Here is a 60,948-nt window from a genome sequence, read left to right as displayed (position 1 = left end):
GTATGGAATGCTAGGTTAATAGGTATGTGCTTCCGGTGTGCTGAAGATTTCCTTCTCTTGTCTTATGGCTTCTTCTATTGCTCTTTCGACACCTGCTGTAAGTCAGATAGATGGTCATTGCCTTGCAAGGTCATTGGTCTTTCCTCTCTGGTTGCTCTGTAGACTTTCTTTTTGTTTTTGCCTTTTAAATGATTCTTAGTGAGGTATAGCCATGGGTTCATTTTTCATTTTTCCTGCTCATGACTGTTTCTGCTTCCTCAGTCTGAGGATTCACTTTTTTTTTTTTAATAATTTCTTAAAGTGACCAACGTCTCAAAGATCGCTTCTCCTCCCTTCCCCACATGCTTTCCTTCCTGAATGCCTATTGATATGTGCCAGTTCCACTCATCCTAGTGTATAGTTCTTGAACTCCTCAAAGAGTTCCATCTTTTCTTTTTTTCTTTTTTTTTTTTTCAACGTTTATTTATTTTTAGGACAGAGAGAGACAGAGCATGAACGGGGGAGGGGCAGAGAGAGAGGGAGACACAGAATCGGAAACAGGCTCCAGGCTCTGAGCCATCAGCCCAGAGCCTGACGCGGGGCTCGAACTCACGGACCGCGAGATCGTGACCTGGCTGAAGTCGGACGCTTAACCGACTGCGCCACCCAGGCGCCCCTCCATCTTTTCTTTTACTGTGATGCATGCTGGGTGATTTCCTCAGAGCTGCCCCTCTCACACATTCTCCCCCCACAGGCATTTAACTCACTTTTAAACCTATTGCATTTTGAATTTCTGTGACTTACATCTTTAAATATTTTATTTCATTTCCTTTTTGTTAGCTAATATTTCAAAGTTTCTTGTTCTTACAGGACTTCTAATTTCTTTTTTTTTTTAAATTTTTTAAATGTTTATCCATTTTTGAGAGAGAGACAGACAGACAGACAGAACATGAGTAGGGGAGGGGCAGAGAGAGAGGAAGACACAGCATCTGATGCAGGCTCCAGGCTCTGAGCTGTTAGCAGAGGTTGACGTGGGGCTCAAACCCACAAATCATGAGATCATGACCTGAGCCGAAGTCGGACGCTTAACTGACTGAGCCACCCGGGTGCCCCTCTAATTTCTTTAATCATTTAAAACAGTCTCTCTTTAAGCTGGAAAAGGAATAGCAAATAAAACCCTAAACGAGCAGATGATGGAAAATAAAGATTGGAGCAGAAACCAGTGCTATTGAAACAAACAAACAAAAGAACAGAACAGATAAATAAAACCAGGAGCTGGTTCTCTGAAAGAATTAAAAAAAAATTGATAAACCCCTAGCCAGTTTGATCAAAAAGAAAAAGGAAAGGACCCAAATAAATGAAATCAAGAATGAAAGAGGAGAGATCACAACCAACACTGTAGAAATACCAACAATGATAAGAGAATATTATGAGCAATTATACTCCAATAAATTGGGCAATCTGGAAGAAATGGACAAATTCCTAAAGACATATAAACTATCAAAACTGAAACTTAAGAAATGGAAAATTTGAACAGACCCATAACCAGTAAAGAAGTCGAATTAGCAATCAAAAATCTCCCCCAAACAAGAGTCCAGGGCCAGATGGCTTTCCAGGGGAATTCTACCAAACATTTAAAGAAGAGTTAACACCGATTCTTTTGAAGCTGTTCCAAAAAATAGAAATGGAAGGAAAAATTCCAAATTCTTTCTATGAAGCCAGCATTACCTTGATTCCAAAACCAGACAAAGGCCCACTAAAAAGGAGAACTACAGACCAGTTTCTCTGATGAACATGGATGCAACAATCCTCAACAAGATAATAGCAAACCAGATCCAACAATACATTAAAAGAATTATTCACCACAACCAAGTGGGATTTATACCTGGGATGCAGGGCTGGTTCAATATCTGCAAAACAATCATGTGATACATCACATCAATAAAAGAAAGGACAAGAATCACATGATCCTCTCAATAGATGCAGAGAAAGCATTTGACAAAATACAGCTTCCTTTCTTGATAAAAACCATCAGGAAAGTAGGGATAGAAGAATCATATCTCAAGATCATAAAAGCCATATATGAAAGACCCACCACTAATATCATCCTCAATGGGGAAAAACCAAGAGCTTTCCCCCTAAGGTCAGGAACCAGACAGGGATGTTCACTCTCACCACTGTTATTCAATATAGTATTGGAAGTCTTAGCCTCAGCAATAAGACAACACAAAGGAGCAAAAAGCATCCAAATCAGCAAGGAGGAGGTCAAACTTTCACTCTTCGCAGATGACATAATACTCTATATGGAAAACCCAAAAGATTCCACCAAAAACTGCTAGAACTGATCCATGAATTCTGCAAAGTCGCAGGATATAAAATCAATGTGCAGAAATTGGATGCATTCCTATATACCCAACAATGAAGTGACAGAAAGAGAAATCAAGGGATTGATCCCATTTACAATTGTATACCAAAAACCATAAAATACCTAGGAATAAACCTAACCAAAGAAGTGAAAAATCTATACACTGAAAACTATACAAAGCTTATGAAAGAAATTGATGACAACACACAAAAAAGGAAAAATATTTCATGCTCATGGATTGGAAGAACTAATATTGTTAAAATGTCAATACTACCCAAAGCAATCTATATATTCAATTCAATTCCTATCAAAATAACACCAGCATTCTTCACAGAGCTAGAACAAATAATCCTAAAATTTGTATGGAACCAGAAAAGACCCTGAATAGCCAAAGCAATCTTGAAAAAGAAAACCAAAGCTGAAGGCATCACAATCCTGACTTCAAGATGTATTACAAACCTGTAATCATCAAGACAGTATGGTACTGGCACGAAAACAGGCATTGAGATCACTGGAACAGAATAGAGAACCCAGAAATGGACCCACAAACATATGGCCAACTAATTTTTAACAAAGCAGGAAAGAATATCCAGTGGAATAAAGACAGTCTCTTCAACAAATGGTGCTGGGAAAAGTGGACAGCAACATGCAGAAGAATGAACCTGGACCACTTTCTTACACCATACACAAAAATAAACTCAAAATAGATGAAACACCTAAATGTAAGATAGGAAGCCATCAAAATCCTAGAGGAGAAATAAAGCAACAACCTCTCTGACCTCTGCTGCAGCAACTTCTTACCAACATGTCTCCAGAGGCAAGGGAAACAAAAGGAAAAACGAACTATTGGGACTTACTTCATCAAGATAAAAAGCTTCTGCACAGTGAAGGAAACAGTCATCAAAACTAAAAGGCAACCGACGGAATGAATGGGAGAAGATCTTTGCAAATGACATATCAGATATAGAGTTATTATCCAAAATCTATAAAGAACTTATCAAACTCAACACCCAAAAAACAAATAACTGGTGAATAAGTGGGCAAAAGACATGAACAGACACTTTTCCAAAGAAGACATCCAGATGTCATCATCAGGGAAATACAAATCAAAACCACAATGAGATACCAACTCACACCAGTCAGAATGGCTAACGTTAACAACTCAGGCAAGAAGAGATGTTGGCAAGGATGTGGAGAAAGAGGATCTCTTTTGCACTGTTGGTGAGAATGCAAACTGGTGTGGCCATTCTGGAGAACAGTATGGAGGTTCCTCAAAAAATTAAAAATAGAACTACCCTACAACGCAGTAATTGCACCACTAGGTATTTATCCAAGGGATACAGGTATGCTGTTTCAAAGGGAGACATGCACCCCAGTACTATTGGAAATAGCCAAAGCATAGAAAGAGTCCAAATTTCCGTTGGCAGATGAATGGATAAAGAAGATGTGGTATGTATGTACAATGGAGTATTACTTGGCAATCAAAAAGAATGAAATCTTGCTATTTGCAACGATGTGGATGGAACTAGAGTATATTATGCTAAGCGAAGTTAGTCAAAGAAAGCCAAATATATTACTTCACTCATATGAAGAATTTAAGATACAAAACAGATGGACATAAGGGAAAGGAAGCAAAAATAATATAAAAACAAGGAAGGGGGACAAACATGAGACTCTTAAATACAGAGAGCAAACTGAGAGTTGCTGGAGGGGTTGTGTGTGGGGAGATGGGCTAAATGGGTAAGGAACATTAGGGAAAACACTTGTTGGGATGAGCACTGGGTGTTATACCTGGGGGATGAATCACTGGAATCTACTCCTGAAATCATTATTGCACTATATGCTAACTAACTTGGATGTAAATTTAAAAAAAGAAAGAAAAAGAAAGAAAATAGTCTCTCTTTAGAAACCTTTTCATGTTGTCCTCACTCAAAATTGGTGGGGGAGGGGAGGCTAATCCTCTTGTTTGATATCCCTGCTAATTTTTACTCATTGTGTCTCATTTCCCTGTGTATTTTGGAATTTTTAAATTGACACCTTCTACAAAGCAGGGATTTCATTTGTTTGTTTTGAATGTAGGAATCTTTGGGCTGGGAAATTATTCCTAAGGACTGGTTTTGCCTTTGTTTTCTCTAGCATGCCTGAGGTCTCACCCAGTCATGACCAATTCTCATGTTCATTTTTCGGTTTAGGAATTTCCACGTTTCCCTGACTGTGTACATTGGGACTGCAAGCCCATGCGTGATGTAAGCTTAGGTTTTCACTTTGCCTTGGGAGACTCCTCTGTCTTCCCCTGACTTCAGAGCTCCGTGCATGTTACCAGCTACTCTGACCTCTTTTATGCTGCTGGGCGGGATTTTATTTGTTCCCCTTTGACTGTAGCGCCCCCGCCACTGCAAATCCCAGCTTTGTGCAGTGGTTTTAGTTCCAGCTTTCTGGCTTGAGTGGGCACAATAAGTTTTCTACTGTCTCTTTGTGGGATGTTAAAGCATAGGGGTAATTATCTCTGGTAAGCAATAGAAATGTACCAAATACAGGTAGGAATCTTTTTAAATATTAAATCACTGGTGAAATGAAATGTACACTCTAATGAGGGGACAGTCCCACAGGAAGGTCACCCATAGAGTTGTGGGCACATGTCTTCATCCTAGGATGCGTCCTTGGAGGAGGAAGAGGGATGTGTGGGTGGGATCGTGGGGAGACCATCTATAGCTGCACTTTACAATATGTAACCACCAGGCAGATGTGGCCGGTGTCAGCTGAGATGTGCTTCAAAATTAAAAGATTTCAAAGACTTAGTGTGAGAAAGAATGTAAATATGGAAATAATGTAAGAATAATATAAAACATTTCAGTACATTTTTATATGGATTATGTGTTGAAATAATGTTTTCATGTATTGGGGTAAAGAAAACATCATTTAACTAAGTTAGCCTCCTTTCACATTTTAAAAATGTGGCTACTAGAAGATTTCTAATTTAATCTGTGACTCAGATGATATTTTCAAGAGCCTTACTAGTCAAAGTGAAGTCCTTGGGCCAACAGCATCAGCATCACCTGGGAGCTTGTTAGAAGTGCAGGACCTCAGGCCTCAGAACCTGTATTTTAACAAGATCTCTGTGATTTGTGTGCATGTTAGAGATCAGTGGTTCTGAAACTTGAGTGGGTATCACTATGTCCTAGAGGGCTCCTTAAATCAGAGTGCTGGGCCCCACCACCAGAGTTCCTGATTCGGTAGGTTTAGGCTGGGCCCAGAATCTGCATTTCTAATAAGATCCTAGGTTGTGCTGAGGCTTCTGCCTGAGGACCTCACTTTGAGAGCCACCTATTCTATATATATTCTGGAAGATAATAGCCAGATATATCCCTGGAACTTAGGTTAGAGCAAAGTTCTGGGGATTAGTTGTTCCAAGAGTGGGATATTGTCTTCTTTCCTCTCCTTCATACCAGGCCCTCCCTCTGAGAGCCATCCCCAAATCCCTACTCTTTCAAATGGATTGGAGCAAAAAAATACTTTGAAGGTGGGTATAAAAGTTACAGGAATGTGAAAAAGTTTTTCCTTCTCTCAGAGATGGGAAAGAGCTTCCGAGCCTCCATTCACCACCATTCACCACCACCATTCACCACTATTCACCAGCCATCATACCCCTCTACTCACCATCCCCCTCTACTCACCATCCCCCATCCACTTTCACTCACTGTCCACCTCCACTCACCACCCACCATTCACCATCCACCTACACTTACCATCCACCTCCATCCATCATCCACTACCCACCTCCATTCACCATTCGCCATCCACTATCTGTCTCCATCCAACATCCACTATCCATCTTCACTCTCCGCCACCACTCACCTCCATTCACTTCCACTTACAATCCGTCATCCACTTCCACTCACCATTCTCCATTCATCATTAATGTCCCTTCACTGTCAGTCCTTACAGCCTGTATGTAGGTTTTCTTCTCAACATAAGGATGAAGAAGCTGAGGCTACAGGAGGTGAGCAACTCACTCAGTGTTGGGGCAGAGTGGGTGTGTTTCTTTCCCTCTTTTTAGAGCCTTCTTTCAGCAGCACCATTGAACATGGGTGCAGCAACTTCTCCCCATGCTGTCACTTCCAGTGCCTTGTTCAGTGATGATGGAGAGGTTGCTGTTCCAAAGACAGAGCTGAATCCTGGGTATACAACACACCCAGGCACTTGGGTCATCAAACACTTTGAGATCATAAAGATGACTGGAAGTCTGCATTCTTGGCTTTCAAAGGTGGTTACTCATGCCCAGAGAAGTTAAGAAACATTCTTCAAAGCAATATAACAACTTAGAAAATGAACCAGAGACATCCAGTTAGAAAGTGTGGTTGAGGTCACAGCGCTCTCGCCTCCTTCCTGAAGCCATGGTGTAGACCCACAAGGGCATGAGAACAGAAGAGGAAAGAGTAGATGAGAAATACCAAAAATATTTTCTTCTTCTTTTTTAATGTTTATTTATTTTTGAGGGAGACAGAGCACAAGCAGGGGAGGGGCCGACACGCACACACACACACACACACACACACACACACACACACAGAATCTGAAGCAGGCTCCAGGTTCTGAGCTGTCAGCACAAAGCCCAGTGCAGGGCTTGACCTGCACTTGACTGAGATCACGATCTGAGCTGAAGTTGGATGCTTAACCAACTAAGCCACCCAGGCACCCCCAAAACTGTTTTTAAAAGGCGACACAGATGAGGGAGGGTAAGTAATTTGGCAGAATAAAGTTGAAGGGGGAGGAAGACAGTATGCTGAGGATGGCCAGAAAGGCTCAGAATTAGAAACACAAGGGCCTGCTGGAGACTGAATGCAGAGGAATCTCCTCCAAATCAGGAAATGCCAGATCCCTTCTGCTACCCAAGCAGTGCAGGAACGTTGACCTTCTGCAGAAATGAACTGGAGGACCTGTGGGCTTTGGGCATCAAGCATAGCAGAGACTGGGGGTACAGAGATGTCGGCAAGATAGAAATCAGGTGGACGTCTGTGGAACTGGCGAGAGCCAAGCCACTTTCTCCAACCTGGGCCCAGAGTCCCAGTGGCCAGAATTCATCCCCTAGACAAGAAATTGGCAGAATCCTCTGGAAAAGCTGAATGACCAAGATAAATGACCTCACTCTTCATGTCCTTCAGGATGGAGGGGCTGCAAATAGTGGGGGCCCCTCCTGGAAGACCATCACCCAGCCAGCTCTGTCCTTGCACATGGAGCTTCCACTTTTGATACCTCTTTCTGCTGCAGTAAGAACAGGCAAGTAAAGATCCAACATTTGAGGACAGCGTGTATACCTGTGTACTCCCACCCCGATGAAGGCATACAATGCTTTTGTTTAATTACCAGCTTTAGAGTCGCATTTGACTTTTAAAACATATACATATCTTGCTTTGTTAAAAAAGAAAAGTTAAAGAAAGACAAAAGAGCCCCATTGCTCTGAGGGGTTCTTTCATCTCCAACCACACATGGACTCCCTCGAGTGAGTGGTCCCGATACAGCTTCAGCATCCATGTCATACACCCATGGGACCCCGTCAAAGTGAGCTGGGTGTGCATGGAGGATGGAGAAGGGATGTGGTGTCTGCAGCCCCACCTCCTGCGACACCCAGGCTGGGTCTCATGACCTTGTCTGGGCTAGTGGTGAAGGCTGTGGGGGAAACCCAGGGCCCAGGAGCTTGTTGATTTGGTTATATAAATGAGGGCTGACTGTGCATGGAGAAGCCAAGAGAACCCCCAAGACTGAACTGAAGGTATCCCTATGGTCGCTTGGTTTTCTCATCAACAGACCCCTTCTGCCTGCAGTGAGTAGGGCCTCGCTGGGCTCTCTGGGAGAGCTGAGAGGCTGAGTGTGTTTCCCTTCCTCAGGAGCTTGAAGTGAGGTAGTCGGATGAGGGATAAGATGGAGAGGAAGGGGCCCAGGCTGATTTCTGGTGTCCCTGTTGTACAGCACACTATGGCTGGGTGAGGGGGATCAGGGAGGGTTTCCTTACAGAAGAGTGTGGTCTAGAAACAGCTGTGAGAGAAGCAAGCCAATAGGGCAGTTATCACAGTGTGAGCAGGGCCTTTTGTCGGGGGGGGGGGGGTGTCGCCCACCAGTGATAGGCGGGGAGGCTGCTTGCTTCTCTGTACCGGTCTCAGTTGAGCTGGAGGGAGTGTGTCTGGAAGTGGACAACCAGCCTCGGCCTGTCCAAATACATTTCCCTGGGGCTCTCAGGTTGCTCACAGATTGTCGGCCCAGAGGCAGGTGGGTTCCCACTGGTTTCTGGTGGGAAACCATTTCTGAGGGAATGCTCTCGCTCTTGGGTTGACTAGGGAGGCCTGTGGGGAGATAAGCCATGGACGGTTTTCTACTGAAGGAGACAGGATAGGTAGGCATCTTCAGCAGGAATCCAGGAGGTGCAGGGTGGGTGCTCTGTGTTTCTGGGGTCAATTTAGCAAGTCCCCAAATGCACCTTTCCTTCCTTATCAACCCCCCCACTTCCTCTCTTTCATTTGGTCATGTTTATTGAGTGTTGACTGTATGTACCATTTTTTTAAAAAAGTTTATTTATTTATTTTGAAAGAGTGAGTGGGGGAAGGGAAGAGAGAGAGAGGCAGAGAGAGTAGATCTCAAGCAGGCTCCGCATCACCAGCGCAGACCTTGATGTGGGGCTCCAACTCAAGAAACCATGAGATCATGATCTGAGCTGAAACCAAGGGTCCGGTGCTTAGGCGACTGAGTCATCCAGGTGCCCCAACTGTATGTGCCATTAATCCATCCTCAGAGGAAAAGAGGGTAAATACTGTTCTCAGAGACCCTAATCCTAGGGGAGACAGGCTCTCAATGAACCATCAAGAGGCAGGCTGTACCAATGCCCTGGTGAGAGTCTCAAGAGAAAGGCGGCAGATGGATTGCAACACGGATTCCGAGGGAGCTGGTGTGGGAGACGCCATTGTACTCATTCATTCTACAGTCCTCTTTCAGGCAGCATCCCTGGACAAGTTCCCGCCATCTGGGCTGGCCCTGAGATATGCATAGATGCTACTAGGCAGAAAAGGGAAGGTATTCTAGGAAGGGGACAGGGAAAACTGTGCAGGAACATGAGTGGGGTGGTGGGTTGGAAGTAATTGTAGAAGGCCTGGAATGAGAACAGACTGGACTTTATTCCATAGGTAACAAGGAGACCTATGCTCGCTGGAGGAACTCTGGAAGTTATATAAAGTATAAAGAAGAACCAGTAAGAATATCCATAATCATACTTCTCATGGGCAACTTTAACAACTTCTAGATGTATTCATGTCCAATCTTTTTCTCTCTCGTGACTCTTCTTTTATAGCAGATTATATTTTACAAATATGTTTTTCATTTGATGTTTTCACTAAATTATTTTCCCATGTTGAAAATTCTTTTGGTCACATAATAGTGTATCATGTAGATGTGTCATAGTTAACATCAGTTTCCCATTTTCTCCTGTTACAGATAATACTGATGGACGTTTCCAGGCACGAAGGCTTTATCTCCCCTCTCACTCTGGATTTGTTTCTTGGAAGGATTCCCAGGTCAGTGGCCCTTCAACTTCTCCAGAAAGGAGGAGGCCAGCTTCCTAGTTGTCAGAGCTGTGGCATTTCTTGGCATCTGGGTTTTATTTCTTAATGGCGCCAAGGGCAGCCTCTCTCCTCTTTTGGGAGTATGAGCACAGCTTGTGGCAGGTTGGCATGTCCTCATGTATAAGGCCATGAGATCCTGAGATTGACCCCAGAGCTGGAGCGAGGGAGTCTCCCCTCAGCCGGGGATCTGCCTGTAACACTGGCTGGTGCTTGATGTCACCTGGATGGTAAGGGGGCAGGGTCTCAACTCCCTGGGTTGGAAGAGCTTGGGGGCAATGAGGCAGCATTTCTGGGTACCAACGGTGTGCCAAGCACTGCTCCCACTGCTACTGTATGCACTGTCTCAGGTGCGTCTCCTCTAGCCATCTCCAGCCTGAAGCCCAGACTTCTACGGTTCCAGGTCCCAGGTGGTGCCGTCAGGCTTGGAGGTCTCTGGAGACTGAACATGGGTGCTGGGCCGCAGGGTGCCCACTGGCCGCACCCCATTTCCACTCTTTCAAGGATGCCCAAAGCAGAGAATCAGGGTCAGCACACAAACACCTTTAATTTTAAAATATTTCTATTTTGAAATAATTTCCAACTAACTGAAAAGTTATGAGAATGGCAGAAAACTTCCATGTGCCCTTGACCCAGATTCACCAACGATTTACATTTTTGCCCCATTTGCTTATGTGCACTCTCTCTCTCTCTCTCTACACACACACACACACACACACACACACACACACACACAACTATTGCTCCTGAACATTTGAGAGTAAGTTGCAGACATCATGCCCCTTTACCCCTAAATATTTCAGTGTGTTTTTCCCAAGAAAAAGGAAAATATCTCCGTTATCCACAGTACACTTACCAAAGTCAAAAATTTCATCTTGATATAATACTGTCACCTGACACAAAGCCTATCTTCAAATTTTGCCAGCTGTCCCACACTGTCCCCGGAAGCTCCCCCCGCCTACCTGTCCAAGACCACACACTGCCTTGTGTCCTCCAGCCTTTTAATTTCCTTCAATTTTTACATTTCTGTCTTTCCTCTGCCTTCATGATAGTCCCAGCCTGAACTTGGCAGCGTGTCTCTCCACTGGGGCCTGTGGGTCCTCATGGTAAGGGCTAGGTAAAGCATTGTTAACCGAGGTGGTGTGGTGTCCCCTCGGGGCATGGCATGGGCAGGTGCGAGGAGCCTCTGGTCCCATGTAGGTCATGCCAACTTGACCACTGGGGATGGTGGGTTCCTCCACTCTGCACTACTCTTTCGTTCCCCCTTTGAGCTCAGTAAGTAATTAGTGAAGAAATTATATGAGATTCTGTGGCTGTTTCTCATCAAACTTGCCCAGTATTTTCAACCTTCATTGAAACGTTTCGCCTGAGTCCGTAACTACTACGATGGTGGCCAGAAATGTTCTAACTCCGCCATTCCCTCTATGTTTATTATTGGCATTTACTGGAAGGAAGAGCTGTCACTACTTATGTATTTATTTACAGCAGAACGAACTCATAGAATTTTATTTTGTTCAGTAAATTATAATCCATTAGTATCCTCATTTATTTTGATGCTCAGATATTCCCAGTCTTGGCCAGGAGCTGCTTTAAGTGAGCTCTTGTGGCCTTTTGACATGTTCCTATCATTTTTGGCCACTTCCTTACCTCCTGGCACAAGAAGCTCGTTCAGGCTCATAGTGTACTTTCCTTGCCTCAGTTGTAATAGCCATTTCTCTGAGGAATTCTGTTCCTCTCTCTCTTTCCCTCTATTTTTTACCTTTTATTTTTTCTGAAATAATTTCAAATTCACATAGCGTTCATAAGTCTGGCTCTGTTTTAGTAGGGAATGCTATTTGGAAACCAAGTAGTATGTGCTCATTGCTACTAGAATATTGTTTGTATTCTGTATTCAGTCTGTCCTCATGAACTGAAAGATAATGGCTTTATGATAGTGCTTTAAAGTGTTCATTTAAAATAAATTTTGGGTTACCTAGATGAGGCAATTTATAGAAAAAACCGAAGTCGATAGTAAGCCCTGGATTTGTATCACATCATACAGGTGGGATATGAATCAGTGAAGTCAGGAATCCCCAGATCATATTGCCGTGGACTTGGTTTTGAACACCAAGGGGCACTTTGGAGTACTCCTCCCCTCCCCCCATAAAACACTGAATGCTGAGAATGCCCAGCTCATGGGAAAGTTGGCTTAGGCTACTAAGAAAAATAGCTCATTTATACCAAGTCATAGGAGTTAATGCTCTCAGCAGGACTGTGAGGCTTATACCATTCTTACTGCTATCATATAGATGGGGAAACTGCAGCACAAAAGGCTACTCAGTGAGGCAGGGCTCCTTGGTGCTGCAGTAATTCAAGTCCATAATGGTGACCAGGGATGCTGATCTCTGCTTTCCTAATCTGGGGTGTCAGATGTCGGGCTGCATGAAATTTCAAGTCTCTTATATTGCTAATATTCAAAGATAAAATGTTCATTGGAGTTTCTTTCCATTCAAAACATACATTGACTTGGGTCTGTTTAAGCAGAAAATTGTGACTTGCTCGCTCAGTTTGTCTTAAGGGGAAGTGGTACATATTAAGGACTTTTTACCTGTCTCTACATGTCTCACAAGTCTCAAATTCTTTATATATAAAATGGGGATAAATATGGTTCCTATTTCATGAGGTTATTGTGAGGATTGGTTTCAGATAATGCACATAAACTATCAAGTGTCTGGCACATAGTAAGTGCCCAGTAAATACTAAATATTAAAAGAAAACTACTCTGCTAATAAGAGCCAGAGTCAGAGTTTGGACCCAGGCAGTGTGGCTGAAGGACCATCCTGTTGAACCCCTACCTGTTTGGCCCCTGGCACTTGGATGCTGTCCCCCAGTGACTACCTGGATGCAGACAAAAGCCTTGGCCAGGAGCTTTCTGGTCCTGACCACAAAGGATGTGGGCAAGCCCAAGAAGTGACCAGGAGTGGGGCAGGAAAGGGAATGGGAACCTTTTGTAGGTTGCCTACACCAACAACAGGGGCAAGAAGCCCCTTGGGGGGACTGCCCAGCCCTGCCGGCTGGTGAGGATGAACCACGCTCAGCCTGAGTGAACGAGAGCTCTGTTGACAGTGTGCTGGGTGTCACGGGACCATCCAACAGGCAGGGGAAGCATCAGACATGAAGGTGGCTTGGTGGGCCAGGAGGGAGGCCCGGCCAGAGGGCGACACAGAGCCCTGACATCAGCAGGCAGCCCTATGATGCGGCCCGGCCACAGTCCATGGGCAGCCTGTGCATTTATGAAGCCCTTCAATATCCCCCTCTTTGATCATACATACCAGCAGGAAAACTCTGCCAAGAGGTGGTGCTGTCTGCATTTTCTGCATTTTACACATCTGACACTGAGGCACCAAGAGGCCACCTGTATGAGGTAGTGGTTAAGAACATGGGCTCTGAAGCTTCACTGCCTGGGTTCAAATTCTAGCTCTGCCATTTACCGCCTGATGACTTGGTGAATCTACTCACCCACTCTAACCTTCATTTTTTTTTGCAAAAACTGGGGTCAGCTTGGGATCTTGTGGGGTTGAATGAGTTATCGAATTAAGCTCATCCACACCAAGTCAAATGACTTTAATGTTCTCAGCAGGCCTTTGAGATTTATGTCATTGTTATTACTATTGTACAGGGGAGGGAAACTGAGGCACGAGAAGGCCAGAGGCAGAGTTTGAATCCAGGTGGTGTGGCTGCAGGGCCATCCTGTTTAACTCCTACCCATTTGGACCCCAGCACGTGGATAAAACGCATGGACCATGCCTGACGCTTGATTGGTGTTGCTCACAGCCACCCGGCAGGGAAGAAGTGGACTTGCACCTGAGAGGCAACAAGAGTGCTTGGTCACAGGTAAAGCCCTACCTGTACCTACTGCCCTCCGGAGAACAGAGGTGGAGGGTGGGGGCTGGGACAAGGGCAGGGAGGTGAGGCGCTGGCCAAGGCTAGGTGCACATCCTCTATAGCTCCTTCTCACATCACCACTGGCCACCCAGGGTGGGGGGACTGTGGAGTGCCAGAGGCAGCTCAAAGGGCCCTATGGCCTGCTGGAAGCACCTCTTCTACGTGGACCTCCAGGATATCAGCTAGTGGAGGCTGGGTCATCTTGCCCACCCCAGGTCAACTACTGCACGGGACAGCATGTCCATCCACCGGGCCATAGGATCAGTACTTCTAATCACACCTCCTTCACATCTTTCCTTTCCCACTGTAAGGTGAACCCCGCCATCTCCAGGCCTTCCTGTGTCTCCAATAAGCTCAATGCTGTCAGCTCCCTCTACTGCAATGAGCAGAAGACACCTCACCATGGTGGTGTGCAGGCATGTTGGTGGAGAATTGTGGTTGCCAGTGAAGCAGGGATGGGTGGCAGTTCTTCCTGGGGCCTCACCCTGGCATAAAAACTTGACTCCCTTGAGTAGGGGGAGCAGAAATCAGGCATGGGAGGAAAAAGATCCACTTGGAAGCCCAGAGCACCAGATCTTGCCTAAGGATGCATTGAACTCCTTGTGTGACAGGCAAGGCATAGACTCTCCCTAAGCCTTGCTTTATCCATCTGCAAAGTGAATCTGAATTTTGATTGACCTCACAGGATGAGACAAGGACTTGGGAATGGTACTGGCTTGGGTAGGAAAGGGTGGCTGGTTCCATTCTGGGAGGGGCTGTTATTGCTTGTGTCATCCTCTCCTGCAGGGTCGTTCACTGCTGGGTCCCTGTGGACCACATAGGCTGGGCACAGAGTCAGTCCTTGATAGTACTGAGTCAATAATAAATGAACTGGAGGCTTCTGTAGTCATTCTTACCAGGCCATGTCTGGAGGAAGCAGGAGGAAGGGTTTCATGTCTTCCCTGCCTTCTTCCATCTCCTCCACTGCTTGGGTCCTGAGTCCTAGCTTGGGGTCTTTCCCTCTCCCAGCTGGCTGGACAATGGATGGTGGGGGCTGTCCATCTTAGAAGGTGGATCACCAATGGTGTTTATGAAGCTTAGGGAAGTAGGTCACTGGCACAGCTGAGACCTTGCAAAGCCAAGGGGCCAGGGGCACCTGTGTCCCTGTGCAGCTGAGAGAGCAGTAAAGCAAAAGGTGTCTTTGATCCTCACTCTTCTCCTTGACAAACTCAGCTGGATCCCAGATGAGATCACCAGAGGTCTAATGAAATCAGAACAAGAACTTTGCCTTTCCTGTAAGCTACCACTGTCAACCATGTAGTGGAATGAGAAGTAAGTCTTCCTCTATGGTCCATTGTAGGTGCGTGGTGTTGCTTAGATGAAATGAAGCAAACAAGAAAGAAAAAACTCCCGCCAGAAAATTCTTTAGTATGTTATCAAGGAGAAACCATTTGGAACATTTAAGAATAGGTGTGAACTAAATGTCCATTTCTAGGGCACTAACTGTTGAATGAATGACCTTCCTTCCTTCCTTCCGTCTTTCCTTCCTTCTTTCCTTCCTTCTTTCCTTCCTTCCTTCCTTCCTTCCTTCCTTCCTTCCTTCCTTCCATCATCCACCCATCCATCCACCCATCATCTACCTATCCACTCATCTACCACCCATTCATCCACTCTCCCATCCAAGTTATGGAGAAGAAATAGAAGATGATGTTCATAGCAAGATGTTCACAGCATCATTGGATGAAAAAAAAATGGTTACAAACTGGTTACAAAAGTTGGTTATTGAGATCTTGTGTGCTTTTTGTTTTCTTCTTACTTAACTATGTTTCCCACCTTTTCTACAATAAAGATATTAACAAGAAAAAAACAACCATTTTTAAAACAAAACAGATGTACTCTCTGATTTGGGCAGCATGGAACACTGACCAAAGGAGATGTGTGTCTCTGCAGGAGGAAGCAGGGAGGGCCAGGGACACAGGGACCTCTCTAGGCCTTGCCTACAAGCCTGCGGTGGGCTCCTGCCCGGTACAAATGAAGATCTGGTGACGTTGAGGCCTTGCATAACTTGGGTTTCCCAGATCAACCTAAGATCCCGTTCAAGGATTTTTTTTTTCTCGGTGTCCTGCAGACCTAAAAATGAGAGTTGTTGGCTTACAGCCTTTTGCACACTGAGAATGTGGTCAGAGTCCTGTGTCTGAACCCAGCTCTGCCCCTGGCCAGCTAGCTGTGTGACTTTAAGAGAGTCCCCCAGGTTTTCTGAATGGCAGCCTCCTTATCTGTAAAGAGAGGGAAATGGCACATCTCTCAAAGTGTCAGCAGAGGGGCAGACGCACAGTAAGAAAATAAAAGTAAAGGGACACTCTGGTGAGGGAGATGAAACAAATACTAGTTCACAGAAAAGGTGGCAGAGAAGATGGTGTGGGGCCAGGCCAGGAGCATCTAGGAGAAGATTTCACGGGCCCCTCTTCTGCAGGGCAAAGTGTGGCACAGAGCTGGTGTTTAGGACTTGTCTACTACTTAATGAAGACATGGGATGAAGAGGAGAAAGACATGGGGCCTACACATGTCTGGGGTAAGGAAGGCATGTCAGCAGAGGGGCCATTAAAGCCTGGCACACATTTGGCCCTCAGTGAATACGTGTTGGATGAATGAATGGACGGATGGGCAAGCTGAGTCTAGAACAGGGTTTCTGGATTTCCGTGCTGTTGATGTTTGGGGCCTGATAGACGAGACTTTGTTGTGTGCACGGGACTCCTCTGCATTGCAGGGAGTTTAACAGTATCTTTGGCCTCTCCCACTAGGTGCCAGTAGCAGTCCCTTACCCCAACAGGTTGTGACAACCAGAAGCATCTCCAGAGGTTTCCAAATGTTCCCTGGGGATAAAATTTCCCCAGTTGAGAACCACAGGTCTAGAAGGATGCTGGGAGCTCTCAAAGGTAAGAGGGGAGCAGGTGCTGTGGAAAAAGTGCTCAGTCTTCCTCAGACGCCCTGGGCTCGATCTCTCCCCACTCTTCAATCACCCCCTCCCCTGCCCCCCAACGCAGCCCTACCTGCTGGGCCTGCTGGAGACAGGACACAGTTCCTGAGCCGAAGAGCTGGGTTTTGCCCACCAGTCTGCTGTGATGGGGTTGGGGGCTACTGGCGGTGCCTTGCCCTGCCCCAGCTCAGTCTCTTCACAGTTCTGTGGTTTTACCCTCTTGTCCCACCTTCTGTGAGTCTGGGGCCTGCAGGGCAGCTTGCTGTCAGAGGCCGTGGCCCATGGGTCCCCCAGCTCTCAACCACCAGCATCCCCTAGTCTGCACCCCAGACAGAAGCTTCATTATCCTGCATAGGCAGGAGTCTATGGGAACACTGGCCGTCTGCAGGGAAAACAGGCACAGATTCCTTCACAGACCTCCAGAGCCTGCTGCTATTTGATCCCATAGGTGTCCTGACAGCAGGACACCTCTGGGTATGTCTAGGCCCCTCTGGCCTGGTCCACATTATTGACTGGTTAGATGACAGCATGCACAATACCCACTGTCTTCAGATAATCCCCTGACCACAGTTAGGGGCCAGACTTGCCTCTGTGCCCTTTCAAGTTTTTGTGTGCCCAGGACCAGCATCTGGCTGCACCTGGAAATGCTGTGGGGGTGGGGGTGGGACCTCCCTTCCTCCCACGACTCCAGCTCCAGGGCCAGGTATGGCTCTGTAGAGCCCAGTGTCAACTGCAGCCTTGGCTATTTCCAAGGCTCCCCCACCTTCTCTGCAGCTGACGCCCCCCAGATCTCACCCTCAAACTCTGCTTTGCTGGTGGGCAAGAGCTGAAAGGAGGCCCCACTCTTCCATTCGCCGACTGGCCGCAGGGTATTGAGAAGTCTTTCTGGGAGCCATCAGGCAGGGTGCCATCATGTGGGGTGAAGACAAGCCATCATGCGGGGTGCTCTCCAGGGTTCCACTGGGTCCTTTGCCTGGATATTTTCTTTCCCCCGAATTCTCTCACTGTTGCCCAGAGATGTTTTTTCCCCAGTCTCCTCCAAAGGAGAAACAAAGATTCAAAGGAGGCAGGAGCCTGAATGTGGAAGTAGAATAGAGTGTTTCTACTTCCTAAAGCTGGAAAAGCCCGAGTGGGGAGCACAGGGTAGAGGAGGGACAGGGTCCTCCTGGGGGTTGGAGAGGAGGAGGTCGTTCTTCTTGGGCAGCCAGGGAACCAGCCCCTGAGTGAGGAGGGAGGTGCTGCCTCCCACCGACTCCACACACAGGGGTTGGGCCATGGAGGGACCACTTCTGCCCTCACCAAGGCCAAAGCACAGAGTCACTGGGATTGTCCTGTGAACGGACACACCGCCACTGGTGCGTGATAAACCAAGAAAAACGTTGGCCACGTGGAGGCCAAACAGAAGAGTAAAATCTTATGGCATCCAGAGCTCTTACAAAGCATTAGTACTCCAGTAGAAATTTTGAAACTTCCAACAGAAAAACAGGCATGGAATGAGAAGCCCCGCCCCCCCAAAAAAGAGCCCCCAAAGAAATATAATACAATATAAGCAATATAAGTGTGGCAAACTGTTTAACACCATATAATGATTTAAAGAGAGAGAGAGAAGAGAACATAGAAAAAGATGTCTTTTATGTGTGGCTTGTCAGACTGTCAAATTGTTTTAAAAGTTTCCCGCTGCCTCAGTGAGCATGTGGGAAGACGTACAGGTACCCGGCCCACCGGGATCTTCCGCTGTCCCCCTGGTCCCCGGGCTCCTGACTGTTCTCCATGAGGGTGGACATCCTGCAGGGGTGGCAGGCTCAGAGCCAAAGGCAAAGAGGGATGAATAAGTGATGGGTTTCTGGGCACAGGGAGGCAGCCGGGATTACAGTAAATGAAATCGGAACAGCAAGGCCTTCACTCACCAGCAGCTGTGTACCGGCGCCTTCTCTAAATGATCTCCTTTTGTGCACCCAAGCCGTAGCTTCATTATGGCCCATTAAACAGCAATAATTAAAACAAAATATATTGGATTTGTTTATCCTGGACTTCATAAGGATATGAGGTTTGCAATGGTGGCAGGGCAGAGCTAGGACTATAGGGCTTATAATTAGCAAGATAATTAAGGAGAAGTTCTCAGCAGCAAGAAGGTACATTTCTCAGGCATCAAACTCTCTTGGTGGTGGAGAGTCCTGGCCTGGAGAGTCCTGGTGGTGGCCAAGGGGACCTGGGGCTGCTGGAAGCTGGTCCAGCCCGGGGGAGAACTGGGGTCTCTTCAGTCAGCAAAATGCTGTGCACCAGCCAGGTGCTGTTCTAGACTCCGGATGTACCATTAAGCTTGCATGCCAGCAGGGAGATGACACTAAACACGTGCCATTAAAACTTGTGAGAAGGTGTTGGGGCCCCCGCGGGGCTCAGTCAGTTAAACCACCAACTCTTGATTTTAGCTCAGGTCATGATCTCACGATCGTGGGTTGGAGCCCCACATTGGGCCCTGCACTGACAGTATGGAGCCTGCTTGGGATCCTCTCTCTTCCTCTCTCTCTGCCCCTCCCCAGCTCTCTCTCTCTCTCAAAATAAATAAAGATTTTAAAAAATTCTTTTAAACTTGTGAGAAGGTGTTGATGACTAAAAAAAGGAATGAAGGCAGGAGAAGAGCAGAGAGTTAGGGAGAGTGGAGCTGTGGTGTCCCTAGAAATCTCTTGAAGAGCTGACTTTGAGTTAAGGGTGGATGAAGTGTGGGCCAGAGCCTGAAGGCTTCCCAGACAGTGAGAAGGGCAAGGACAGGGTGGGAAGACTGGCCAGGTCGGGGCAGGGGGTGGGGGGGGGTGGCTGGGAGGGCTTCTGGATGGGCTTCTCTGATGGACCAGGAAGCTGACTCAGTGGTGTTTCCTGCTGTAAAGGAACAAGCTACCCCCCTTTGCAGCTTGTTGGCTCTGGCTGAAATCAGTAGGGTGATTCTGGGTTGATTGGCTCCCTGTGACTTCAGGATAGTGGCCCTTTCAGAAGTCGCCCAGCTGCCTGGTAACTCTTTCTCAAGGAAAGTGGAGATCTGAGAGAATTGGGCTGGAAGAACTAGGAATGCAGAGACCCTCCCCACTCCACTTCCCTGCTTCCCAAGATGGACTTGCCTAGGATATCCTCACCCGCCTTCCTTCCACTTCCCCAGTCTCCTTTTGAGGCACTCATGGCTAATCTGAATTTAGATTTTCATGGAGTTTATGGTGTTGACCAGTGATCCAGGAAGTAGGGGTGTAAACAGAGAGCCCCATCTGCTGGTGGCAGCTTCCTCTAAGACCCACCAAAGTTGTGGAGTGGGTTTAAGGGAGGCCCTCAGGACCACTACTAGATGAACCTGTTTTGGGAAGAAATCAGCCAGGGGCCTGGAGTCTTGACTCCCCTGGCATTTGACCTTGTGAATATCTTTCTCTCCAGCGCTGAGAAAGAAAGCTCTAACTACCTGCCTGTTCCAGGACCTGCCTCCATAGCATTCCAGCCCACATCCCAGTGTCCTTTTGCCTAAGGTTTCCTGATTGTGACCTCTGCCCCCGACCAGTGCTTTCACCTAAGAGTCTGTCTGGGGGGATCAGGGGCTCCATCCAGACTTCCATCCCCTGGCAAGGGGGTTCTCAGCAGTACCTGACATTCCAGACTGGAAGGGGCTGGGGGTGCCAGGCTGGTCCCTTTTCAAAGGATGGAGACCTGAAGTGTGCTCAAGGCAGAAGGAAAGCCAAAAAGAAAAATGTTTAAGTGGGTATGACCTTTCACAGAAATGAGAAGTGAGAATTGCTCTTTTGAAACTTAAGTATGCTTATTCTTTGATAATTTGTCTACTGAAAATTTATCTTCAAAAAATAACAATAGGTGTATGATCCCACAGTAGTCCCCAAAATAAGATAGTGGCAGTAACTGACAGTTGTCTCCCATTATCTATTCCCCCTGTTCTATCTAATGGTAGAAGCTGCCCTATTCATCTGGCACCGGGATGTCAAGATAAGAACTGTTTCTAAGGCTAATGGATGGGTGTGGCCATGGTTCTGGCCAATGGGAGGAGAGCAGAGGTAACAAGTGCTCCGTGTAGACCCTGAGAGGGCTGTGCCTCTGAAGGAAGGATGTGTCACCTACCCTCCTTTTCCACCCTCCCTGGTGACTGCAATGCTGATCTGGGGAGGGGTCCTCCTGAGCCATGGGGACAAGGACCACACCCGAGGAATAGTGGAGAAACCAGGTCAGGGGGAGGCTTGCCACCTCATGGAGCACAGCCACCTTACCAGACTGGACGTCCACATAAAAGGGAAGTTAACTGTCTTGTTTAAGTCACTATTTCGGGTCTCTATTACAGCACCTGGACATAACTACCCATATAGAACCTCTAAGAATATTGTGAAACATTCAGTGATATCGAAAGATATTCACAATATTACTAAGTGAATAAGAAACTAAAAGACTGGGTAGTGGTACAATCCTGGGGTTTTTTTGTTTGTTTAAAAAGTATGCATACAATAACTTTATGTAAAACATCATAAGCTATACAATAACATATTAATGATTATCTTTAGGTTGTGAGATTATTGATGGTTTTAGTTCATTGTCTTATTGATACTTAAAAAACATTTTAACATTTCATTTATTGGGGCTTTTAGTTAGTTAAGCATCTGACCCTTGATATCAGCTTAGTTTGTGATCTCACTATTGTGGGATTGAGCCCTGCGTCGGGCTCTGTGCACTGAGTGTGGAGCCTGCTTGGGATTCTCTCTCTCCCTCTCTCTCTGCCTCTTCCCTAGCTTGCTCTCTCTCTCAAAATAAATAATAAACGTTTACAAAAATGTTTAATTGATTGATTTTTCCTTTAGACAACTTTTTCTGAAGAATACAATAAAAGGAAAGTCAGCCATAAGCCCACTAACTTAAAAAAATCTATCTAGAAAAAAAATCTAGGAGTTGTAAATTCAGATGCCTTCAGAGGTCAGGCAGAAATCATTGTGTGAAGGGGCCATGGCCAGTTGTGTTCTGTACAGTTGTTTTCAATTTTTAAATAATATAAAATAAAGCCAATATCAATTCTGGTCAAACAGAAAAACTCTCATAGCCAGGTGGCAACCTCTGCATACAGTGAGAAATGAGGGTTTCTTTCCCCTAAACCCATTCCCCACTCTGACCTCCCCCATCTAAACACTGTTTACAGCAGAGAGGAAAAGAGGTAGGCATCACTTGGACAGAACAGAGTTTAGCATAGGCAATGCCAGATGGAGGCAAGACTTGGGACAGGGGTGGAAGGGAGAGGGAGATAATGGGAATACCAGAGAGGCAGGCATGCTGGGGTCTTGACAGAGGAGCAGAAGGGGCAGGCTGTTATCCACTCCCCTGTCCACCCCCCATTTACCTTTATGAAAGAGAGCCCCCACCTGCTAATGACCACCACCACATCCACGGAGCATTTTACCACTTCATAAACAACTTCTGAGATGGGAATCATTTCTCTTTTGCAGATGGGGAAATTGATGTTCAAAAAGATGACTAGAGAGCTGGAAAGTAGCAACAGGGATTTTGGATGTGAAATGGCATATGCATTCTACTACTTCAGGCTGCGGAGTGGGGAGACAGAAAGCTCGAGAATGGCTTGTGAGTCAAGTTTGGCAAGACAGCTTAGGAGAATGCTCTCATGCTGTTGTACCTTTCCTGCAAGACGGGACAGTGCATCTGCCATGCTCTGCAAACTGTGAGTCACTTACGACCATCTTGGAGGTGACCGCTGTGACTGCGAGGTTTGCGGCACGGTTTAGTAAGAGATACAGGAGAGAAAGGACGATTGATTGGCCCTTGATTCATGTACTTATTTATGCCCTGACTTGTCTGAGAGAGCATCGAAGGACATAAGACAGCACTGCAGGGAGAGGCATTGATCGCCAAATGTCTGTTCATGTCTCTGTCCTGGAGACTTGAGCCCAGAGATCTTGCCTTCTTCATCTATGCACTCAACGGATCTTACTGCGTGCCTATTAGGTGCCAGGCATTGGGCTAAGTGCTTAGCGTCTCATGGTAAGCCCACGCTGACCTGCTCTCTACCTTCATGGCATTTATAGTCTACTTGGGGAGATAATATTAGCAAACACAATACAAAACAGCAACACACACATATATTAAAAGGTTTTAAGTACAGTGAAAGAAAAGGTATCTCTTTTCTCTTGCCCTTAGCATAAGGCTGGCACAAACATGGTTCTCAGTGAGCATCTGTTGAGGGAATAAGAGGGTGAGGGAGAACAGGAATGTTGGGGCTACAGGATGGACATGTGGGGGGCTGTGCTGGGGACCTCCACCTTCCCTGCATCCCTGCTTTAGCTGTCCTCCTGCAGCTTCTGGAACCCATTCCTTCTGGCTGGGACTTTCTGAGCCTAGCTTCTGGGGGGCTGTGGGAGTAGCCTTGGGCAACTGGGGTCCTCTCCAGGGGTGCAGCCTGCCGCTGGAGGCCTGGCTTTGGCAAGCTCCAGTACAGCGGTTATGAGAAGCTTTCCTGACATATTAACCCCCTAGGTCTTTGGGGTCTTGTTTACAGGTGCATTCCCTGAATGTTACCTGGCATGAAACTGGTGCTCCACAGTTATTTGTGGAATGAATGAAGAAATAAATGAGTAGACAGGTAAATAGAGAAGGCTCCCAGTGTGTCCCAGTGTGTGGCACTGAGCTTTGCTCCTTGTCTGGCTGGCCCGTGGAGCCCTGTGGGCTAAATGGCAACCAGGCTGAGAGGTGGAAACTGCCTGCACCAGCCTTGCTCAGACATCAGTCAATTTCCTTCAATAAATATTTATGTTGGGACTTAAATATATTCTGAGAGTCTGCTGTTGGATGAGGCTGAGGCTGGCAAGAGAAGAGGGAAGCAGTGAGTGCCTTACCGCTAGTGTGTGCAGAAAAGTCCTGCTATGCACACTCATGGCCTGGCCATGCTAGGCAAGGTGATGGCTGACCAAGTCACAAAGGTGACTGGCTGACCAAGTACTGCTGGACAGTACACGGAGAGCCGTGGAATGGGCAGGTTAGGGGGCAGTATCCTGGAGGGGTGGGTTCTAATCATGGGCAGAAGCCGACTGGTCAAAGGGAAGAGGAAGGGTCCTACAAATCCAGGTTTGCAAGAGTATCACAGAGAAGTCAGTTATGAAGTACCTCCTTTGTGTGTGTGGACGGAAGACCGAGGTTCAGGTCCTCATGGCTGGGACACATAGCTTTACAGACAAGGAAAAAGGAATGTAGGAAGAAGCCAAATTTGACCCCAAGTCCACCCGATTGAAACCCCACTCCTCTCCCGCTATAGATGTTGACATAATTCAAGTCTGTTAGAAATTGGAACGCTTTCATTGTGTTTACTAATCACTCATGTAGCAAACTTAGTTCATTTCTTCAATAGTCATTTCGATTAAATTCTGCACATTTATTGAGCACTTAGCATGGGCAATTGACTGTATATTTTGTTTCAAGAGAAACACGTCCGATGAAAGAGAGTAGCAGACAGCACTGGGCTTGGGGTTAGGAGGGTTGGACTCCAGTAACGCTTCTGCTGTTAGGGCCTACTGCACCGTATTCTCTCTATGCTCCCGTTCCTAAGATTCTACAGCTCTATTTTATTTCACTCTTATGGAGAATTGTTGTGCACCAAAGAGCTGACCTTGAAAGTTATTTTTCCTGGGTTTATTGGTGAGGTAATGTAGACTTGGAGACTGAGATCTTTCTTCTATTTTCGGCTGGATCTTATTTGAGATTTCCTTGGATTGGTTTCATTTTCTTGTTAGCAATTCATTATTACATTTTTAATAATCGTCAGCTAGACTCACCGACTGAATGTTTATTAAATGATTTTGCTCCAAGCCAGTGACTCTGGTAGATCCATCAGAGTAGTCCTGGATGTTGGGATCTTAGAAATTGAAACTGTAGGTGTACCTGTAGGACATATCCCAGACTGATGTGTGATCTAGTCCCCCCAGATTCTCACTGCAGCTGGAACTGGGGAGTGTGAGGCTGAAGGCTGATGCTGAGCCCCGTCAAGATTCCTGGACCACCTCAGGACAGAGGGGAGACTCTCTGAATAAGAGGGTGCTTCTCCATCTAAAGCTGCATGAGGATACATGAGTGTGGGAACCCCACCCCCAGCTGCGGGTAGCCTGTATTCTGACAGCTGTCCTTTCAGAAAGCTCTGTAGGGCATGGAGAGAAGTCCCAGTGAATCCAATGCCTTTTGGTGTGGTACCAGATAGTGCCAGTGTTTTTTCTCCCTGCTATCTCATCTCCTTTGCTAGCTAGAATCTCTAGGGACTGGCTCCCATGACCAAAAGCTCAGGTCTGTGTCCTCTGCACCTAACACAAGTAAGTTGCTAGGTATGTTTTTGTTGAATTGGGCTGAATTAAACTCTGAAAGTTCAGAGGCTATGGACTGTTTCCCCTCCCATCCTAAAACTTGAGAAGAAGCCCTTATTGGTCTGAAAATTATGATAGACTCATACAGAATTTATGTCTGGGGTAGGGAAGTCAGATGCCTGCAGGAACCAGATGGGTCACACAAATGCATAAAGTGACCTGGGGGAAAGTAGTGTGGAATAGTGGGGTTTGTGGCCAAGCAGAGTTGACATGCTCAGTCTAAAGGCAGTCCATTTGAATTTCTAAAAATGTTCTGTTGGCCAAATAAAATACCCCTGATCCAGCTTAAAGTGCTTTGGTTTAGGTTTTCTGGGGTGTGCCGGGTGAAGCTCAAAAACCTGACAATGGCAGACTGGCAGATAGGTAGGATGAAGAACTTTGGAAAAGCTCTCCCAGGGTGGTCCTGCTTTCGCCCAAGTTAAATACAAGCCAACTTCCAATAACCAGCTGTGATGGCCACAGGACAAAGTATATTCCCACGTGGTTCCCAGGGAGTCTTACAGCTCAGCTCAAAGTTGCCTAATCCTGGAAACACCCAGAAAAGGAGTGTGCCATCTATTAAGTACTCAAAGCAGCACAGGGTAGCACCTCTCCAGGCATGTGCCCCCTAGGCATGTGGGTTGTAGTAGTGGCAAGGCAATAATAACAATAATGATAGAACAGTCATGGCTGGGGTTAAGTGGTTGCTATGTGCTGGGCATTGTTTTCAGCACATTTCCCCCATTCCCCTTTTTTTAGAGGAATTTTCAATGCACAGCACAACTGAGCAGAAGGAACAGCAACAGTGCCCCTACACATGCACAGCCTCCCCATTATCAACAACCCACCAGAGTTGTAGGTTGACACATCGTAATCCCCCAGAGCCCACAGTTTGTATTAGGGTTCATTCCTGGTGTTGTCCATTCTGTGGGTTTTGACAAAAGTATAATGGCACGTACCCACCTGTAGTATCGTCCAGGATAGTTTCACGGTCCTGAACATCCTGTAGCACTGTTTTTAATCTCCTCATCAGCACTTAGACATTTTTATCCTCCTTTCTCAGAGGAAGTCACGGGGTTTCTGAAAGAATGAGTGGCTGGCTCAAGTGCACCTCGGTTATGAAGCTAGTAGACATAGACTCTGTAGGTGGTGGGCCTGGTCACGTGCAATGCTTTCTTGTCTTGGGAGGATTAGGCAACTTTGAGCTGAGCTGTAAGACTCCCTGGGAACCACGTGGGAATATACTTTGTCCTGTGGCCATCACAGCTGAAGTTATTGGAAGTTGGCTTGTATTTAAGTAGCTATTACTTTCACATGACAGTAAAATTAATGAATGATAGGAAATCTCCAAGATAATAAAATGTGTATCTATCCCTTGTTGTATATATATTTTTTCTGTTCATCGTTCCCTGCTCATCTGGAATTTCAGTTAGCTGCTATTTTTTTCCCACATATTCTATCTAATACGTTTAGCTAACTTGAGTTTTCTCGGCAGTCTCCAAAACTACAAAATGACAATAGATTAGCTGACAAGTAGAAATATGTGGTGTCCATACTGAGTATGCATATGCTTTACCTTCTGCCTTGGGAGAACTGTATGGCCACTGGGGATTACAGTAGGGAGGCTTTAAAAAAATTCAATAACAAAACAACATTACAAATCACCCAGACCCTTTCCAAACACATAATTAGGAATTCAGTGTGGTTTTTTTCCTCCTTGAAAACTGAAATATTGTTATGGTTAAAAATAGTTCTTTAATGTTTATTCATTTTTGAGAGAGAGACAGAGCATGAGCAGGGGAGGGGCAGAGAGAGAGTGAGACTCTGAATCTGAAGCAGGCTCCAGGCTCTGAGCGGTCAGCACAGAGCCCAATGGGGGGCTCGAACTCACGAGCTGTGAGATCATGACCTGAGCCAAAGTCAGATGCTTAACCGACTGAGCCACTCAGGCACCCCTGAAATATTGTTATTGTTTTAAGCCATGTTTACTGAAATTGTTTCTGCTAAACCAAGTTTTAAAAGTAAAGTTGGGAAAATCTCTTCCAAGCACAACTAAGATGTCAAATCCAACGTATGTTCATGTATTTGGGCTCAAAGGATGTTGACCGTGGTATCTTGAAACATTTCTCCACTCCTAAAGACAGACAGAGCAAACCCTAAGAAATGAATACCGTGTGTGATGTTTGCGACATCAACCTGGAGTCTCAAATCCCTACATTTTCTAAGGATTTGGGATTCTTTTTAGGAATCAATTTAAAATAACTCATAATTCAACCGAAAGACAAGTAGGGCTTTCAGATATAGATGCTCTAATTTCCAGCATTTTATTGCTGCTCTCAGTGTTTTTGAGATGACAGTTTTCCCTTCACAGAACAAGCTTAAAATTAGAAAAATCAAACACCCATTAGAGAAAGCAGATTTACTCTGCTATTAATTGATGTAGAGATGTAAAGCTCCCATCACCCAGGCGGGAGCCTCGCCCATCCCCTACAGACATTTTCAGGGGCCAGTGGGTCACCAGCAGCTTACTCAGCCTAAACAGGAGCTGTCTGTCTGTCTTTAGGAGTGGAGGCTTGAATTTTCGGTGGTAGAGATGCCCTCACTGCCAGGGGCGGGAGCCACATCTGCACACAAATCTTAAGGTGTGTGGGATACTTTCTTCCCACTTTATTTTTTAAAAAGTGAACAACCTTGAAAGTTGAACAACCCACCCTATTCTGGTTTCTCTCCGCTCTGCTGGACAGGAGGTAAAGAAGCATGGACTGTTTGGTAACCAGAAAATGATTCTTAGAGGGAATGGAGACTGCGGCTGCTGTGAATTAAATACGGAGAAGAAGGAGCATTGAGGACCAACCACAGAATTGTCTCCTTCCACAGGCTGGAAGCAACCCAGGTGGGGGTGGGGAGGGCCTGCCGTGTAAGAATCTGTTGAAATATGACCCGTGGTTTTAACTTTAAATAAGCATTTCCGTCCTAATAGAAGCCCCCTCTAATGTCTCCTGCAGCTTTGATTTTGGAACACGTCACATTCCTCATTAAAGCAATCACTGTTAAAACATAAAGCAACACAGGATTTATTTCTTCATTAAACTGATGATCCGTATATGAAGCCAATTAACATTATGAGTCTGGTGAACATCAAGTGTAAAGAGGTTAGAGAAAATTAAAAGCAGTCACCTTGGTCTTTAGATAAAGAAAGTACACTTTTAGGCTGTAAATTATCAGAGTGTCCAAGCGGGACAGATCGGTGAATTTGGTTAATTGAAAAATACATTTTACCGCGCAAGAATTAAGGAAAAATAACCTTTTCGTTTCGAACGCCCTTTTTGGTGGGGGAGGGGGACGGTTGCGAATGCATATTGGTCACCTCCGAAGGCCGAGTGTCAGAGACAATAGGAAGAAAAAGGGGACTCGCGTCATCAAAGTTTGTTGTAGGCTTTCGTTTCTACGTTGCTTGGCTGTGTGTTTATTCGCTGTTTTGTCAACAGAAAGGAGCCGTCCTCGCGGCTCCCGGAGAGGAACGTTGGGAGAGGCGAGGCGAGCAGAGGCGGAGGGTCCTGAGCTGGCTACGAGCCCCGCGCGAGGTGGGTGTTTTCCGGGAGTCCGGCTACTTGTCCACCCCGGGGAGACGGCCAGGCTCGAGTCGGGGACGCTGCGAAGGCCATGGTCAGGCAGCGACGCGCCGCGGGCGGCTTCAGGCTGGAGCCGAGAGACAGGAGCAGCGCGCGGGGTGCGGAGCCGAGAGTTCGGTCCCTTCTCTGAGCGCTGAGCGCGCGTCGCAAGTAACTTCCGCAGGTTTGAACCGGGAGAGGATTGGTCCCTCAAAGCCTGGGATCCTGCAGGGCGGGTCCCACTGCCGCGCAGCACAGAGCCCCAGAGGGGCCCGCGGAACTGGTCTCTTTTCCCTCCCGCAGCCCCAGAAGGTCTGGGGCCGCTGTCCAGGGTTCTGACTGGCTAGGAGGCCTGGGGAGTGCGCTGCCTTCAGACCCAGCCAGGATGAGCCTGTCTACTTCCCCGGGACCTCTCTGGGCCTTGATAGGAATCTGCTTCGGCGGATGTGAGGGATGGAAAGCTGAGACTGGGGCTTGGACTTTGTTGGCTTTGGGGGCCAATGCGGCGCCGGGCGCCTGGTGCCGCGGGTTCCCGCACAGATACTCAGGTGCACAGATACTCAGGTGCGCCTGGAGCATCTCGACCAAGCCCTCCCGGATACCTTCCTCAATTCGCTTCATGGGCACCAGGCTCTTGGAGCTCACAGCGCGCGCAGACGGGGAGCTGCCGCCTAGGGCAGATGGGAGCCCGAGGGGGCTTTTGGCAGACCCGGGCACGCAAGGGTAGCCTCAGGCTCTTTGAAAGGTCTCCAGAGAGCCCGGGTCCTCTGGGCGACACAGGAAGTGACAGAGATAGCGCGCCAAGCTTCTTGGCCTGGGTTGACGGAGGGTCCGCTCTTGGGGCTCCAGCCCTCTCTGGATGAAGTGGCAACGGCGCTCTCTGCTGCCCGGCCAGCCCCTCTGGCTATCGCACCCGCCTCCCGGTCCTCTGGGCGTGTTCCCCGAAGCCGGCCGCCTGACTCGGAGTCAGTGGCCCTGGCGGAGCTGTCACCGGGGCTCTCTCCGTTCTGAACTGAGCCAGAGTTTCCAGCGGTTTCTTCCTAGTGGCGTGGCCGACTCCTCGAGCCAGGGCGGGCCAAGCCCAGGAGGGGCCGCTGAAGTGCCCTGGGCCCTAAACTGCCTCCGCTGGAGCGTTGCCGCGTCTTCCTCCCAGTGGTTTTCCGAAGGGTTGTCCACCGGAGTCCCAGGGCCCCAACACTCACTGCCTTTCAGCTTGGCGCGCCTTGCCCACGGCGGGTGTCCACGTGTGGGGTCGCCAGGCCTTTTGTTTCCAACGCGCTGTGTCTTTAAGATCAAGGCTGGAACCCAGGCGGTGCAGGGACCCGACCCACCGCCTCGCCAGGGCTCCCGAACGCAGCATTAGAATGTTTATAAAATATTCAATTTATGCAGTCTGTCCAAGAAGCCATTGTCCCAAAATAAAATCAGCAGTCTAGACGGAACACAGACACCAAACTTATCAACAGTTGTCTGACTTGCCTCTTCTGATGCATCTTGAGTGGGTCATAATACCAACTTTATTTTCAGTGGTGCATAAATTAATTACACGCATTTAATAACCAAAATATCATTATATTCCCCCTTTAATATCATAAAGGCTTTCCGCCAGGGAAGCACTTAATAGTGCAGGGGGCCGTAACGGGCTATTATCCTGGTGTAATGCTATTACAGAACCAATTATGCACCATTAGACTTGCTTTTTTTGCAGTTTATGTGATTTGATCCAATCCCGCGCCCCTGACTTGAAAATTTCAGCCCGGTACTTTAGAGTTTAATTTTCACCCAGGCAGAGGGAAGGGCGGTCTCTCTCCGCTGAGTGTCTGCCTCGAATGCATTTTAAAAGTAATTGCGAAGGGGTCCCACCGCATATCATTTGCATGGAGAAGCGAACATAAATTCAGGGACCCCTTGCTGAGAACAAAATCAAACTTTCCTTTTGTACGGGCGCTTGGAAAGGGAAGCCGTGTGCAGAGTCCCCCCAAAAACCCATCCGGCGTCTACAATTAGCAGCGCTTTGTCAATTCGCAGCCCAGGAGTCGCCAGGCCTGATAAGGGCGAGCCCATATCCAAGCTTTTCACGGAGAAAGAAGGTTTGAGTCAGAGGGGACTCGGGGTGGGTGTGGGTGGAGTGTTCAGAAAATAATGCCTTTTTGAGGGTGGTGGTAGTGCTGGTTGTTTCTATCCTCTTTTAAAAGAAGGAAAACATTTCTGATGTTTGCTGAGAAATGATGGATTTTTTTTTTTAACACCACGTGGGCCATTTGTAAGGCCCAATAGACCTATCCAAGTTACTCGCTGTAGACAGCGCTGGAAATAATCAGATTAAGGCCAATTATGCGTGAGATTATAAAGGCGAGTGCTGAGCCGCGGCGCGCGCTGTAGACAGACAGCAAGACATCTGGCCACTTCCCGAGTCACTTTTCTGGTCCTGCGGGCGCCAGCCGCGCCGAGCCCCGCCCGCTTCCAGCCGAGCCCAGCGTGCGGACGGGAGGCAGTCACGCTCCGGCCTTCCTCGCCCGCAGCCCGCCGAGGTACGCGCGGCTCCCGACCCACTCACCCGGCCCCGCGCGTCCGGCCTTGGGGCTCGGCTGCCTTCCTGGCCAGGGCTGCAGCTCGCTCCAATGCCCTGGCGCGTTCGCTGGACCCGGCTGCGGTGGCCTGGGTGCAAAGCTTGAGCGGGGGCGGGGGCGGACCCCTGAGAGACGGGAGCCAGATTTCCCAGGTTTGGTGTTGGGGCCGAGATGGGGGCATGGCTGTCCGGGAGGTGGACCCAAACGAGGGGCTGTCCCAAGGGGACCGGGCTTGAGGTGGGGCTGCCACGTCCCCTCCAGTCCCCACAGTGGACTTAGGGCGTTGGGGGTGGGGGGGAAGGGTGGTTTCCAGGAGGAGGACGCCCAGTGCGCACTAGGGCCAGTCCGGGGCGCGGGCAGAGTGAGACTTAGATTCTATCGATGCTTGCCTTGCAGCCAGGCCGGAGCTACGCGCCCCTTGTCTGTCCAGCGGTTACTCTCCCCGGCCCCGCCGTCCAGCTGACCCGGCCGTCGGCGATGTTTTATTTCCACTGTCCGCCACAGCTAGAGGGTGAGTAAGCGCCGCGCCTGCGGTCGCTCCGAACGGCCAGTGCTGGCCAGAAAGGGCCAGAGCGGCGGTGTGGCAGGTGGGTGGTTGGGTTCCCGCTCCGCTAGGGTCGCAGCCGCTGGGCGTTGGATATGGGTGCCCCTGGCCTCCTCCCTACATCCCACTCCAGCCTTCCGCCCTGTCACCACCTGCCTCCCACCTCCCTCCCCGCCTGGGCCAGTCGGCCCCCGGGCTATTGGCACAGCAGGGACCCGCCGGTCCTCCCAGCACAGATGCTGGTGTCACGCCTCTAATCGGGTCTCCCCTGCCCTGGGGGCCGCATCAATCTTTCACAGTGTTTTGCAAACATCCAGAAAAGCCAAGGTAGAGTTGGCCCGCATCGTCTGACATGGACCCTGAGCCCGACCCATAGTAGTTTGCTCCCACTTGGAGCACAGGGCAGTGCTGCTCCGGGAAGCTGTAACGTCTGTCCTGGTCCACCGTGGCTCTCTGGATCTAGGTGGCCCTGTGTACCCCCGCACCCCTCGAGTGCCCTGGCTTGGCTCCTCCCTGTGACTCACTGGATTTCCTGATCCCAGATGCCAACCACTCCCCACTCCCAGGGGGAGCCCCGTGGCCAGGGTTTGAGACTTTGAGGGTCTCCAGGCCTTAGAAGAAATTTTGCCTCAGGATCCCTTGTGTGGTCTCTGCACTGGATTGTTAGGTGGAAGTAGGTTTGTGGGAAGGGGACAGCTTGGCTCTCTGGTGCCCCCACACAGGGCCTGGGAGACCCCCAAGAGCCGGCGTCAGACAAATGCAAAGCCACACATTCTGGCCTTTTAATGGCATCTTCCTCAGAACAAGAGTCTCAGCCATGCACTATTAGAACTTTTTTAACTGGGAACAATACCAGGCTAGGCTTTGACAACCTACTCCTATGATTTATTTGTGGGGTGGGAGAATGTTGGAGGCCAGGACGTTGAGGGAGGCATGGGGGAGGGCAGAGGTGGTGAGGCACTGAGGGACCCAGAGACATCCGAGGACACTAGTCCGCCTTTTCTCCAGTTACCTAGAGCAGTAGCTGAGCCTCAGTTGGCCAACATGCACAGGGATTTCAGAAAGTTTGTTTTGTCTTAACCGTGGAAGCTTTTAAGAATTCAGTAGAATTTTCTAAAGGAGGCTAAGGATCAGTGTTTAAGCTCTGCTAGCTCGGGTCAGCATTCCTAAGAAGGAGAGACCAGACACTTGCCTATGTTTCATGTCCTTTAATCTCCAAGGACCCACGCCGATCTGCTTTATGAAGAGGTTAAAAGGTGCACTCCCTGACATTGTACCCCAGGTCCGGAGGGGGGATTTGAACAGACTGACATATCGCAGCCTACTCTTCTGGTTAAAGAAGGGAAGGCAAAGATTTGGGTATTTAGCAGGTGGTGGGCTGCTTGGATAATTAAGGGGAAGCCCTGTCCGCAGGGTGGGTTGCAGAAGTCACTTAAGGAGGGTCGTGGCCCGGCCTTATCATGGCTTCCGTGCACTGAGCTGTATGCTGCTCACCCTTCCTTCCCACCTCACCCGAGGCACATCCCACCTCAGTGCTGATTCTACGACCAGGAGAAAAGGAGGCGTGTCTTTAAGAACCTTTTTTATCCCTTTGAAGATGTCTTTCTGAGCCAGTTTTGCAGAAAGTGGTGTTGTATGTTAGTCTAATGTTGCTGGGGAGGAGGTGATCTGCGGCAGATAGAAAGGCCGAGAACCGACCTTTGGAATATGACATCTCGCTCAGGCTCTCAGCTTTTTAATTTTCATTTCTTATTAATCTAGAGAGGCATAAAGGAGAAAGCAAGGCATGACTCATAATCTCACTTCTGGGATTCTACTGATATTGAATTAAAAAGTACTGCATATACCTGCTAAGGAAATTCAAATAGAAGAGAAAACTGCATTCAAAAGTGAAATCCTCCTTCCACCTCTTTTCTAAAGATACTCTCTATTGTTGGTTTCTTATGATTCCTTCATGAAAAACACCCCCCCCCCAATATGTTATGCTTTATGTGTGTTGAGATCATATTGCCGTATCATTTGGGACTTTGCTTTTTTTTTTTTTTTTTTTTTTTTACTTTGTAACCTATATTTTGGGGATTATTCCATGTCAATATATACAGATCTACTGATTTCTTTTAAACAGCTGTGTAATATTCCATTATATGTTGTACTGATGGGAACTTTGACTGTTTCCAGTAGTTTTTTTTTCCCCCTTATTGCCATGTCGCCAGGAATGTTCTTCTTTTTCTATTTTGGAACACTTATTCACAGATTAAATATGTGTATGTGCCCTTAAATTTTTGATGAATATTGTCAAATTACCCCTCTAATAAGGCTGCACCAATTAATGCTCCTACAAATAGTTAATGAACACACACATTTTATTATACCGTTAACTGTACTGGGTAACATTATGCATCTTATGTTTGCCAGAATGGTGAAAATAGCAGTTCATTGTTCTGTTTTGTTTAATTATTGGCAAGGTTTAACGTTTTCATAGTGTTATCAACACGTCTACTTATTTTTAAGTAAAAAGTTTCTTCAAAGGTTTTCCTCTTTTCTGTTTGTTTTTATTCATTTGATGGACCATCAGTCTTTTTTAGGATCCAGTTTGACATATGATGTTTCACCTACAGATATTATGTGTACGCATTGTGAAACAATTTAGGACCGGCAGGTGTAAGTTAGAAGGCTGAGGCAGATAACGATTGGAGCATCTCAGAGTCTGCATTCTGTCCTCACCAATCAAGTGCTTTGTTTCAAAAGGAGACAGTTTGGTTTCCCACAAAATACTGGAAATAAGACCGCTTTGAGGCTGTCCTTTTGAAGTTTCCAATGAGGGGAGAGGAGAGAAGTATTTGTAACTAGGGTTTTCAGGAAGAGTGCAGTTTGGACAAGAAGATGGAACAGAAGGCTTCAGTGAAGCATGGGGTATTATGGCAAAGGATGTGTGTGGCACTGTAGAGCAGGATAATAAGTAGGAGGGACCCCTGTTAGTAGATAGAATTTTAAAGAGCCCGGAGAACCTTGCTTCTTTGGGACTCAGGTCTTTCTGAGGGAGGTTGCCTGTGTGGCTTGCCGGCTGCTAATGCCAAACACGCAGTGATTCTGAGACCAGAGCCCATGGCAGGTACAGCATGCATGGGCTAATGGGAACTTGCTCATTTGTTTTTCTAAGAGGCCATTGTAGACTGTTGAGCACATGGTGCATATTTGGAAAATGATGTGAATGCATGTTTGGGGCAAAACTCTGTTCTGGCTTGGGAGGTTGCTGGGGAGGACGGTGGACAGGATGCCTTTCTTTTCAGGGAAGTGGAGAGCAGTGGGTCCTTTATGAGCCTGGGGAGAGGGGAGAGAGTGGCCGTGTCTAAGCCTGCTTGGAATTCAGGACAGTAGCTATTGGTGCAGACCTCTTGTTAATTGACATCAATATAACAGATCCACTATGGTGCTGATGAGCTGTGACCAACGGTAATTAATATTCATTTATAAACTTCTTACCTCCTCGTGTCCTGAAGTTCTAGGAGAAACGTGCAGTGAAAGCTCTTGGTGTTTTCTTTCCTCCCCCGCCCCCAGCTGTTAAGCTTTGTTGTTTATAGAAACAAGGGAAAGTTAACTAACAGGTAAGCAATAGGGAGCCGTTGAGGCTTCTATGAAAGAGTCAGAGGTAGGTAGGGGATGAGATAAAAACAGAGTGGACAGAGGTGCAGCTGGAAACCAGCGGGCAGGTGAAGGCTCTGCCTCAAGCCAGTGATTTTTCCTGGCACAGAGTCCGGAATTTGACAAGAAGGCGATTTGGCCATCCCGGGGGGAGTAAGGTTGCCATCCGCCCTATGAAATAGGCATAGTTGGGCCTGAAGTCAAAGGTTATTGGGAGAGGGAGAGAGCAGGAGAGAGTAGAAAAGAAGGGGCCTTCATGAGAGCAGCAGAGAAAGACGCTCTGGGACAGATGGGACTATGCCTGGAGGTGCCTCCGAATAGAGCAGGTGTGTCCGGGGTTGGTGTGAGAACAGGGAGGTCCTCTGCTCAGGCTGATTCAGTTTGCTCCCAGTAGGCACTGCACCCTTTGGCAACCACTCTCCAGGAGATTTCGATGATGGGTTTCTGCGCAGAAAACAGCGCCGGAACCGGACGACATTTACTCTTCAGCAGGTAATGATGGCGTTCCCTTTCTGAGAGTCGGCTACTTCCTGCCTCCAAAAAACCCAGAGTTTGAGCAGCTCTTCTTTGTGTTTTAAAATAAAGCCAACTATGGTAACTGGATCATTCTTGAACACTCTATGTGTCAAGAAATCTGTCTGGGGAAAGGGCAGGTGATTTGGACTTCACGATGCCAGGCAGTAAGTGAATCGGTAATAATGATCGCTCACATGTGCCTGAGGTTGGTAGTTTGGGGAACGTTTCCACATCAGCAATATCATTTGAACCTTGAAATCACCCTTTGGGAAATGCAGGTAGGACATTCTTATTCCAAGTAGAGAGATGGGAAGACCGGGGCCCCCAAAGTTGTCTGATTTGTAGAAGGTATTGCTGTCCATAAACGGAAGGGCTAGAACCGGGACCCTCATAGTGTGTTTCCTGGACCTGGGCTCTTTCCCTTAGGTCTGTGCCACCTCTGGGGCAAACTGGGAGCCGTCGGGAAAGTAACCCAAATACCTCTAGCTTGTTTCTGTGGGACTGGCACAGTGAGGACCTCTGTTAGTTGTTTCTATTCTCCTTGTCTTATGGGGAAAGCTGTGTGGGTTGCTCTGATTCGTAAGGCCACTCTTAGACTTTGATTCCTATGAAGATATGTAAATGGAAAAGCAAATGAATATTTGTGCTTCTCCTCTTATTCTTATTTCTTGGGGGAGCACCGATGTTGTAAGTCTTAGCTCCTCAGTCATCCGTGGTTAAAATTTTAATTCTGTGGCGTCTTCTCAAAGAGCTCTCTTCTCCCTCCTCCTCCCCTATCTCATCCTCGAAACCACTTCCTCACCGCTCCTAGCAAATTTGAACTATGCATCTGCTTCCTCTCACCTAGCCGCAGCCTCTCACCGGTAAATATTTTTGCCTGTTACCAGCTGGAAGCTCTTGAGGCAGTTTTTGCCCAAACACACTACCCTGATGTCTTCACCAGAGAAGAGCTGGCCATGAAAATAAACCTCACAGAAGCCAGAGTGCAGGTAAACCTTCTTTTTAATTATTTAACTCTCTAATATTAAAACTGGCAAACTTTTTTTTTTTTTGACATCATGACTGCAGAGTGCACATTTGGCCAAAGAAAGCAAATGAAGACTATCTGTCATTTTCATGATGCACTTTAATAACATCAACATAATGTGGAATATTAGATTAGGTTGATTAATCGGTCATTCATAATTAACTAGTGATAATGTTCTACACTAATTTGTCCGCGTCTCTAAGGTACTAAATTACATCAATGCACATCCATTTCCTTGCTTTGGAAAAAAAAAAAAAAAAAAAAAAAAAAAAGAGCTGAGATGCTATTCTCAAAGCAGCTCTGACCGCTCTGGGGTAAGGCCGGTCAATTGCAGAGAACTGTGTTTTCAGATGGGAACAGGGTAGGATCTGCTTTCCAGAAATTGCATCATGTCCAACTTTTCCCCTGGACGTGGACTCTTTCAGCGAAGTGGATCCGAAGAACGTGTGCAATTTAAAAATCTTTAAACGGCAGCAGCGAAAGGGCTGCCTCAGAGCTGAGCACGGCTCACGGTGGCCGTCTCTAAGCAGGATTTCTTTCTGGAAGCCACACGGTGATTATGTTTAAGTGCACAAACCCGTCGAGCCCAGCAGATGTGCCCGAGCGCGGGAGGAACAGATTCGCAGCGCCGCCTCTCCGGGAGAGCTATTCTTTGAGCACAATTATATATTCATTTTATTTATGGGGTTTCCTCCATGCTGTTTCTGTTCTTTTTTATGTAGGGGCTTGGGGTTAAGACTATGCAAAGATCTAATTGTAGGAAATATAATAGTTTGCTTTTGGTTCCCCTGGGTCATGTTAGTATCTCTTAAAAACCAATGGCTGAAGAGAGATAATGGAATTCTGAGCAGTAAATTGGGGGTTGTAAACAAATTATTTCCCCTATAATCAGATTATGTGATCCTGATTATTAAATCTGAACATGAATCATTGGTCATATGCGGGCAAATTAAACTGATTATTATTTGGAAATGAAAATCTCCTTTGGCCAGGATGTTGTCTATCCCTTCTTTATTTAATGCCAGCTTGCCAATAGCTGCCTAAAGACTGAACTGCAAATTGAGATAAATGACACAATTATTGAGCATTCAGAAGTGGAAGATCATAACTTCTCCCTGAAAGGTGCAAGGGTGAGATAGGGGTGGTAACAATTAAAGCGGGGATTTGTTGTGCTGGCTGTTGTTGGCTATTATGCAAACAGACAATGGCTGTGAAGTATTTGTTTCGTGAGCCTCCGTGTGGGGACGTGGGCCTCGGTGGCGGGAAGGGAGATGTGTTTACATTTATACCCCTTGCTCATTCAAATATGATTAATGTTCTATAAAGCAGGGTCTTAATCGAAGCTGATGTTGTCAAACAATAACTAAATAGGGAAATAAACGACTCCATCATGCTCTTTCCTCAGAAGCAGGCGAACTGTCAGTGCAAAGTCATTAAAATATGATAATGAAAAATAGCTCAATTAAATGTTGTTATAGCTGTGACCTTCATTCAATTAAGACACAAGAAAGTGTCTGCATTTTGCTTTGCATTTAACTGCCCTAAATTTAGAATATAGATAAAATCATTATTCAATGGTTGCTGATATGTGCAATTAAAAGCCAACTCGATTAAAAACGAAAGAAACCCAGTTAGAGGAGAATGAAAATTCAGAAGTGGGGTGGGCTGGCAGAGGGCTTAGCCCCGGGACCCAGGCTCTCTTCCGGGCCAGCGTGAGGCAGGCGGAGGAGGAGAGGATTTCCCCCTGGGGGAGGAGGAGGGAGGTCTAGCCAAAGCTTTTTTTAAAGCCAGGCATGGTTCCCCAGGAGAGGAGGGAAGAGGTTTTGCTGGGTAAAGAGCAGCAGAATTTCACTGACCTCTGGGAACACCTTGGGCCCCATCTGCCTGGCTACCATGAGTCTGGCCTTCTGCAGATGCCGTCCTGATTGGCAAAGCTTGAAGATTTCCACACCAGTCTCTAAGAAGGCACTTAAAGCAGGTGAATCATAAGCCTCCTGCTAACCTGAGGGTGGCAGGGATAATGCTACCTGATGTTTACTGAGTGACTGATTGATGGCTGTGTGTTGGGCACAGTGCTCAGTGTTTTTCGTGCCTCTCTGTGCTAACAGTGCTTGGGGGTGGCCACTGTTATTACCCCCAAGGAGTTTGGGTCATGGTCCCTAGACAAACCGCTGGTCTTCAAGCTGTGTGTCTGCCACTTACCACCTAAATGACCTTGGGCCAGTCGATTAACCTGTCTGTGCTTAATTTTCTCATCTCAACAGCAGGGATAGATCTACCTGCCTTATAGGGTCGGGGTGGATTCTAAACCAGATTCACACTAAACTAAGGCTGACTCCAGAGTCAGTGTTTCTCATGGCTGTGCTGGGCTGCTGGTCATGAGCTTGTCGTGATGTGTCAGAGATGATTTCAGGGTTAAATCCCAGGTTTGAGGACAGACACACTCAGGTGCTTAGGAAAAGCCGCCGGAAGAGTGAATGAGTATTTTTGATGAGGAAACCCCAGGGCAGTGTTTTACAAACTGCTTGGATGATGATTCCCTCACCTCCCTCCTCCCCAACCATAGGAAGTACATTTCACATCAAATAGATGCCCTTGAATACATTGAGCATTTCCACAAGACAACACTTGCACCCTTTCGTGGGCCATGCATTTGGCTTCTTTCTGTGGTTTAACCGTCATTAAAAAAATGCCTGTCATGCCTCCTACACTGATCTTCTGACCCCTCTCTGGGTCTGAAACTGCAGTTCAGAGGGCACTGCTTTGGGAGATCTTTTGGAGAGAGGAGGCTGTGTCCCCCACACCTGCTGCAAGGTGAGCAGTGAGCACTGGGTACAGGAACCAGGCATGTGAGTTTCGGTCTGGTTCTCTCCTCCTGTCTTACTTTCTGCCTCCATTGCGTATGCATTTCCACTGGGGACTCAGGTTTGGTTCCAGAACCGAAGGGCCAAATGGAGGAAAACAGAGAGAGGAGCTTCCGACCAAGAGCCAGGAGCCAAGGAGCCCATGGCAGAGGTGACACCCCCACCTGTGCGAAACATCAACTCCCCGCCCCCCGGGGACCAGGCCCGGAGCAAGAAAGAGGTCCTGGAAGCCCAACAGAGGTGAGGCTGGTGGGGCCCTGGGGCCTGGAGGCTTGGCGGGGACACAGGGTCAGGAACTCAGTGTGCGTTTCTTTCTCTAGCAGCCTGGGGAGAACTGTGGGTCCCACAGGACCCTTCTTCCCTTCTTGCTTGCCGGGGACCCTCCTGAATACGGCCACGTATGCCCAGGCTCTGTCACACGTTGCCTCTCTGAAAGGTAAGCTTCGTCTCCGTTGGCTGGCAGGGCAGGGCTGGGGCTTTGCTGGCTTGCCACTGTCTCCAAGGGGGTGTGGAGATTGTGCGGTCATCCCGTTTTCTCAGTTCCATCCATCGTTGTACCTAGGGCTGGTGCAGCTCCTTTTCTCCTGTCAGTCACAGCCAGCACCCTGCAGAGCATCTGTTTCCTAATGTGCTGTCTTGTTTGATTTCTGCATGGCCTGAGATTGCGGGTGAATGTCTTAGGTAACCCTGCACCTGATGGGGAATGTCTGAGCGGTGGTTGTTTCCGAAGAGACCCCTCCATGTTCACAGGCTGCTCCTTCTCAGTGAGCAGTTTTGGGGGTTAACCTGCAGCTCATGGGTGAGGCCTGGGTGGGCAGGTGTCCCCAGCTTATGAGGACCCTCTCCCTATGGGCGGCTCGCCCACCTGCCTCCCTGGGGACTCCTGATGGCAGAGGTCTGAACTGTTAGGATTTATGATTTTCCAGGATTTGCTCTCTTCTTAATAGCTGTTGTTGTCTGAAGGATGCAAGCCATCAGCGATGTTTTGTCAGGCCCAGAGAGAGGAACTTTTGGCGACTTCTGGGGCAGCCCCACCGGATGAATGTGCCCATCCACTGTGTGTAAATTCCTGGCCTCAAACTTACTGCTTCTGTGACGAGGCCAGGCAGTTGTGCTGGCCAGGAGTGGGGCTGGGTTCTACCGTGGGTCTGAGGCAGCGCGGGTTACTGCTACTCTTGGGGTTTGTCTGTCATAGGGGTTCTGGGAGCTACAAGTGCAGGTGTAAGCTGTAAGTTTATTCCTGGTGATGGGCAGTGGGAGAGGACCTTCCTAGGGTGTCCCCTGTTTGTTCTGCATTAGGATCTGGGGTCTCCTGCCCTCGCGGTGGGGGGGGGGGTCACACATGCGTGGCAATCTGCATTGCAAATGTGGTTTCTGGAAGCTGAATGAGTGCATGAAGGAGCTTCCCTGGAGAGTCTCTAGAAGAGAAAGAAGGGCATTTTAGGCTTAGAGAACAGCACATGCAGAGTGCCAGGGGAGGGGAGGAGAATGAGGCTTGTCTGGAGAATGGTTGGTATGTTGGGTGCCCATGGGAGAGACCCCACACATAAGGTGGAGGTGTCCTACAGGGACCAAATCTTGAAGGCTCTGGAGGCCATGCTCTTGGGTTTGGGTTTTCTACTGTAGGAGGTGGGGCCCCAAGGCCTAGAACCACTTCTGAGTGGTCCCGGTAGTGGGCAAATCCCCTCCCTTAGACAGCTGGCATGAGTGGATGAGGCTTACCTCTGTCCGTCCAGCTCTGGGCCCTGTGCCCTTTCTAATGCTTCTTTCAGCTCCAGGGCCCAGATGCTCCAGGAGCCGTGTAGAGCCCCTCGCAGAGTGACCTTGGAACATATTTACAGGACACAGTAGGATGATAGGGCACTATGGAGGTGGAGTCCCAATTGGAAGGGGCTTCTGGAAGATGATCAGTGGGACTTTGGTATCATGTCAGGGACTGGTCTGGGCAGAGGGGCAATCCTGTGTCTGTCTCCCAAATCCTCTCTGCTTCAGTGGGGGCCAGCTCAGCTCCTGAGAGTAACCATCTCTTTTCTAAATATTCTTTGCTTGCCCGACTCCAGCCTCGTGGGTTGGAGGTGATTCCCATGTCTCTGCTATGGCAGCCCGTGGCTGGGCTCTCTGGCTAGCCAAGCTGGGACCCACGGAGAGGCCTGCAGTGGCTTGAGGAGGGGAGAGAGGGCCAGGTTGCTGGGCAGGGAGGGCATGACATTGTCTGCAGCCGGGAGGCCCAGGGTGGTGGTGAGAGGGAGACAGAGGCTTGTATTTTCTGAGTGAAGACCCAGGACAGAGGCAGGGGCTGGTGAGGGAGGCTGGTAAAGGTAAATCTGTCACCCCCTCCTCTTCTTCCCTCACTGATATGTACTCCCCTCTGGCCCTTCCCTAAACTTTTCTGGCTGGGCTCTGACCCCTGGGGCCTGTCCTGTGCCTGCCTCATTAGAAACAGACTTTCCTTTGATGCTGCCCTTGCTAAGGGGTCACACGGGGTGGAACTTGGGGAGTGTAAGAGCTTGCAGAGGTGACATCAGTCACAGTGTGCTCGCCAAACCGGGTGTATCTTTGTATGTTGTACTGGCTCTCGCTTGGGCAGCCTGTGTGTGCCCGTGAGAAGTCCTTCCTGACTGCAGTCATATGTTGGGGCAGGTGACGTGCTCAGATGTTTCCAGAGCCAGGCAGGCGGTGAGTGAAGTGAATGTGTGTAGGCATTGTCTTCACTTCCCCACATACGAATGAGCTCTCGCTCACTTTTCTTGAGTGATATAACCCTCTTGGTCTATATGTCATTTACACGCTTTTGAGAAAGGCACGGGAAAAGACACACTTCTCTACTGTCAGAAACACAGTTATTTGAGGAGCACGTTAAGGGGCACTCTCAGATTTGGGCTGGGCACAGGTGGGGCTGGGGGTGGACTGGAGCACTTTTCCCGCTTTTCCCACTTTTCCCGCTCGAGGGTCAGCTGTTACTCAGGCCAGCTGATGGTGGCCGAGTGGGTACGAGGACACAGCACTGCCAGAACTACTGAACTTTCTGGAGAAGTTAGAAATATGGGTTTTTAGTTAAGATATTCCCATCTTTTTTTATTAAAAAAAATTTTTTTTTTTTGTATATTTGTTTTTGAGAGAGAGGGAGAGAGCGCACACGTGCGAGCAAGTGGGGACGGGGCAGAGGGAGACACAGAATTCAAAGCAGGCTCCAAGCTCTGGGCTGTCAGGACAGAGCCCTACGTGGGGCTTGAACTCATGAACTGTGAGATCATGACCTGAGCCGAAGTCAGACGCTTAACCACCACCAAGGGGGGCCCTAGATAGTTCCATCTTTTAAATGTGATCTCCAAGTCTTTAGGCCAAAGCGGCACACAGTTGGTCTGAGCAGTTGGTCTGGCTTGATATTTTGGTGTGAGATAACAGCTGGTGTTGGCTGGGGCATCTTCGCCTTCTAGAAGCCCCCGACCCCATGTGGTGGCACTTCTGGAAGCAAGGTTTTCTGAGCTGGAAGTCTCGGAGTCAGCTGGTCAGAACTCCCGGACTCTAGTCCTGGTGGGCTTTGCTTTCCCTGGAGGTCCGGCTTGGGACATCCGGCCTCTGCCTCAGGACCTGGGAAACAAGTGTGTGCCTACGAGTCAGTTTCTAGATACCCTGGGGTCCAACACCTGGTTGTTTTGTGGAACATTTGTTAAGTGGTCTGGGGACAGGGAAGATTTCAGTCTCCTGCACCTTCGTTTCCCAGGCTTCCCCAGGCTACAGAAATGAAGTGCATAGGCCCAAGAGAGGAATACCCCCGATTTTCTAGGGCCTGGCTTGGTGCCAGGACTTCTGGGCTATGACCTGGCCTCCCTTCCCTCAGTGCACCCCCGGAGGTGGCTGGTCAACCAATGCTGGCAGAACTAGTGGCCTGAGCCCTGCTTCCCAGGGGTGCTGGCCAACGGGGGGACTGCTCACCTAACTCGGAGAAGCTTCATGCCTACTGGTGTTAGAAGGCACCTCTCTGGGCTTCTAAGACCATCCCTCTTGTCACAAATGAGAAACTGAAGCTCAGGGAGGGAAAGTCACATGCTCACACATGGCTTATTCGGCTAGGTCTCCCCTTTGGGGTCTAGGTTGCCCTCCACAGGATCCCAATGTGCCCTTTCATCCAGACACCGTGTATTCATTTTCTCTCGGATGGGCACCTGTTGGTAGGGGCCTTGGATCCCTACTCCCCTTTTCCCCAGCAAGTAAGGACAGCTGTGAGTCCACTGGGTATGAGCCCTGGGGAGGAATCTAGACTTACCCAGGACTATCAGAGACCAGGACCATTGTAAGCTAAGCGCCACAGTCCCTCCAGCCTGGAGATCCCAACTCACTTCTCCAGGCCTGTGGCGACTTGCAAATAACCCAGAAGAAATAAATCAAACTCAGTGTCAGCTACAGACTCAAACTAGTGCTCATGTCTCCTTTCCTAGACTCTGTGGTCCTAGTGGGATCGTATGGCCCTGGGTTGAAGACAGCAAGTATCCTGGGTGGGCCACTGAGGTCTGGCCCCACCCTAGACAGCACCTAGGTGCCACTCCTCTGACACTCTGGACCTGTAGCTCCAGACCAGGGGCTGAGGATCTAAGCAAAAACTGTCCTGTGCTGAAGCCAACAGCTGGCCAGAGTGTGAAGGAAATGCCTGGCTCTCTGTGCTCCAGGGCAGGATCAGTCCTCCCAGGGGGCATTTGGAGCCCCTCAGCTACTGTTCCCAGAGCTAACTGCCTAGAGAGCATTATGTATAGTTACAAGTCGAAGGACTCTGAGTTGGGGGTCCTGGTCTTTTGGTTCAGGCGTTGTTGTGACAGATGCGACATCTTTCTCTGGGAAATATTAAGAGAACCTCCAGGGGCATTTGTGGGATAGCTTGGGGGTTGTTGAGTTTGCTGAGTTCCTTTAAGCTGCAGTCCCTGAAGGCTGTAGGTCCTTTAACGTAGTTGTATGGCTATTCACTTGTCTGGAAATCTTTGTACTTTGAATGTGCTCTGAAAACAGGAGCATTCTTGGAATACTGGCTATCATACTCCTTGAGCAGGCTGTGCTGGGGAAGGGGAAGGGCCAGCAGGGATGTTGGATGTAGAGGGAATGAGCTCCAGGCCCCCCCTCCCCCAACACTGGCCTCCCAGAATACAGAGCTGTGTGGTGATGCCAAACCCTGTTTCCAATGTGAGTGAGGTGGACAAGCTGGGCCCTAGAATCTCTGTGACTGTGGCCCAGAACATACCAATGGATTATGGGGGGAAGTAACCCAGAAAATATGAAGGAGAGCAAGTCTCTCGGCCAGCCACTTTGCTGAGACTCAGCAGCGCACAGACTGAGAAGTCAGTAGCAGAAATCTCTGGAATATGGTTTTCTTAGCAAAGTAGAGAGACTCATTTTGATTCCTTGGAGAAACCTGTTGAAAGAAGGGGTCTGGGGTTTGGAAGCAGCTAGAGAGCTGGGGAAACCAAGATCAGACTGAGAATTGCACCATGGCATCTTGGAACTGCCGTGGCAGCGAAGCTCGACTCGGCGGTTTTGCGTCAGGCCAGGGAGTGAGTGCAGAGACTTTCCAGAGCTTTGCCCTCTGCCGCAGCCCCATCATCCTGTGTGTTTGGGGGACTGTGCTCTGCTGCTGGCCAGGTCCCAGGGCTTGGTCAGGGTAGCTGAGACACAGCTCTGGGGCGGAGTGCCGGGGATACTCATTTAGCAGGCTTGGCGTGGGGGGTGGTTGAGGTGGTGCGTGCATGGATAGGTCAGCAGGCCTGCTCGGGCAATAGGGAGCCAGGGAAGGGTGGGAGGTGGGGGTGGCATCCTTGAAGGACAGGAGGTCACTGCCCCTCCAGGATGGCTGGTCAAGCAGAGTGTCCATGCGTGGAGGCGTGGCAGACTAGCCTCCAGGCTCTGCTGGGCAGGCCCCAGACAGGCACTGGGCTGTGCCCATCAGGGAGTGAGGCAGCTGGCTACCTCAGGCTGGGAAACTGCCCACCGGGGACAGAGCTACGTAATTGAAAACAGGCACTTGTGGGGGTTTCCTCCTTTAATTATCCTTTAATTATCAGGCAGCCGACTAGCACAGTGGCCTCAAGCAAGCGCTCTGGGGTGGCCTGCCTTGTGTGGGTCCTCGTCCTTCTGTTCCCTAGCCATGTAAGTCTTGAGCACGGTCCTGGGAGTCTCTGCCTCTTGTCAGCTCTAAGATGGGGATCTTGATCATAATAAGACTGAAGTCATAGGACTGAATGAGGAGCACGTGAGCTAGAACACCTGAGGCTCTTGGAACAGTGTGTGGCACATGAGAGATGCTCAGTAAATGGCTATCATTATCACCACATCTCTCCATTCTCATTTCCAAGTCCCTGGGTCCCACTCACCTTTAAAGGAGCCTGTGAAACGTCTGCTTCTTCCAAATGTCTTCCATTTCTCTGAAGTTTATTGCAGCTGTCACTTATCTTTTCCTTGTAACCTTCCTTGTTCCAAATTTGGCAATGGTGGGGGTTCCTTCCTGTCCCTGGTAGGATTTCCTGGGCAGGGCACCCATTCCTTCTCTGGGGCTTCACAGGCAGTGATAAGTTTTGTATTTTGGGACGGTCAGAGAGGGCCTGTCCTAGCCAGGCATGCAGTTAGTGTGTTTCCTTATTGAGGGTTCCATGGAAACTCTCAAATAAAAAGGCAGCAGGACCCTACCCCATGCAGGGAGGGTTTGCATAACAGTAATGGGTGTCCAGAGAAAAAGCTTTTGCAACACAAAGAATTTTCCTGTGCTGTCTTAATGGCCAGCCTTGTGTTCACAATTCATTAATGCAGAGGAGGTTATTAATGGCTGAGGGAGGCGCTTGGGTTTGTTCCGGGGAAGTGCTGGCCACAGGACGAGCGCGATGGGGGCAGGAGAGCCACAGTCGGCGGAGGCCCCCTCTCCCTGGTGCACTTAGCCTGGCTGCCTCTAACCTGTGATTCGGAGAGTGAGAGCGGGGTGTGAGGTGGAGACTAATTACAGCTGCCAGGGGAGAGCTTTCATAACTCAGTCTGGGCTCACGCTGGGAGATCACAGTCACTCTCCTGCACTGGGCAGGGGCATCCCATCTGACTGTCCTTAACTGGAGGGAGCGGTGAAGGGGAGGAGGTGAGACAGCATGCTGGGCAAGGCAGGCATGGGGGCACTCAGTCCCTGGAGTCATGCCTGAGGGGAGGAAACAGCAGCGCAAGGGAATGAGGTCTGACCTCTTTTTACTCTCCCCTTCCATCCCCTCCCAGGGAGCTGAGGTGGCCCCAGCCATCCCATGCTGGAGGGGCCCAAGGCAGACAGCTCTGATCCCATCTCCTATTATCTGTTTGAGGTACAGCTCAGAAGCTGCTAGCAGTTGGAGTAGCAGTCCTGGTCCTGAGTCCCGTATATGTGTGTGTGTGTGTGTGTGTGTGTGTGTGTGTGTGTTTGTACCAAGGGGAGGCGGGGGACAGGGTGTCCATACTGGGGAAGGGTCTGGCCACATCCTTCCAGAGAGCAAGGCCCCTTACTTAGCCAAGTATGTTCCCTCCCTGCTTCACGTTGGCCTTGGCCTTGGGCTCAGGCCAGGCTAAAGTGTCCAGATTCTGGAACTGAAAGGGCTTTATTGCCCAATAAACATCTGCCCACCGAAGCTAAACTCAGAGCTAGAGGCAGTCTTTTCCTTCTCCCAGTCCCCCAAAAAGCATTTTCCCTCTACTCCTCTTTAAGCACTTTTTTCCTCTGGGTTGGGAATTAAAACACACACACACACACACACACACACACACACACACAATTAAAGAACATTAAAAAGTGTTTTATGATGGAATATAATATTCATGAGAAAAATTCATAAAGCATGTGTCTAGAGTGTAGTGACCCATTTTAAGCACCTAATATACCTACCCTCTGGGACTTTGCCTGCACCCCAGAAGCCCCCCAGTGCCTGGGACCCTTTTTCTTCCCCTTAAATGAGAGCACTGTGCTGACTTTTATGCTAATATAGCTTTGTCAACCACCTAAGCAGGCATTCTGAAACTTTCTTTCTTTTTCTTTCTTTCTTTTCTTTCTTTCTTTCTTTCTTTCTTTCTTTCTTTCTTTCTTTCTTTCTTTCTCTTTCTTTCTTTCTTTCCTCCCTCCTTTCTTTCTTTCTTTCTTTCTTTCTTTCTTTCTTTCTTTCTTTCCTCCTTTCTTTCTTTTCTTTCTTTCTTTCTTTCTTTCTTTTTCTTTCTTTCCTCTTTCTTTCTTCTACCAAGAAACTTCTTCCAAGTTATGTTTCAGTAGTAGAATTTAGTGATTCATCACTTACATACAACACCCAGTGCTCATCACAAGTGCCCTCCTTAATGCCCATCACCCATTCAGCTCATTCCCCCACCCCCCTCCCCTCCAGCAACCCTCAGTTTGCTTTCTGTATTTAAGAGTCTCTTATGGTTTGCCTCCCTTTCTGTTTTTGTCTTATTTTTCCTTCCCTTCCTCTGTGTTCACCTGTTTTGTTTCTTAAACAAAAACACTACTATCGAATCTTGACTCTTTTGAACTTTACGTATAAATGAAATCATACGAGACCCAGGTTCTTCATGTCTGCTTCTTTGGCTCAGCATTATGTTTGGGAGATTTATTAATGTAATTAGGTTCAGTGGTAGATTCTCTATGATATGTGTATGGTCAGGTCATCTGCATATAAAGATAGCTGGTCTCTCCCTTTCAGATCCTGATGGTTTGTCTTTCTTTCTTTCTTTCTTTCTTTCTTTTTTTCTTTCTTTCTTTCTTCTTTCTTTCTTTCTTTTTGGTCTGTGCCAGCCAGAAACCCTAGCACAGTATTGAGTAGAAGTGGTGATGACGGGCATCCTTGCCTTATTCTATTTTTTAATAACAGCTTTATTGAGATATAATGCACACACCATACCATTCATCCCCTGAAGGGTACAACTCAATGATTTTTAGTATATTCAAAGGGTTGTGCAGCCATCACTAGGATCAACCTCAGAATACTGTCATTACCCTGTACCTATAAGCAGTCACTTCCCACTTCTCCCCAACGCCCCCAGCCTCAGGACACCACTGACCGTGAACATTTTTGCTATTACTGCTGTGGACTTTTTATATGAATGGAGTCATACAATATGTGGTTTTTGTGACCACTCCTTGCCTATTCTTGATCTCAGGGTTTCAGTTATATTTGTGGTCTTTTATTTATTTATGTTTTGGATATCCTTTATCAAGTAAAGATATTTTCTTCTTGCCTTGGTTTTCTAAGAGTTTTATTTAATTATTATTAAAAAAAATCATGGATATGAATGAATGTTGCATTTCATTGAATACTTTCTCTGCTGCTATTGAGACAATCACATGATTTTTCTTTCTTAATGGGTTAATACAGTAAGTTACATTGATTGATTTTTTTTAATGTTAATCCAACTGTACATTCCTGGAATAAACCCAGACTAGATGTGACATGTCTTCCTTCTTATCTATAGCTGGATTCTGTTTGCTAATATTTTAGGGGCTTTTGCATCTATGATCATGAGAAGATTGGCTTGTGATTTTCTTATAATTTCCATTCCAGGTTTTAATATTGTTTTACTTTACCCCCAAAACTGAGTCTATTAAAAGCAGCACTGCCCAGCTGTTTTATTATCTCTCCTTATTCCGAGGGCTGGCTGGGTTCAGCTACTTACAACATAGTATTGCTTCCTTGTCTGGGGGCTTGGTAGGGATGCTGGGAGGCTGGGAGCTCTCTTTTTCTCTCTCCCATGGTGAACTTGGGGTGAGATTGAATGGTGGTTGATTCCCAAGAGTGTAAAAGAAGAAGATGCCAGACCTTCTTAAGGCTTACACCCAGAACAGGCACCGTGTTGCTTCTGATTCAGTCTATTGATTTAAGCTGGTCACAGGGCCAACTTAGACTTTAGTGGAGAGGACTGCATACAGGCATGAATGCCAGGAGGTTGGTTCATTGAAGGCCCTTTTTGGACACTGATGGACACAAGTATCAAAGATACTCCAGCATTGTGATTTGAGTTGGGGTGTTTTTGAACCTACCTTGCTTCCCAATCTTGACTACAAGCACTTTGAGGGCACTGGCCATATCTGGCTCACATCTAGGACCTTCCAAGCCACTTACCTCTGCCCCAAATGCAGAGCAAATGGTAGTTAGGCTTGGGTAAAGAAGGAAAAGTCATGCTGCTCTGGTGTGGGAGACAGACCTCACTTGGGAAGCTCCGGTCTATTCATCCTAGCCTGCAGTCCTGGCTGCCTGTTGGATGCCAGGAACAATTGGGCCCTCCTTTTTTTCATTCTTCATCCACTGAGTACCCTACTTTGTCAGACTAAACCAGAGGCTGAGCCTCTGGTGATGAATTAGACACATCCTTGTCTTAAGTGGTTCACAGGCTAAGGGTGAGCTTGGAGAGATAGTCAACAAAGAATTCCATCTCATGTGACATAGTCATGTGCTCTCTTAGAAGCCAACAAGGGCATGCAAGGAGTGGGGGAAGCCCTGAGGAGGGAGGACACATTTCCCTGTAGGAATAAGGAAGGCTTTCCAGAGGAGATGTTTGAGTTGGACTTGAAGGAAGCATAGGAGTTGCCCAGTGGATAAGAGGACCCCAAGCAGACAGAACAGTGTGAGCAAAGGCACTGAGGTAAGCAGGGTTAGTTTGTTGAGGAAAGGGCAGAGCATGAAGTTGGACAGAGGCATGTTCTCAGGAGAGGATGGCATGGCCTCAAGGTGAGCCCAAGTTCTGGAGTCAGACTGGCCATGACCCAGAACTACTTCCCTCTCATCCTGGGGTCAACTTAGGGCAGACCCCAGTCTCCTCACCTGTGAGATGAGGATCATGATAGCCATACCCAACAGGACTTGTGTATCTGTGTTCTGGCACATCTAAGCATCCAGTAGGTGCTGGAAATTGTTAGGGTTATGTTGATGAGGCTGAGAGGTCACTCGGGATCTAATTAGTGTTTGGTTTTGGACTCTGGGGCAGAGGATCTTATTTCTTGCAAGCATTTGCTCCTCAATGGGAGAGCCTCTTAGCCTCTAAGGCACACTTTATGAAGTCTGGGGTGTGTGCAGCTCCAGAAAAGCAACACAGCCCTGTAGATGCCCCTGTATTGTTTGTAAGGGTATAGGTATTTGGGGAACAGGGAAACTTGAGGGGCAGAAGGTAGTCAATCCTTATGGGGAAAGTGATTGGGTCAACCCTAGTCTTCTCCATGCCTAGTTGATATCAGGAAGACAAGGGTAGAGAATCCCAGCACCTAAGATTTGTAAGGAATCTTTTTTTTTAATGTTTTATTTATTTTTGAGAGACAGAGAGAGAGAAAGAGTGGGTGAGCAGGTGGGCAAAGAGAGAGGGAGACACAGAATCCAAAGTAGGCTCCATGCTCTGAGCTGTCAGCACAGAGACTGACACGGGGCTTGAACTCACAAACTGCAAGATCATGACCTGAGCCGAAGTCAGACGCTTAACCGACTGAGCCACCCAGGTGCCCCAGGAATCTTCTTAATGAGTGTGTTACCATTCCAGGATATAGTGGGGAAACTGAGGCTCAGAGAGGAGATAAGGCTGCCCAAGGTCACATAGTGCATCTGTGAGAAGTAGGACAAGTCAGGGACCCAGGTGTCCCATTGGCCAGCCCCCTACACCCTTTATTGATTCTGTTCCTTTTACAGGCACCTGCTGTCATTCTCTGGCTTTAAAAACTGCAACTCACTTTCCAGAAGCCATTTCCTATGGGTGCTGATGGGTTTGCCCTTCCTGCTAATCAATGGGGCCCTGGAGTGCAGGGAGCTGAGCAGAAGGTTTCTGGCTTGTGCCCAGAGGCAGTGGGAGAAGCAGCCTGCCTGTCCAGGGTTTTGGCTGCTGCTTCAAGGAGGGAGGGCGGTGCTAACTGGCATCGGTCTGCCCAGAATCTGGGCATCTGGTTGTGCCAGGGTCCTTGGAGCTGGGTGTTGTCATTATTTGTTTGCCCCTTCAAAGACATCCAAACAGAAAGGGGGCCGTGGCACTGGCCCTGAGACTATCACAGTCCCAGGAATGTTTGGCTGGGCTGCCTCTCATCAGGGAGTGTTTGCTGAGCAAATGAACAGACGTCAAGACAGCGAGCGTACAAGTAATAGGTGGAGTTCAGACCGGGGTGGGATTTAGTGTTGATTCTAGCAGAATACCCTGCCAGATTAACCTGGGGGTTTTGACATTAATCAGATTGAGCAACTTTGTCATGACCACGGCTTCTCTTTCCATGAAGTGCTGAGGAAGATTACCACCTGGGAGATGGTAACTCTGAGGACCTAAACTCTGCCAGTGCAGTCAGGAAAGAGACTCTTCCTCCCTTTCTCCCTTCCCCAAGTATTCAGTGTTTACCTTGTGCCCAAATGGGGCATTTTAGTTCTGGCATCAGGAGTACAGGGGTGAGAGTGGGTGAAGGGTGCTTCCAGCAAGTTTGGGAGGTGAGCTGGGTACACAGATAGACACAACTCGTGGTGTAAGGCACCACGTGTTAAACTCGTTTACCACATTTAACTCATGGTAAAAGGCAATTTAAACCATAAAACAGAAACAGGAGAAAGCACTTCAGGGGTTCTGAGTCAGAAGACATTTGGTTATGAGACCTTGTCCACTTGATTATTGGTGAGCGCACATAACCACCACATCTAAAAATCCGTGCTTAAATATGGCAGGCATCTGCCAACACCTTCCACTCAGGCACTCCTGTGAATGACAAGGAACTGGTATTATGAATTATAAAATACATTTTCCCTCTGTCTAGCATCTATCTATTATTCTATATCTATCATCTATCTACCTATCTATCTATCATCTATCTACACAGAAAAAGACACGAACTACAGTATTTGTGTTAAAGGTCTCATAAATCCACATACTCATTTCCTTGTTCAATTCTGTTATCTTTAACCTGAACATTCCACAAGAAATCAGTGTGCAAGAGCTTTACTTGTAACCGAAATTGTAGTTCACGTGCCTTTATGATGAAAATGTGCTATCGGCAGAGACGAGACAGAACTAACTTAATTTTTCCTGTCAGTCTCTGTAGTAGATCAATTAAACTGCCAAGCAGATCAAATATTTCAGACTGTATTTATTACATTAAGTATTTATGTCCAGGCCAAGCCTTTAAAGCATGATGTCATATAGGAATGTAGGCCGATTAGATCAATTCAGCAGAATTTGCTGTAACTTAATGGAAATCTAATTGTGTGTTTTAATTTAGTGTCCAGGAGGTAGTATGTTCTCCAAACAAAACCATTTTCAGGCTGCATTTAGGGGCCAGATGGCTCTTGTGCAGACGTTGGTGATGGCTCATGTTGGTAGGGCTAGAGGGGAGAGGTTGTAGCCTTTTAGGGGGTTCGCTTGCTGGCAGGTTGGTCATCCCCCATGCAAAGGGACTCACTGACCTCGAATCCCACAGAATGGGAGGGGGGTGGAGTATTCCTGGTGGGTTTTCCAGGGCGCTTCCTCTGCCCCATGTTCACTGGTCAGTGCCGACCTTCCATTAGCAGTTATGGAGGTACAGTGAGGTGCTGAGGACACAGCTCTTATTCCTTGGCAATTTCAGTGGGACTCTGTTCTAAAGGAGAACATCTGTTCTCATCATCTGAATAGAAGGAGACTGGAAATCACGAGTCACGAAAAGGACACCATTTTTATGACAATAATACCTGGTCAGTATAGAAAGGGTGGAAAATACAATAAAACACAAAGAAAAAGATAATTATCATTCATAAACTTAGTACCCAGAATCAAGCAGTATGAGCATCTAATATTGGTACATTTGTTTTCCTCCCATCTATAAATGTGTGTATCTCTAATGAATTTATGTGTTTTATAGCTTATTTAGAAATTAAAAATTTTTAACCAAAAAGCTTAAATTTATCAATATTTTCTACTCATAAATACATTTATATTTGTGCTATACCTATGACTCCACATGGATATGACACATCACTGTGCATATACACGTACACGTATATACTATGTGTATACGTGTATTATGTATACACACACATGCATATACCAAAGTAGGATCGTGTTGACTTATTGTTTCTCAATCTGCTTTTTAAACTTAAAATTTCCTTATTGTGTTTCATTTTTTTAAAATTTTTTTTTAACGTTTATTTATTCTTGAGACAGAGCACGAACAGGGGAGGAGCAGAGAGAGAGGGAGACACAGAATCCGAAACAGGCTTCAGGCTCTGAGCTGTCAGCACAGAGCCCGACGCGGGGCTCGAACTCACGGACCGTGAGATCATGACCTGAGCTGAAGTCGGACGCTTAACCGACCAAGCCACCCAGGCGCCCCTCATTATTACTATTTTTTTTCATGGCACTAAGTGTCCTCCTGTAATAGAATTTTGCCAAAGCTTTAGTGTGTTCTATGTGGGTGACTATTAACTTCTTCCGTCAGTTCCCTAGTGTTGGGCCGTGAGGTTAGTAACAGTTTTTGTTACTATATGCCACACTGGATTGACTTCCTTTGTAGCTAATTTAATTTTTAGCCCATTCATGACTTACAGCTTTTTGATAGGTTTAAAAAAAGGCCGGGGAATCCCTAGAGCCCCAAGTTTGGAAATCTAGTAACTAAAAGATGATGCTTTTATTTATTTATTTTATTTTTTTATACTTTAAAGTTTTTTAAAAAAGTTTATTTATCGAGAGAGAGAGAGAGAGAGAGCGCGCACACAGGGAGTGGCAGAGAGGGAGAGAGAAGGAGAGAGAGAAGCCCAAGCAGGCTCCATGCTGACAGCACAGAGCCTGACCCGGGGCTTGAACTCATGAACCCTGAGATCATGACCTGAGCCAAAATCAAGAGTTGGATGCTCACCTTACTGAGCCACCCAGGTGCCCCTAAAAGATGACACTTTAAACTTTATTTGCTTTACTCCTTACAATTCTATTGGCAGAAAAAGTTATTTTACTTTTTGGTCCAATAGGAAAGGTTCCATCCAGGAAGCAGGACAGCCCTGCATCTCCAGGAGTGTGTGTGTGTTGGGGGGGGGGTGTGGCTAGTAGAGGTGGTGGGATGCCTCTTGCACACTCCCTGCCTGTGGCAGAGCTCACTGCTCATCCTGGGTGTCCCGGGGGATGCTTACAAGTTGTGTTCTTCAGCTGCTGGCTGAAACGAATCGGTAATTGGAATAAACCGTGAATTGTGACTTAGAATTACCCTTTAATTAGTATGGGGTTATGAAAATAGTAACTGTTTGAGGCCTTAATATTAGCTGCATTATGGAATGTCTCTCAAAAGTAGGTGTCTCTCCTCCTCTCACAGATAAGGAAGCTGAAATGTGGAAAGATGGTGTGAAACCCCACGACTGGTGAAGAAGGATGGGGCTGGGGGCCAAACCTCCAAGTCCCCTTTCTTCCGCCATAGCAGGCTGCTGAGATGCCCCAGAGATGGCCTGTGGTTGTTCTCATTTTATGGAATCTTGATAATGGATGACTTGCTTTTGGGGTAGACATTTTCTCAAGGGTCTCTGTCACCTCTCCGACATAATAAAGGGGGGTGCTCGGCCCCTCCTGTGGCTGATTCAGCGTTACCCCATCACTAACAGTGACGCGCAGGCTTGGTGCAGTTTTCGGAAAGACTTCCAGACTCATCTCTTGTGATGATTCCTGCTGTCGGCCAGCGGTGTCAGGCCATCGTCATGGGGACGGCTTTGCTTGCTCACCCCTGTACCAATCGGCTCCAGGTTTCTGTGCATGTTGAGTTTTTTGGCTGTCATGAATTTTTGTCTCTTTTCTCAATGTTATCCATCAGTACGTCTGCCATTAGCAGCCACATTGCTCTCTCGTTTGTGGTCATCTTGTAAACTGAACAACTTCTGTGAGAAGTGCTCTTGAAAGAAACTTTAAGCCCTTGGTGAGGGTCTTGAGTATGGCTTTGCAGGGGCAAAGTGCCAGTGCTTTGGGATCTGGGATTTTACTTGGTAACTATGTGTTCATCTGCCATCCAGATGAATCTCCATTTTGTTATTTCTGGTTTTCAGTCAGCGTCCTTCTGGGCGGGTTGCTGAGGTTGTTTAGGCAGGAGGCGTATGGGGAAAGCTGGGGATGCTCTTGGTACTGTGGAATCATGAAGAAATAAAGAGTTACTTTTATGAGAATCCTATTTGTGGAAATCACTTGTTTTTTCTGTTAGAAAATGGTTGTAGGAGTTGAGAGAGATTCTGGTTGTTGGATAATTTCAGTTCATTTACAACCAATGGAAATTCTGAAAACACGTTAAAGTTGGAAGAACTCAACTTTATAATTCACATCCCATTCTAAAACCCCTCCTTTTTTGTTGAAAGGGATTTCAAACCTTTTCTTGTCCAATGGCCCATATCGTGCATGAAGTTTCTCTAATGTCCTGTCAGGGGACCTTCAGGGGGTGCAGACCAGGAACCTCGCAAGCCCTCTGCATAAACATAGCATGTGATGGTAAAGAAAGAAAAACTCCTTTTTTTCACACTTCTGCCCATTGCTTCGATTTCACCCTCTGCACCAAGAGAGATACAGAGACAGTTACCTCGTATCCACTGTGCCCTGCGGTCAGCTCAGCTAAATAACCCCAGTTCTTTCATTTTTCATTTCTCCCTCCTTCTTTCCTCCCTTCCTCATGTTCCCGAACACCTTGACCTGAACTCTCTTTTGGCTCTTACAGCTTTATTTTTATTATTATTATTAAAAAAATTTTTTTTAATGTTTATTTATGTTAGAGACAGAGAGGCAGAGCACAAGTGGGGAAGGACAGAGAGAGCCGGAGACAGAACCTGAAGCAGGCTGCAGGCTCCGAGCTGTCAGCACAGAGCCCGACGCGGGGCTCGAACCCACAAGCCATGAGATCATGACCTGAGCTGAAGTCAGACACTCAACCGACTGAGCCACCCAGGAGCCCCACTTACAGCTTTATTTTTAAGAATTTATTTTACTTTATTTTAGATTGTGATAAAATATGTGGAAGATAAACTTTGCCATCTTAACTATTTCTAAGTGGACAGTTCCAAAGTATTCAATACGTCCCTTGTGCTGGGCAACCATCCCCTCCATCTACCTCCAGAACTTTTTCATCTTCCCAAACTGAAACTCTGTGCCCATTGAACAAGAACTTCCTACTTTCCCCTCTCCCCAGACCCCAGAAACCACCATTCTGTTCTGTGTCTCTATGAATATGTCTACTCTAGGCATCTTGTGTAAATGGCATCACACGGGATTTGTCTTTTTGCGACTGGCTTATTCCCTTAGCATAATGTCCTTGAGGTTCACCCATGTTGTCGATGTATCAGACTTTCCTTCCTTTTTAAGGCTCAGTAATTCTCCATTGTATGCATAGCCCTTATAGTTTTAATCACAGAGTGTCCCAGAGTTGTTGGGTTCACGGTCCTCAGTTTCCTCATCCATCTGTTGTGGGGGGCGAACTAGGCCCTTTGCACAGACTCTGCTCCCGTCTGCAGCCTTGGTCCTGTGAACGAATGTATTTCTCTTATCACTGAATCTGGGTTTTGAGGACGAGGAGTATAGTTATTGGTGGCTTTCTGAAGAGCCCGCCGATGGCAGATGTGACCTAGCAGGTGTAGGCTGTGGATCCCAGGGAAGAAGGCTCTGTGTTGTCCACGTGCCACTTCTTCATCCTGTAAGTGGCCTCTTCATCACTGAGTCACAGACCATTTAACACCCCCCCCCCCCCCCCCCCCCCCCCCCCCCCCCCGCCTTGATGCTTACATCGGAGCAAAGCATCGCTGGAGGCAAGAATCAGCCTGATAATGTGGAGCCCGCCTTTCTGGAGCGTGTCTGATGCGGGCAGGGCTGCCTTGGGCTGAGCCTGAGGACTGTGGCCCCTCCTGGGTTCCTGACAATATATAGCTCCAGATAAGCTCTCCTCAGACTTCCAGTGCCTGCCTGGCTCAGGCAACCCAGCCTCTCACGGTCCCTCCTCACATGTGCCTCTTTTTAACATTCATTTAAAAGTAAAGTTATGTTTCTGATTTTAAAAGAAATTCACATTGGAGCGCCTGGGTGGCTCAGTCGGTTAAGTGTCCGACTCTGGCTCAGGACATGATCTCGTGGTTCATGAGTTCAAGCCCCATATCAGGCTCTGTGCTGACAGCTCAGAGCCTGGAACCTGCTTCAGATTCTGTGTCTCCCTCTCTCTCTGCCCCTTTCCTGCTCCTCTCTCTCTCTCAAAAATAAATCAACATTAAAAAAAAAAAAAAGAAATTCACATTTGTTGTAGGAAAATGAGAAAAATTCCAAACAGATACAGAGAGGAAAATGTCTAGTATTCTCACTGCTGAGAGGGTTCACCGTTCTTCATATGCCATCTCCTCAACCCATGAACTCCCTTTGGGAGGGAGACCCAGAGGGGGTCCCAGTCCTTGGCTGGCACAGCACAGGCACCATCCCAGCAAAGGCTGCAGCTCCCCGCAGAGCCCCAACTGGTGTCTGTGTATCTGGCTGCATTAAGCGAGGGCCAGTGGGAAGAGCGGACTCGGGATTCGCCCGAATGTGACTTTCTGTGTGTTTCCTGCTGCTGCTGGAAATGGTCCCAGGCTGGAAGCCCACCAGGGGTGTGGGGCTGTGAAATGGGCTCTCAGAATTCCCTTTGTAAAGTTGGCACTTGTGATTTTTCCGGCCCTCCTCTTGGGGTCTGCCACCTGCTGTATCGACCCTCACTCAGAACTGAGGTAGGAGGTCACCACTGCATTTGAACTCTCTGTTACAGTACTGGAGATCTGAAACACCACCAGAAGGTTCTGGTCCCATCTATCAATGAACTGTGAAAACTGGGACCTGGAGCTTCAGTTTCTTTACCTGGAGAGCAGGGATGAGTAATGCTTATCCCTCAGGGTGGCCGGGAGGGTGACAAGAGGCAACTGTGGGTGCTGGTAAATGTGAGCTTCCTTTTGTCTCTGAGCAGGCTTGGAAAGGAACAGAGAGATGCCCAGATGTGCTTGAGGGGAGAGGAAGGTGGCTGGCCCTGGCAGGGGGAAGCCTGTCCCCGGGGAAAGGAGGCAGGCACATCCCTGCGGATGCTGCTGAGGCTGCCTCGGGAGGGCTGATCCTACAAGTGGGTCCTGGGGCTGGTGGCCCTTCCCCCCTCCCTTTCTTCCATAGGTATTTTCCAAAGGCCTGGCCTGTTTCAGGCACTGTGCTAGGTGTGCACAGAGTGGGGAATGAGACAGGAAGATACTTGACCCCTTGGGAGTCTGCAGTCTTGGGGGTATGTGGGGGGGAGACAGAAAACAAACACGTCAATGGTCCACCTGCCATCTGTGGCCAACGCTGTGAAGATTTGAGCAGCCTGGAGCATAACCGGGGAGCCTACTTTGGATGGGGAGGACCTAAAGGATCCCTGAGGAGGTGGTGGTCAAATGGAGCCCTAACGAGAGACAGAGGTGTGAGGAGAGCATTCCAAGGCAGAGGGGGGTTCTCTTCCCTCACAGGCGGAGAAATGTGCCCTCTTTTCAGAGGGACCCAATGGTTAAGGGGCAGGCCTCCTGCCTGGTGAGGTCCAGGCCGGCCACTTATTATTCACTCTCAGTCTCCTCCCCTGTGGGAGGGGATGACTACGGAGCCTGCTTCCTAGAATTTCTCTGAAGCCGAGATGTGTGAGGCATGGCATGCTCCGAGCTGTGCCTGGCCCACACGAGCCTTTGCTCTCTGTAATACAGCTCTGTGTAGGGCTCTGCTGTGATGCTGCCATGAGCACCTGAAAGGGAGGCCTGTCTGGCACATGGGAAGGAGGGGAGGGCCCTGGGGATATGATCACACAAGGGCCTGGAGGCTGCTAGGAAGAATCTGGGTTAATTTGACAAATATTTGGGATTTCAGTTCCCCAATACACCTGATGTCCAGTGCTGCTTCTTCCAAAGCTGGTGAGCACTTTCAGAAAGAGATGAGGGACTGGCTTTGGGACACTTCCCTTGTCAGAAGGGGCGAAGTGGTTGGCCCACCCACATGGGGCCAGTGGCCATGGCTGACTCAGGTCTTCGGCCTCAGGGACAGGCAATAAATCCCCACCGTCCTTGGCGGGGCCATGGTGATCCATTTCTCGCTCACCTTGTAGGATCTGGCTTTGGATCTGGTCCGGGATGACTAGGGCTGGGGAGGGGCGTGGAGGCTGTGGGGATGTGCGTCTCCCACAAGGATCACACACGGGGGCCACCACTTGACCTGTCCTGGGAGCTCAGAGAGTCTCTCAAAGTATGTCATCCCAACAGCCGAGTCTACCCACCCAGCCTGGGGGCAAAGTCTATGTGATTCCTGCCCCCACACCGGCTGTGGTGGGCAGCCGGAGCCCACGGGTGTCCCTCAAGCACGGGTTGGGACTAGTGCTGCTGAGTGCTGTTCACTTCTCTCCTCAGAACTCAGATGGGCAACAGGACCACAGGATTCTATGGCCAGACTCTATCTTCCTCCTCCATATGCATACACACACACACACACACACACACACACACACACAGACCACTTTCTCTGTTTGCCCCCATCCTAGCAATGGCATCTCCATTCATTTGGGTGCTCAGGCCCAAACCTAGTCATCATGTGTGAATCCTTCCTATCCATCCCCTTCCCTGTGGTCCAGGAGCAGTTGCACAGGCTGTAACCTTCATCCTAAACCAGAATCTGGCCACCCCTTACCACATTCCCTCCAGCCACGTTGAGTCAAGCTCCCTTCCCCTAGGATGGCACTCTCCCACTAGCCCGCCCGCCCCATTCCTCATGCGGATAAGCTCACAACACTCTCTGCTCCAAGCTGCTGAGGCTTCCTCCCACTGCATCCTGCACAGCCTGCGGGGCAGCCTGGCCCTGATGACCCTGACCCATCTGGCGCTGCCCTTGCCTGCAGCCTCTGACTTCGGTCAGTCTGAACATGCCACTGCTCCCCGAACAGGTGACATCAGTTCCTGTGTCTGCGCCTTTGCACTGCTCTTCTCCCTGGCTGCCTGCGCCTTCCTGGACATTCACACGGCCGTCACTCTGACTAGCTGTGCTCAGATCTCTTGCCAAG

At 48.0% G+C, this 60,948-nt stretch overlaps 1 protein-coding gene and 1 long non-coding RNA gene across 3 annotated transcripts in view; both read left to right on the top strand.

Annotated features, from left to right (window-relative positions):
- The first annotated feature begins 429 nt into the window (after positions 1-429).
- On the top strand, positions 430-19,199 carry LOC128312620 (uncharacterized). Its single transcript, XR_008292121.1, has 4 exons — positions 430-9,903; positions 13,607-13,821; positions 16,325-16,423; positions 16,653-19,199. It is a non-coding gene; the product is annotated as an uncharacterized LOC128312620 (long non-coding RNA).
- Positions 19,200-31,558: 12,359 nt separating this feature from the next.
- Positions 31,559-60,948, top strand: part of DRGX (dorsal root ganglia homeobox) — a 32,759-nt gene continuing 3,369 nt past the window's right edge. Inside the window, exons 1-5 of one of the 2 annotated variants that reach the window (XM_027062540.2) lie at positions 31,559-31,883; positions 35,953-36,050; positions 36,962-37,063; positions 40,027-40,205; positions 40,289-40,401. In XM_027062540.2, coding sequence (XP_026918341.2) covers positions 31,754-31,883; positions 35,953-36,050; positions 36,962-37,063; positions 40,027-40,205; positions 40,289-40,401 — 622 coding nt within the window. In that variant the 5' untranslated portion in view covers positions 31,559-31,753. Of the gene's footprint in view, positions 31,884-35,952; positions 36,051-36,961; positions 37,064-40,026; positions 40,206-40,285; positions 40,402-60,948 lie in introns of both variants that reach the window. The other variant, XM_027062537.2, reaches the window with a different exon arrangement.

Source organism: Acinonyx jubatus, chromosome D2 (genome assembly GCF_027475565.1).
Source record: "Acinonyx jubatus isolate Ajub_Pintada_27869175 chromosome D2, VMU_Ajub_asm_v1.0, whole genome shotgun sequence".
NCBI lineage: Eukaryota > Metazoa > Chordata > Mammalia > Carnivora > Felidae > Acinonyx > Acinonyx jubatus.
The sequence above is the reverse complement of the archived record's forward strand: the minus strand, read 5'-3'. Positions and strand labels throughout refer to the sequence as shown.